The sequence below is a fragment of the Chroicocephalus ridibundus genome, chromosome 1, assembly GCF_963924245.1.
Source record: "Chroicocephalus ridibundus chromosome 1, bChrRid1.1, whole genome shotgun sequence".
Lineage (NCBI taxonomy): Eukaryota > Metazoa > Chordata > Aves > Charadriiformes > Laridae > Chroicocephalus > Chroicocephalus ridibundus.
The window spans coordinates 50,726,077-50,798,165 of NC_086284.1; the positions used below are offsets into that span (position 1 = coordinate 50,726,077).

The following is a 72,089-nucleotide window of genomic DNA, read 5'->3' on the forward strand; positions in this document are numbered from 1 at the left end:
GTGATCATCAGTCCTCCGTATTGACTCACAAAAAGCACAAAACCAAAGGCAAGCCAGCACTACAACAGCTTGTAGCAGGCCATGTATGACGGATCCACAAACTAGGGACTGCGACATTTGGCATAGGACTGCATCAGTACTTAAACAACAATGTCACCAGTAGAATCTGGAAAAGACGGCTTTTAAACATGGAAAAGGAAGAACTAAACTGCAAAAATAAAAATAAATAATGAACCCTCAAATATTTATGATAGAAAAGATAAGTGAACGATATTAGGCAGCACAGCTTTAAATGACTAGTGAGGATTACACATCCATCTTCTGGTTTTACCTGGGGTGTTCTTTTTTATTACTGAAGAAATCAATGCTTTTTCATACACCCTAATGGCCATTTTTACTTTGCTACATTACTGGATTTAGTAACAAATATACTCTGGGAAAATTTTGCCAACAGACACATTCATGCAACACTTTTGACTTCAAATTTTGGAATCTTATCCAAAGTTTACCAGGACCTGTAATTTTATGAAAGAAAACTGAAAATTTAAAATTTCACAGGCTTTCTTGTACTTCCTGTATAAATACACAGTATTTCTTGCTTGCATTTGGAAATATCAAAATTCAAGTTCTTCTTAAAATAAGAAGGAACATATTAAAATAGGAGAATAATAAACAAAATAAAAGGTGACTGCTCACTGCTAAATTAGCTTTTCAAAAAGAGTTTACATCGATTCCAGCTATTGCACTTGCATGACAGTTTATGGGTGTGGGAGGAAAAAAATCTCATTTTATTTGCATTGTTTTACCTGTTCTCTTTGTTGAGGATTTTTTAGTTCCATGATGATTGCTTGACATTCCATATTCATTGTTTACTGTGACATTAAAAAAAAAAAAAAAAAAATCAGCTATTTAGCAGCTTTAGGGTATGTCTACAGGGACAGGTACAGACAGATGCAAGCTTGTCTGTCTGTTCTTCAAAATGGCCAGACATGAGCCAGCTCTGATCCAAAGTCATATATAGACACATTCACATGGCACTTGTGTTTTGAGGTAACAAGCAGGGTTGAGCAACCAGAGCACGTACTTGACTTTGGACAGGAGCTGTCTCTCTCTGACCAGGTCAGGGCATAGCCAGAGGATCTTGGGTCTACTTGTGCTTGTCCAAGCAGTCAGGCTGCAAAAACCTTCCAGAACAAATAGAAGCACAACAGTGGCCACTGAAAACAGCCCTTTCAAAGTCCTTATAATTTAAAGGATAAAATCTTAAGACCTATTTTCTTTATGGTAATATGAATTTGGCTGTTTTTCAACAATCGCATTGCAGTGAAAAATGAGTTAAAGCTTTACCCTTTATTTACGTCTCAGAGATGATGCATCTATTGTGAGATGTTGTGATTAGTTAGTCCTTAAAAAAAAAATCTCCTGACAAGAAGGTTTTGTGGCTTTCTTCATTTCACCATTCCTTTGATTCCTTAAACATATTTTAGTGATGTGTCTCTTTCTTGTGTTAAATAAATAAATAAATAAATAAAAATTTGAACTAAAGTACTTAAATTTTATTGTAGTTGATGGAAATATTAACGTTTATTCAGAACTGCTCAGAATTTTCCTGAGCGTGCCTAAATAAATGTTTCCTACACTGTGGTCTATTCCGGCTTGAAATTCCCCACCGAAGTCAATAGGAACTGAACATGTGTATCAGAAGTCAAACTTTGCCTCTTTATGATTTTTAGAGCATTTTTAAAAGTCTCTGAAGGAATACTCATATAAAATACATTCTGAGGTAAGCCCCGTAAGGAGAACAAAAGCGGGTATTATTTAACAACCTCACCAAAACGCAGTGGATCTGGAATAAATCAGGAAGAGTTTGGAATGGATTTATTGGAAGGGTGATGCTTCTGTTTAGCTTTCCATTTTTTACGGGAAGAATTAGAAATGTCATTTGGCAGATGTCTATAATGTTTTTGGAACTGGAAGGAAATTTGGCTTTTCCATTTGGTGTGGGTGGATGTTCCTCTAGGCCACATTTAACATGTAAAATGAGAGAGGTGGGTTTGAAACCCTTCCTAAAGCGAGACCTGTAGCTGCATGTTTTGCAGACTTACCTTAGAAAATCCTCTGCCAGCAACCTGCATACCTGATCTATATATTACCCCTAGGGAGATGGCCCTACGCATCAGTTTCACCCTTTTTGCAGCATAAAGATTCAAGCCAAAAAAATCAAAGTATCAGGATTCAGAGCAACAAGAAATCAATAGACCAGATAAACTGGTTTATCCTCCTTGCTTTTTGCTGCTGTGCAAAGCAGTTATAAACATGGTTTACCCAGTGGATTCCATCAGTCATTTTGGGCCACTAAGTACATCTTGGGTTCCTGCTTGACATTATGTTTGATGGCTGTCCTATCTGTCCCTCCCTGAGCAGGATGCAATTCTAATCTTTTTGGATCTGGGGCTGGTGGGGGGACGTGCTGCTGTAGCACTGATAATGACAGCTGACGAACAAAAAGGGAAAACTCTCATATATTGCAAGAGACCACAGGAAGCTTCAAACAGTACCACACAGTGCTAGGTGCAGGGCAAAAGCACAAAAATGCAAAACTGAATAAGACAGGGACTTGAACATTTCACCAAACATTGATAAAAAATCTAAATTTATTATGCCCCGATACTGAGGTAGGTTTCCCTCCCTACGAGAAGAAACCCTAACGGCATAACTCTGCTACTACTCATACATTTGCCTTACAACAGAAAGATGACGCTGCCATGACTCTTGTATCTTGACTCTTATCCTGAATTAGTCTTGAAAATTCTTGCAGGAATTTAAACTGCAAAGATAAGGAAACTAATCTGGTAATATTTCTTTTCTGCAACTCAGTAAAAGCATTAGCAGCTGCAACATAATAAATGTCTACAGAAAACAGTGAAGCTTGGTGCAGAGACCCTAAGAACATATGTACCCAGTTAGATGAATTTGCTTTGTGTTGCACCTGAGCTAATAACCCCTGCTGCGAGGTTCGTAGTAGAGGTTAAGTGCTGCAACACAATCAAGGAATTATAGATCAAAGTATAGATCAGCCAGTGGACCTTCAATCCTCATAAAGATACCAAAATACATCTATAACGACCAGTTTGCAAGTGTTTAGGGTGAAATTAATCTTACCTTCTTTGGTCAGCTAAAAGCTAGATTTATAATCTAACAGTGGAACTCCTTGCTTAAGGATGTTGTGGACAATTATTTTAGAATGCCTTACGAGAGTGGGCTTTAGAAATTAATAGAAAGGCCATTGAAGACCATTAAAACACTAGATTGGATGCAGGAATTTTCTGTGTTGAAAGTTGCTCAATTATGGGAGAGTGTTCTAGGGGTAGTATCTGTACCAGCTAGCATGTTTTTATATATTTCCTACTTCTGTAAGGAGTAGCATAAAGGGCCACATGAAGCTTTTGCCTGACTGAAGGTGACTGGTCTTACATTTTTGTGGTGAGACAAGGTCATGGTGTTCCACTACAGTCAATGCAGACATAAGCACTTCCACAGGATGTTCTAGATGTAATCACCATAAAATGTATGTGCAGCTGATTGAAAGATTTTTTTTCTTTTTTTTTTTTCAAGAATCAGAAGCCTATCTATAGAGGGAGGCAATAACAATCTTCCTGTAAATAGTGGGTAAAATATTAGAACAGAGACTCAGCAATAAATCCTTCACTGGGATTGTTTAGGAACAGATTAGGCAAATATCTTCAAGGAATGGTTGCAGTACATTTAGTACGTCTTATTGTAGATGATTACACTAAATGATCTTAAGTAATTCTGTACAGTCCTGCCTTTTTCTACATGCCTGGAAAATTTTCACCGACACTGTTATTGTACGGTGTATTTTATAAGCCATGAAACAACTTTCTACTGAAGCTCCTTGTTATGCTCCATGAAAGCCGTTCTCAGGGAATTATTTTTGGCAGTAACAGGACTGTTCAGCCCCAGAGATACAACTGTGAGAAGTGGGATGTGCAGTTTTCATGTATATTTAGTATATTACACTAAATATAATGAATAAAAGGCCACAGAAAACTGTCATAATCATTAGAACCATAAATTGATTACACTTGTAACAGTTAAAAAAATGGCAATGCCATTAAAATGGATAAGATGGGAAATTCACATTCTATTTCTAAATTAGTATGCCATATAGTGGCTTTAAATTATTATGTAGTGGTTAAACAAGTGAGAACAGGATGCGTTCAGTAAGTAGGGATAGGATTCTGTTCAAGATTCAGACATCTAAATTTAGGAAGCGATAAATATGGATGTCTACGCTAAGTCAATGGAGACCTAGTCAATCCAGTCAAAGGAGTCTAGGGTACTGTTTAACTAGTCAAACTTAGAGATTTGCTTTAGGATGACTCTGTTGATACTCTGCCTACTCAGTTGCGTGTGTACAGGTACCTAGTGCAAAACCTGGACTCCATCCGCCACTCCTGATGGTTACACACCACACTCATGCAAATATCACAGATACATTTGGAGAACTCAAAACGGCACAAAGCATTCAAGCATGAACAATTGAATCGAACTCACGTTGACCTTAATGGAAACTTAGACAACTCTTTCACATATAGACATATGCATTTAATAAAAAAAAATTCCCTAAATTAATTATTTATAAATTAATAGTCATCTTTTCATTTTTGCTTTACTTTAAAAAAAAAATCAGACTTCTAAGATGTTGCTCAGATTTGGTCATAGAATTATATGATATATCAAATAGATAAAAGATCTAAAAAAAGAGGGCTTACATATGCAAATAATACACAGATTAAGAATGTGTAAAATAGTTTCAATATAACATCTTATATATGTGAATGTGAAGAAAAATTTTTATTGTAAAAAGAAGTACAGCATCAGATTCATTTTATTCAATCTTAAAATTAAAAGTATAGCTGTCTCCATCTGGGCTAGTCACATGAACTCCCTTCTTAATCAATTCAGTTCATCCTAATGTAGATGAATAAAAAGTAGATGAAAACCTATACCCTACAGGTGCATCTACACTAGTTATTCAGTGCACCGGAGGGGTGTTTTTTGATGCAAAATTGTCTTGAATCTGTATTTAGAGTCTTCTGATTTACACAGGTGGTGTGCTTGAAGCACTTTTGCTCCTGATGGAGCCAAGGGGGATGTTGTGCCATGGGGTGTCATTTACACCACCCCACTTGCAAAATGGATTCAGAGTCATTCAGAAGTTACTATTCTACACAGGATAGGGATGTGTTGTGAATCAGCAACTGGCACCAACTTCGTTGCCAGTAAAGAAGCAATGTGACTATGCAGTCCTAGAATCATAGCGGATCACAACAAATCCAGCCCTGTCCTCCACTCTTTGCTCTGCAACATCTGGTAATGTAGACAAACTCTAACATTATTCATTTAGAATCACAGAACCATAGAATCATTTAGGTTGGAAAAGACCTTTAAGATCCTCGAGTCCAACCATTAACCTAGCACTGCCAAGTCCACCACTAACCATGTCCCTAAGAGCCACTTCTACATGCCTTTTAAATACCTCCAGGGATGGTGACTCAACCGCTCCCCTGTGCAGCCTGTTCCAATGCTTGATAACTCTTTTGGTGAACAAATTTTTCCTAATATGCAGTCTAAACACACACACACACACATGCCCCGCCCCGGTGCAACTTGAGGCCATTTCCTCTCATCCTACCACTTGTCACTTGGGAGATGAGACCAACCCCCACCTCGCTACAGCCTCCTTTCAGATAGTTGTAGAGAGAGATGAGGTCTCTCCTCAGCCTCCTTTTCTCCAGGCTAAACAATCACAGTTATCTCAGCTGCTCATAAGACTTGTTCTCTAGACCCCTCACCAGCTTCATTGCTGTCTTTTGGATGCACTGCAGCACCTCAATGTCTTTCTTGTACGTACACTAAAGATCAAGGGAGCCCAAGGGTGGTTCATATAGAAATAGATGCATGAGCTGTGGACATCTGAAATGAGATGATTGTCATCCATCCAGGGTTCCATTGTGCCCTGACTTCTTTGAAAAATATCTTTAATGAAGGCAAGGGAGAGGAGAGGAGAGGAGAGGAGAGGAGAGGAGAGGAGAGGAGAGGAGAGGAGAGGAGAGGAGAGGAGAGGAGAGGAGAGGAGAGGAGAGGAGAGGAGAGGAGAGGAGAGGAGAGGAGAGGAGAGGAGAGGAGAGGAGAGGAGAGGAGAGGAGAGGAGAGGAGAGGAGAGGAGAGGAGAGGAGAGGAGAGGAGAGGAGAGGAGAGGAGAGGAGAGGAGGAACATCCACAATTTACATTTACAATTAATTTATCAAGTACTTAATATTTCAAAAATGTCTAACTTTTGAAAAATGCTGCATCTAAAATGTAGACTTATTTCTGATTAATTGAGGTGTGGGAAGCAAAAATTTGGGCTGTAATCATTCTTGTCAGTTTAGACAATGATCTAATAGCTCTGAGTATTTACTGAGTATTTACACATTAAAATACTATTGCTGAAGGGAAAAAGTAGGCTTAGAGCCAGTCTTACAGACAGGAAGGCACTAGATGATCAAATCAAAGTCCATCCTGGATCTCAGTGTTCCCTTTACAACACACGTGATTCTGACCTGAACAAAACGAGACCTTGAGAAACCATAATTTTCTCTCCTGCTGTGTCTGCACATTAACTTTCCCTCACATCACATTACTACTTTTCTGCCCAGAGAAGCTAATCTGTAGAAGTTTAGCCTTTAAACCACTAGGACTGTGCTAAAATATTGTCCAATATTTTAGTTCTATACTTCAACGATATCACTCCACTAAGCAGGTTTTCATATTAAAACTGCAGCTAACCGTTTACTCCATTCAGCAAAGCTATGAAGAAGTACTTTACTATTTCTTAAATAATGACGTAACAGAGTTTATAATTTTTCTGGATGTCCCAGGGTTGATCTCCTGGGTATGAAAGCTTACGGTCACCTAGCCAACTCACTAACCTTGCAGAACCATCCATAAGCTATACCTAAATAGCTGTGTTCATGTTGCCATGCCTTCTGAGGGACCAGCTGCAGTGTCTCATTGACTTAGGTGTTTGGAAAGATGAATTTTAGTGAAAAATCTTCCCTAAGACCACTGTAGAGAATTACTTTATCAACATATTTAGCAGAAGAATTTTCATCTTCGCCCTCTGTTAGCTAAGTCCGTTCACACTGGAAAAAAAATCATAGATCCAGCACAACTCCATGAGTTGTTTTTCATTACTTCTACACAAGTTTTCCAGCAGAATCCAGGTGGAGATGATGGACAGGATGGACAGCCATGTGAGCCTCGACAGGCTGTAGTAAACTGCAGCTGAATGACACACAGGCAGTCACTGTAATTCCCCTACACCTACTTCAGGAAAACCCAAGACAGTTCAGACTTGGTATGAATTTCTGTGTCTCCAAAAAATACAGGGACTTTCTACGGCGTCAGAAGAGCGGTGTATATAGCCCAGGATGCAGTTTCTGATGGTGACAACATAGATACTATTTAGGAAAAACATGCAGTCTATTCCCTTCCTAGCCCTCCCCATCCACCACTGTTGTACTGGAATAATAGACCGTACCACCCTCACCCCCCATTCATTTTAATTTCTGTTCAATGATCTATTGTCTATAAAGCAAACAATTCACAGATACACGTCTCACTTTTTATCACCAAATTTTCAAAAATGAAGGAGGTGAAGCCAGTCCATAAGCAGGTTGCAGTTGGGTTCTTGAAGGTGGTTATCATTATGGGTGCTGATGAGACTGTGTCTGGTTGTGAAGGCTGTCTGTCCCTGGAGATTGCCTTATGCATCTTCTCAACTAACTCCTGATTACAGATGCATGTCAGCTTCGCTGCCCCTTCTTGAAAATCTCCTAAGAGGTTACTAAATAAATGTATCAGCAGGCTCTTCCCTTACTGGATGTCCTCCCCTCTCTAGTCTTTAGATAGTAGGAAAATACAGAATATCAGTCTATTATAGTCCTTACAAATGTATAATCCCTAAAAAATTGTTCCCCCCTATAAATTGGGGGAAGTTGAATCCAGGGTTTAACCATAGTCAAGACTCCCTTCTGTGCAGGGCAATGAGGATCTGAAAGCAGAGATGGCTCTTTCACAATCACACCAAAAAGTAAGAATCAAAAAACGCAATTACCAAAAATATTTACAGTCATGTGGTAAGGTTACATTCCTTACCAAGAGCATGTTTACGCGTCATGTCCTCTAGGATGTGCAGTAAGGTGTGCTCCTGATACTTCCTCTCTCCAGCCAGGAGGGGGGTTCTCCTGAATGCTCTCTGTGCCCCCTCCTGCTTCTAGGCCAAAAATCAAACTGATGCTTCTTGGGGAATGAAGTGGTGAGTACCTGGAAAAGCTCCTTGGAGCTGGTCAGGAGGAGAAGAAATATCTGGATTTATAAAAGCAAAGTCTCTTGCTTTTTAAGGTACAGATGTGAAATGCAAGATGGTTAGTAACATCTTTGAAGGTGTTAACTGGAAGCTCAGGTTTTATCTTTTCTAAAGAAATTGGTTGGGGAATGGTACTTATTTGCTTGTGTTTTTTAAACAAACATTTTATACTTATCAGATGGTAAAATCACAGTGCTAAGAGCGTGACTGTAGCTTTTAATGTGTATTGGTAGAGATGGTAAACATTTCCTTGGTAGCATGAATGACCAAACCACATGTGCTGAAATTCCAGCAGCTTTGACCACATTAACATTTTACCTTATGCTAATGATCATGTGTGAGCAAGCAGCTGGTAAAAAACATACACTTTTTTTTTCCTTACTAGTGTGAATACAAAGACTACAACCTTCTTCACCTGAGATAACTTAATTGAGCTAACAGAACTAAACCATCTACTCCTTCTTTCTTTTGACCTGTTAAAAGGGGGACAAAATGTGAACGTCTGAGGCATCAGAAATATGAAGGAGGAACTAATTTTTCTCCATCAAAGAAATCCACAAATTATTTTTAAATCTTTTTAAAGCTGTGGAAATGTGGTGACAACCTAAAGCGGGGAAGGTCAGTAGCTTCTCCAACTGGAATGGTAAAAGCTTGGTGGTGAACAGCAACCAAATCCCATCAATTATCTGAAAGCCCTAATATTCTGTGGAAACCAGACTCTCAGTCAAGGCTTAGGAGCCAGTCCTTGTCCTTGAAATGAACTGAGCTTTGGGTATAAGCTAGAAACTCTCCTGGTTTTTAAACTGTGTTATATTCTTCTTTTCCATTTTATCTCCTTGCTTTTAATTGTGTTACAAATGAGGCTTGGTTGCAAAATTATAAACCAAATGTAAGTATAAAGCCACCTGGGTTATGAACATTGTTGAGTCATCTTATGTCAATTGCAATTCAAATGTTTTATGGAAAAAAAATGAGAAGTTTGTGTATAGGCCAATAACATTACAAAGGCCTCAGATTCTTATTCTCTTTCAATATAGTCTATGGTAAGTGATTTAGTCCACCCACCCTTACACTGAATAATAGATTTCATAACTCCAGATATAACCACTCATGTCACCTTATTTAACTGAGGAGACTAGTCAAGAGGTTCTGTAACATGTGAGATTCACACGGTAACTCAGTAATTAACTACAGGATTCACGTGCTCAAGGCCTGTAGATGGCTTTCTACCATGATTCATCCATTGACTCTTACTAAGCAGAACTGATACTTCCCGAAATTACAGACCTCTTCTACCTCTGCGTCTTGCAGAAAAGGCAGAACTACCCCCAAACAGCCCAGCCCAACAAACCAAACCCACATCACGTCAAAATTCAGGCTCCCGTATCGGCAGGGCAGTTGTAGCGGTTGTGCGGTTGTAAAGTCGCAGCTTTCCAGAGATGCTGTCTCTCTCACGTCTCACAGCTACGTGAGCCTGACCACAAAACTTCCTGAGTGCCCAAGGGCCCAGGTTTTTCCATCTCTTTTTTTTTCATCTTGGATTTGTCAACATCCCACCATCCCGGTCCAGGAGGTACAGGAGCTCCCTTTTGTTTGATGTGAGCTGAACGCCTGGGGGCACTGAAGGGGTTAAGTGGAGGAAATTCTTGTCAACTTCAATAGAGAATCAGGCATTTTAAAGGATTTTCTGTAAGAAGAACCCAGTATGTCTGACATCAGAGCCACAGCACATCACAGCGAAAGAGTAAGATTTTTACTTAAAGGGTTTTTTATACTTTCGGAATGGAAAATATTCATATTGTGGTTTCGCACTAAAAATAAATTCTTCCATTCACAGCCAGCAACAGGTAGCTGAGGTTAGATCAAACCACTAGCTTACTAATGACTATGAATTGCAGTATCTATAGAAATGACCAGAATTCAAGGCAGCCTCTAAAATAAGCCAGATGAATCATTCTCGAAAAATATTATTCACTCCGTAATAAATAGGCTCAGCATAAATGTCTGCCACACAAGGCATGCTTTAAGTATTTCTTGAAAACATAAAACACTGTTGTTGCATGTAAATTGAAATTATCAGTTTTATTCCTTTTGCAGGGGTTCTGCTTTTTTTCATAACAAGTCTGGGAACACTCAAGTGATCCTGGGATCCTAAAGTTAAGTGACTGAATTGAAAGCATTCCCTTTGCGCAAGCGTCTTGAACGTAATAAATAATAGCTCTTAAAGTATTATAAATAAGGAATCTGAACTGTCTTGAGTTATAGGGAAAGCTATTGTTCGACAAAGATGCAGTAAGAAACAAAAGCTGATAAAATCTTTAGATTCTTATTCTACTGTGTAACGCATTTTTTGGGGGTAGTAAGTTACTAGGTCAGACGCTCTGTTAGTGAAAATCAGCAGAATATCGCTACCATTAGTGGAGCCACGTTGATTTTACCCAACTTGAGAATCTGGGCCCCAGTTAAATTGTTAAAAAACAAAACCCCCAAATCACAAAAAAAACACAGTGACAGCAACCACTGTCCTGAAATGTTGTTGCATCATTTTCTACAGAGGTGTATGTTCATATTTCATATCCCATCTTATCTCATTAAGGCAAGGGGATGATCTATGCCTGCAGAACTGACAGACCCTAAGATGTAAGAAGGAGACTAGGATCTTTAGGAAAGAAAGACCAAACCAAACAAACTGTGGAAAAAAATCACAACCAACAACAAAAAATACCCACCCCACCAAGGAAGCAAACAGCAAAACAGCAAAAACCTTTCACTTCAACATTTTTTTTTTGGTCTCTGGTGTTTCTTTTTCCCAGCAAGCCTTATTGCACGTCTCTGAAATGGGCACCAAGGATGGCAATTTTTTCATTGCGATGCATGCTGTAGCCTGCCTTCACCAGAAAAAAACCTCAAAAACACCAACAAAAAAAAAAAAAAAAAAAAAACAAACCAATACAGACAGAAAAACAATACCTTGCATGCCGTCACCATGAGATATCTAAATCACATGTGTACAATTCAGGTTTAAGTCACTAAATTTAGAAATGAATGCTCTTTGTGTCTACTTAAGTGTCTGTACTTCTGTGGGACTGAATCTCTCAGCAAGGCCAAACCAACAGTAAACCCAATAGTCATTATTTCATAGCCATTGCTGCTCATGGCCATTGCTAGTACAGCCCTCATGTATCTAGAGAGGATATTTTTTGATTCTTCCCCCTGAAAGCCAGGATATAACTAACTTATAACCCAATCGTTTCACCTGTAGCACAGTTGCAGACATAGAGGGAAATTCGTAAATCAATTGTGCCTATTCAAAAAAAAAAGTTTAGTCTACTGAGTTCTTCTGCTTCTCCGCATACATTAGAAATTCTCAGTGTTTAAAAAGCTTCTACACTTCTAAAGAATATTTTAAAAAAAGATTTGGCATCATCATGTTGTGCACATCCTTGGTTTATATAACCACATCACATCTGTGCACTCATCCTCCCTTTTCCCACTCACGCTCTGATGGTGTCTTCTCCCAAAGCAGTTTATAAATCGTAAGGGGCTGCGAATCTGCCTTTGCGTGCATTTGCGCGAGAGCTTATATCAGTGCTGTTCGGGGATCGACAAAGCCTTTGAAAGTTGCCATGTTATGTATGATTAGCAATAAGGAAACTAGCATCTTCATCACTCATTTCTCACTGAAAGTACAGAGTGGAAAAAAGCTGTTCTGTTTACTGGACCAACATACCACGCTTGGGAGACTTCAATATACAGAGTACAGGGTAGATGCACCCCACTCTGCAGATGTACTCTCTCAGAGGTGGGGGAAAAGGGTGCCTTTCATGGTCTCATTTGGAAACTAGGGGACAATGTTACAGCAAAAGCTGATACCCTGACAGAAGAGTATTGGTAGCAGTGAAACACAGTAATAGGAAGCAGTTTCTTTCCTTCCATTTCTCATTTCCCCTAAAGAAGATGTAATTGTGATGTGCGCACATATATATATATATATGAGATGTAATGGGCCATACAGAAATGTAACTGTAAAAATATTTTGCCCATTTTAATGGACATCTTAGATCAAAGAAATGCTCGTGTACATAGAAACTTCTGCCTGAGAGTAGCTCACTGTAGTTTACTTCAAGCATGTTTTCATTCATTTAACTTTAGGTAGTGCTTATGGCTCATTTAGTAATACTGTCACAAAACACTGTGCAGATACTCTTAGTATGAATGAGCTTATGCCAATTAACCAGACTGTCAGCTAAGCCAAATTAATACTCTCCCCAGACTTCTTTGCAACAGCTGAGCTAAACTGAATTTAGTCAAACTGTTGCAGCTTCAGTACACAAGAAAGGCTTGACAACAGTAAGCTGAAAAAAAGGGAGAAGAGTCTACACACAAACTCGTATTGGCACAAGTCTGTCAATAAAAAGCCTAACGAATCTGCAGCACAGTTAATGGAATTAACCCCCAAAACAGAATCTCTCAGCAAAATCTTCAAGATTGGTGCCTAAAGGAAGCAACCGCATATATACCACAGCAGTGGTAGGAATAAATTATCTTAGTTGTAGAGTAAGTTAAGTAGGATCAGAACGAAGGTTAAAAATCCTAAAGTAAGGTAGCTATTCCTTAATTCAAAAGTGTGTCTCATGCAATTATAAACTTTTTTTATTCCCCTAGGCAGCTGGGATTTTCCCAGGATACCCATTCAAGTGTATGTTCAATCAGTACATATTCAGGAATTCACCTCTTGTCTATACAAAGTTTCAAGGAGGTCAAGGAGAATTTTGTCATTGCCTCCAGTGAGGCCAGGCATTTCACCCACCAACCTTGCAGCTGAAGTGAGGTCTTTGGATAACAAACGATGTGAAATGTAAACAGCACAAATCCTGGCCACATTTAATAAACCGAACAGGACGTTTCTCCATCCAATATTTCATTTAGTTTAATTTATCAACTTAAAAAAAAAATAAAAAAAAAAGGGGGGGGGGGAAATAGTTGACATTCTTCCATTTTTCTAAAGTAGAGATTTTAAGGGGTGAATTGTGACAGTCCTTTTGTCTCCAGCTACATCCCTCAGACTGCGTGTATATAGAAATACATTTTGAGTACATTTAAAATGCTTCAGCGAGATCCGTTTTCTCAGATGCTCGAATGCAATACTTTACACACCGTTTTTTTTCTCTATGAAAGCCTGCAAAATCACTCAGCAAACGCAAGGTTCCGTAAGCCACCCACTCTATAACCTGGGGGCTAAGAGAGCACGGGGATGAAAGGAAAAAAGAGAGAACACTTTCCTATCTTGTGGAAAGATGAGGTTATAGTGATTATCATAGGAGGAAACTATTTTTGTGACTGTTTTCTTCAAGATGTGTGTAACTTGCAAAAGTAAGATATGCCATCTTAATTCATTCTTAAAAATTAAGTAAGTGCAGTGACACATGAAAGCTTGCTCGTTAATGAAAGATAAGCATAGGAAAAAAACTGTTTTTATGACTTGTCAGTAGATACTTTAAGGGATAATTTTGTAAAAACAAAAAATGCCATTCCCCACATCAAACAAAAAATTACAGATTTGGGTTTGATACAAAATATTTATATATAATTTTAGGTAGCTACTCTACATTGGAGCAAGAGCCTCTATCACTTGAGCTCTACAAAATTCCAAGAAGTTACATTGTCAACTGCCTTACTCCTTTGACAAAAAACTGAAATATGTTGCTTCTGTGCAATTAAGTTACTACTTGGGGATTAGATTGTGTCATCCTAACTGGTGTGGATGTCTGTCTTTGTGAGTGAATTCCCCTTGAGATGAGGTTTGTGGGAGCGATCTCCTTCCTCCTGGACTGCAAATAAAGGTGCCCAAGAACATTCCTGGGCACCATGTTCCAGCTGGCCCTGAAAGGCCATGCTGGGCAACTCCTTTAACCTCTAAAAGAGGGGAGCAGCTCGCAAGCTGACTTTTGGGAATGGCCCTGGAACATTTTAGCTCCTGAAATGTGCTGGGGAATAACTTGGGAGAGTACTTTTTGGCACACGCTTAACTCACACCAGGGAAAGTCTTAACGCTTCACTAGCGTGGGCAATTGCAATCCATTGTCCAGGAACATTTCCACCTACTGTCTGATTTACTAGTACAGAGGCGGCCAGGGACACTGTCCCGCACTTTCAGACTTTGTACTGTCATTGTATGTACGCAGAACAGTTCAGGCATGGTCCTGATGTAAAGTTCACTTTTTATACCACTAAATCACACACCACACACCCCCCGCCAAAACACACACCCATACGTATTTCAGAATAACTTACAGTCTTTTTCTTCCACTTGAGACGAAGGGCTCTGAGGAATGCCTTCCTCCCCAAGAACTGTATTGAGAGCAGCAGGCAGCGTGCAGTTAGGTAGCCTTCACATGTAGCTGCAATATTATGGGATCTTCATGCATTGGTTTTAAAGTATGAACACAATGTTTCTCCAACAACAACAACAACAAAAAGTCACTGAATGGTAAAAACATATACATGATAAACAACTGCATAATCTCCATCTGCAGGGCAGCAGAGGTAGAAGACAGTACAGATACTGCTAAAAGGTGCATTGTATTCAATGAGTTCTTCAAGAAGGCATTGATGCACCTGCTTTTCTTTACTGCATGATGCAGCTGCAGTTAGGTAAGTTCCCCAAGTGCATTCTTGGTCCCTTAACTGCTCGACTTACATACATCATAGTGCCAAACACATCAGAAAAAAAAAAAAAAAAAGAAAACTAACACTCCATTAAATTATCACTCTGTCTACAGTAAATAAACCAAATCCATACACAAAATGAACCTAAAGCAAACAAAACAATTCTGAAATTTTCTCCTCTTTGCAATAGTTTATCCAAGAGAAATGAGGAGGAAGAATAACTTTGTTCATTTTGTGCATTTGACAGCATTTGTGGGGCACCAAGCTTTACATGTGTTTTATATGATAGCAAGAAATGACATCAATGCTTTAAGAAAATCAGTAACTGATAAAAACTGCACTACAGTGCAAGCCAACAAAGGTCTGAATTGATTTTTAGACCTAAAGTGGAACTGTCCCTCTCTGAGTAAAGCAACCGTTTTAAGTATAACCAGTTAGTGCATTTTACTTACAGTGAGACTAATTTTGAAACATGGATTGCTGTAGCCCTCATGTTTGACTTCATTTCTGAAGAAGACAATGTTAAGTTTGAATGGTCATTTAGAAATTTTCCATTTCGGTGTGCTTTTTGAGACACATTGAAAGAGCATCAAGACACTCTCTTGCCAGTAATCTTATTGACAACCACATGATTTATGATTGGTTTATATACACTGCTTCTTGATCAAAATAAAATTAGGGTGGAAAAAAAAAAATAAAAATACCCCACACTTTGTTCAAGGTGCTCTCTATGTCCATAAGTTGGTGATTCATCCCGATACACCCCTGTGTACTGTCTCAGACTCTCTGAGTTAAACTTGTGCCTGCAACATCTGATTTGCATCAAGTGCCTTCTCTTGTAACACATCTCAGGTGCATCCAGTGGTTTTCTAATTATACAGCAGGCTTTCAGGAAGGCAGAGCTACTCTGATTATACATTTTCTTACGTTTTGAAAACAGATTATCCCCCTTGGCAAGACTGTTTTAAAATGTAACTGAAACTCCTAAGTATTAAAATATCAATCAATAATCCTATATAATGGTAGGCTACATTGTCAAAGCTTCTGATTATTGGTAACTTCTACGGATATGGGAACTGAACCATTTTAGTCTAAAAGTATGAACATTTTAGCCATAAGCTTCTCTAATCAGCATGCAGGGTTTGAGTCAGAGAAAAAAATAATAATAAAAAAAATTCCTACAGCACCAGCAAAGAGAAACTTCAGATACATAGTCCAATGTTTGTTGCCTTTTCCCAAGGTTGAAAACGCTGAACTCCCACCCTGTTTCAAGCGAAATCGTTGCTAGTCATGCCCAAAGGTAACTACATCAGCTCTTCTGAAGAGTCCCTGTGACAGAGGAACAGCAGATTCTGCTTGTATAGCAGTAAGACCTCTGTCTCTGTCATCTGAAACACAGCGCCAATAGGTTGAAGCAAAGGGGAACTCTTTTAAAGACACATAAAGCCTTCTTGAGTAATAAAAAAAAAATCACACTAAAGAAATGAAAATAAGATGTTTTCTGGAACTGTGGATTTCAATGTCACATGAATGGAAAAACACTTTATATCTCTCTAAAATGCAGCATAAGTACATCAAGGTAATCATTTTTTCCACCTTGTCTTAAACTTTCAGAGACGGGGAATACTAATGAAAAAAGCATGTTTCACCCTCCTCTTTCAACTTTTGTCCTAGTAAGTGGCGGTAAACCTTTATGTATTATGGCTAGGAAAGGTCAAGGGGAGGGATAGGGACCAGAAAGACGAAATATGAAGAGAAATAAGTAAGACTAACACATAGGGGGACTCCTCAGATTGAAAAACAGGCAGAATTATTGAAAGAAAAAGTACTAGATATATGCACATAGTTTGCATGTCAAACTGTCCTGATTTCAATGCGACATCAATTTGTATTTCTAAATTTCCAGTTTAAAATCAGGAACAAAACTGAGTATTTTCATTGGTAAGGATTTGGTGCGCTTTGTCACAATGTAGTCTACCTGCAACCCCAACCTGTAACTGATTTATTTAAGATGAGCCAATACATTGCTGTCATTTTCAATAAGAAATCTATCCAATACTATTCATGCAGACATTACTCAACCAAGCGTGCTCTCATATTCAGCCAATTTCTTTCTGGGTCTCTGCTCCAGTGACTGATTGAGAAATTAGTCTCAGCAAATGAAATCATTATTACTCGCTGTACCTGCACCCATCTAGGAACATCTGAGACGAGACAGACTGTTCAAATCAATCTTCCCCAACAGCTAATTCCTAAAAATAATTGAACATTCTGCTGCAGTACAGAAATGCATTCTATTCTCTCCCTGCCATTTAAGAATAAGCCTTAAGGTTTCACTCATCACAAAAATGAATTATTTTATCCTTTGCCAAAAATGAAAAAAGATAGTACAGGTAAAACTGTACATTAAAAAAATAAAATAAATAAATTTAAAAAAAAAGACAAGTTATGCATGGTACATAAGTGATCAGTACTTCTCTACTGTCAAGTCACTTCCACCTCACTCATGCTGAGAGTTTTGTAAGAAAGTGTAAAAAAGCTATTGTGTTAAATCATCATGACCACTTAACTACTGCACTTCCTCATTGGGAGAATTTTGGCTTTTGAAGACTGATTTGGTAACTCGCTTGAATATGTAAATACTCACCTGAATATGATCTCAAATCCTTTAAGAAAAATTTTATTTCCATATAAAGTCCTTTTTATTCTCCACCTGAATCCAAGTTTCTTTTTCTTTTTTTTTTTTTTACTGCTATGATCACTATCTCAAAAAAGAAATTCTAATCAAGCCTCAAACCATTAAAGAGCAAAATAAAAAAAATTGCTTGAGGATATTAATAGAGACAGTTCTAAGTTACTGTACAAGCGAATTTGATATATTTATTTGTAGCTCACATCATAGGGAAAATAATTTGAAAAAAAGCTATTTGTTTCCATTGTTACTATAGTCAACTGTCAGCTCAGTCCTGCAGGTCTCTAACTTGAAGCAAACATTACAGTGACATCAGAATTTATAGGAGGTAAGCAGATCAAAACACCAAAGCAACAACACCACAAATGCAGCAATAATAAGGGGCTTCCCCTCTCTCATGGCTTAATAGCTGTTTAAAATTGAAGTCTTTTATGGTGTGTATCTGACATGACTTTTGCTGTTATCCTTAAAACCCATGTATGGAAAATTTTCCTTTCCTGGAGCTCCACTTTCCTATCTCAAAGGACAAAGTAGGCACGCTTTAATAACATTATCTCAATCCACTTGAAAAGCCCTCTTAATTCTTACTAAAACAATCTAATCTGTTTGAGGCAAGATTTTGGTTTTATTTAGAATTGTGAACCTTATCTAATTAAGGGTAATACTAGGATGTTAACTAACATACGCAAGCCAACTTTTAAGACCCCACTGCACACGCACGCTAATTCATACTGAAGCCTAGACCCCAGCACCGTAGTTAGCCCAACAGGCAGTGCCTAATGCCATCCTCCTGTATGTCCTCCTTCCATAGGAAGGATGTTGTCATATATTGTCACAGATTGTCATACGTTGTCATAGATGCAACCCAATTCGCTGGCAGTGGGCTTACCTGGGGTGGGGGATCCACTATTTGTCCTCATTAAGAACCAAGTGGAAGGTGACAACCACTGTTTAATGTTGAGACCTGTTTCATATTCCAGAAAGGAGATGGTTTTCCTTTTCCCTTAGGACCCAGCTAGACAGTCAAAGCATTTGCTGTCGCGCAAACCGAAACAAACCCACAGTTTCAGTATTGGACTTCATCTAGCAGGACTTCGACAGTTGTGCCCTCCTTGACTACTACGCTGCTCAGCCATACCGCAGTTTCCCAGTTTCACCTTCAGCTTTCCTTAGAGGCACCTCCCTTGACTGAAACATGAATCACTGAAAAGCAGGACTCACCTTCAGTATTGTCAAGTTCACGAACACAGTGAAAAGACTGTGTTTACTGTCTACTGAAATCAGTGGGTTTGGGGGTTTCCAAAATGCAGCCTAAAGGTCAAAGATTCTCCCAGTAAAGGGACTACTTGACTATTCCCATGTTTCTTTTCAATCAGCAAGACTAAGTCAGGACAGCTTAAGCATAAACACCTAATCTAATTCAAGAATTATATTCAGGGAATGGAAACACATGATGGTTACCAACCCCTTCAAGAACAAAATTTCTTCAAAAAATTGTAAAAATCTCTGTTTATCAGCAGCCAGGTACAATCTCACATATATGCCCCCGGTCACAAGATACTGATGCGCTTTAAATCTGCACAAATTACTCATGTAACATAAACCACCTTCTTCCTGGCAAATTCCACTTGGAAGGCTAAATATATACTGCTCGTCTTTGTATACCAAAGTATTCAGACAGCTGGTGCAGAGAGGAAAGAAAACCAGCTTATATTTTTCACCAGAGAGGGAAAGAAAAAAAAAGAACAAGGCCCATGGCCCATGTATCAGCTATTTTTTTTCTGCAAACTTGTCAGGACTTGCACTTTTTGCTTTCACTTGATGATTGATAACCAATACGCACAATCGCAGTGAAAGCTTTTTGAGTACTACAGACCTACGTAAAATAGCCCAGAACACCAGATCACAGATGAAAACTAAGGGTCAAAAAGATGTAACGTTTACTCAATGCTCTGGTTTTCAACTTTTAGTGAGTTCTTAATTTATTAGTTATAACTTGTTTTTGTTGGAGAGGGCTCAGAAAAGGCTGTGAGATTTTTCTAAGCATTAGCTTAAAAATACTTAGGACTATTTCTTAAATGCCCGTTTAAGAAATGTATAAATAAAATCCAACATTAAGACCTCTAAACTTGGAGAGACATGCTCAGAACAGGAAATGATAGTTTGTTAATAAAGAAAGGTAAATCATTCTCTAGGCTTCCGGTGGGAAACTTGGCAGCCAAAGGATTTTGACCTCAGTGGAAGGTAACTGCCACAAATGACAAATCAAGCAACTTTCTTCTTACAAGCGAGGCAAGTGTTTGACATAAGGCTGGACTGCATTCAGATCTATCATTCCCTGTGGCATATTCTTCTACTTTTAACAAATAATCCTGCAAGCTTTTTGCACTGACCGTATTAATTTTCTCTCTCTCTCTCTCTCTCTGAGGAAAGCCATGCAAGCCTAACATTTTTTGTGAATGATTACTTATTTCCTATTTGAAGCACAAAAGCTCATCACTTATAGAATAGGTCAAGCTTTCAGTGCCTATTAGTCCTAGTCTGGAATGAATTAATGCATTTTCCTATGCCCATTTTCCTTTTCTGCTGTAGGAACAGGATACGGGACATTTCTGCAAAGGAAGGAAGCAAAAATCCTGCATTATTTTCAGGCAAAGTAGTAAGCAACAACAACAAAAATACACTTGAAAAATTCTATTTTTGCTTTCGTATTAGGCTCGCTGTGATCACATCACTGTGAAGTTTGCAATTAGAAATACCAGTTTTCCCAACTCAGAACAATAAATGGGGGGGAAAAAATGACAAGTAGCCCAGTTTAATTTCAAACGTTAATATATTTTCTATTTTATAGTGAACATATGCATCGTTCACCCCTTATTTGCAGCAACTATGACGTCCTCATAAAAAGGGGTGACATTTGTAAGATGCCTCTTAAAATAAATATTTCTTTTTATAAAATAATAAAACTTCAAATAAATATTCTTTACACTAAACAATATGTTGAAAAAATTAGAAAATAAAGGCTGAATTTTACTGTAACTGTACAATATACATGAAGTCCAAAGGGAAATCAGAGTCTTGTAATAGAAGGTTTCCGTAAGACAAAATACAATCTAAAAACATACTGATTGATTCACATTCTTCCGAATGTACAACATATTAGTATAATATTTTGTGACTGTGCCATGTCTTATGACACCACTTATTTTTCACAGTTGAAAATATTATTGTATATACAAAAATATAGCACATTATCTCTGGCAGAAAACAATGGAAAAAAAAAGGAGTCATTTGCTAATTTACAAATTTTGCAAGTACTATTCACAAACAATAGAGTCGCCTAGGAGTGTCTGTGTTGCTTTAGCTTATGCAATATGTGGGTCACAAGGTACTGCATCCCATTTTTGCTTTTTTTTTTTTTTTTCCCGTATCCCACTAGCTGGATTCTAACAAGCGTATCAGTTAAGATGGCACACACGGAGAAAAGCATTTCACTGCACACAGCAACGCACATCCCCAACCCTTCTACTACAGTGCCAAGACCATAGCTGCTTAAGTTGGTTGCATATGCACGTTAAAATAATCCTCGTTAACTTTAGTATTTCTGACTAGCGATGCTATGTTGGCTTCTCAAAGTTCCTGGGGGGGACGCTGGGAACTTTGCAGCAGACGGTGTTGGAGTGTTTACAGCGGCACCCAGGCCGATTTACCCGGTCGTAACAGCCCTGGCACAACTTAAGGCAACCCTTGGCTGGTAGGTAACACCACAAGCAAGGCAGAAAGAGGGACACCACACCCATGGCGGACCACCTCGTGCAGCAATGCGACTGGCTGCAGGAGCAGGGGTTGTCGGCGCAGTTGTCCTCGTCATCGTTAGAGCAGTGATAGAAGAGGCCCTTCACGCAGCAAACGCAAGTCCCATAATCGACCACGTTCTGGGCGGAACAAAGACACTGCTTGTCACAGATCCAATACGATGGGAGGGTCCTCGGGTACGTGCACTCCTTACACTTACACTTCCCACAGTCCTCGCACCTGTAGCTGTGCGCTCCCAAGTCGTCTTTGCTCAGCGGCTTCAGCTCGCCTGACTTGAGCTCAGACTTGGGCTGCATTCGGACTATCCCGTCAGCGACCGGCCCCGAAGATGATCCGAGAAGTCTTTGTTCAGATGAATTACTGCTCGTACTTGTCCTTGTACTGCTCCGCGAACCTGTGCTGACCGTGCTGATGGACCGGGACAGAGGTGCCCGAGGAGAGGCGTGCGTTTGCGTGTGCTGAATCCGGCTAAAATGACGATGCTCGGGCAAGCCATGGGGCCTTTCATTTTTGGGTTGGGTTGCTAGCCGAGGAGCGGACTTGACCCCCGGCCGCGGAGCCACCGTCGGTCCCTCCGTGTACTCATTCGTGTTTCGGATGGCTCTGATCTGGTCCAGCGACAAGACGTGAACCTGCTGCGTCAGGACATCCCGCAGGTCGGGCTCCCCGTGCGGTCTCCCACTGTCACGCCGAGCCTGTAGCAAGGCCTGCGACCCGCTGCCGTGCTGAGCTCTCGTCTCCATCAGTGCCCGGAAGCGTGCTCACCCCGGCAGGCTTAGAACACATCTGAAATCCTGGAGCGACAAAGAGAGGATTCACTATTGCAACACATCTCATGCTCCCTCCAGCAGCCTTGCAAGCCCGCAGGGTCCCACAGGCGCCGCGCACAAGCAAGTAATGCATCAACCATTAAAAAAAAAAAAAAAAAAAAAAAAAAAAAGGGGAGCCACATCTGGGGTGGAGCGCGGGCGCCGGGTCAGCTGAATGCACTTCCCTTGGCCTGTCCTGACTGCTCCCGCGGAGAGCCTACAGGGATTCTGTTCTAGGTCCACGCATCTTAACTTGTGGCTCTAGAAAGTCTAGGTATCGCCCCTGCTAACTAAGGCTTCCCAGGCCATCTTCTGGTTAGACCATGGCCTTTAAAGTGATTACATTTCAGCCACTTGAAGTGACTCTTCTTTCCACATTAGGCTACTGAAAAGCTTATATTAAAAAAAAAAAAAAAAAAGCCCGCAAGTATTTAGCAAGTGTAATGTGACCTGCTGATGACAGACATATAATTCTCCAATTTTGTTTAAAACTGGATAATATTTTGGTAGGCTAGTCTCTTTACACATTAAACTTTACATGATGTAAATAGGAAATTTTAGTTTAATACCAATGGTCCCAAGAAAAACACTAAATAGCAATAAAATGTTTGAGGTTAGACATTAAATGAGTTAGTGCTACCAAAAACTTCAACAGCACAAGTAAAAATATCTCTCTCCAGTATTTTAGTGTGTGTCATACTTGTGTACACCACTGTGATTGTTATTTTAAGGCTCAATACTACAAAGGCAATGCTACCAGAGTTTTATTTTTTTAAAACGTGTAAAAAAATTCCATAGACTACATTTCAAATTGGAAGTATTACCAAGAGCGGCTTGCAGGACAGAGGCATGCATAATACAATCAAACAATGCCAGCATCCAAGAAGTCTACTTGATTGCGAATATTACTTTTAAAGGATCATTAACTACAAAGTAGAAACGCAGACTTAAGAATTTAAACGGAAACCCACTAAAAGACCCAGAAGATGAGAACTTGTAAATAACTAACTGCCACACTCAGATATGCAAAAGTTTCAAGTACTGCCCTCTAAATTAGTTAATATTTGTTTTGCCTTTATCATATCTTAAAGTGGTTCCAAAATCCAATTACCTGTACAAAAATCCAGAACAATATTTTACAATTAAAACCCAAGCAGGAACCAAGCTTCTTACAAGGACCACACAATGTCTCCAATTATACCTAGAAAGAACACCATAGTGTTACTCTGTACACATCAGTTACCAACAATAATACTATACCTCAGTATAATAAAATATGGCCAAACAGCTTAACAATTAATATCTCAAGACACTGTCTTTATTCTAACAGCAGTGGAAAACATTTAACCTTTTAACTCCTGGCCCCTCCCTCAAGCACTTTTTCCTTTTTTTTTTTTTTTAATAAGAAAAATTAAGTTTTAAGAGTGATCAGCTATTTTAAACATTGCCAAGTCCTGGTTCTGGACACAGAGTGTATGTCATGGTGGTCCACCCTCCAAAAAAAAAAAAAAAACCAACCAAAAAACAAAAAAACCCCAAGTATTGCAAACTTATCTTGAAGCATTGCTTAAGTTTTCTTCAAATCAAAACCATATAAAAAGTTTCAACCAACCGCCTAAGCAGACGTTTCCTCACCTGAAACTATCTGGAGATAAAAAAGAACAGAAAATAAAATACTTTCCCCATCCTTGAGAAGAACTAGCAGCCCTGTCTGCCCTCCACGCCCAGACTTTAAACCGAAGAAGATACGCCGAACCCAAACCCCTGCCTCTCCAGAAATGACAACCCCGGGCAAAAAGCAAAGCTGACCCTGACCTGCAGGCGCTTAAGACGACACCGGCCTCGGTGGCGGAGCCCCCCTCAGACGCCAAGGTGGGAGCTGGAGGAGAAGCCTCGGCTCTCGTCCCCCTTGCCTTCCGCAGGCTCCATCCCGGGGCGCGCAGCAGGTGGGAGGCGGCAGCCCCCGGCCCGCAGGAGCCGCCGGCAGCCCCGCAAGTGCAGACAACCTGGAGATAACCGGGAGACATCCTCGGGGGCCGGGAGGTGGGAGGGGGCTGCTTGCAGCCGCCTTATCGGGAAAGTCAAACCCATGTTTCCTTTTAACTCTTCCCCCCCGTGCCCTCCCCCCTCCCCCCCGAGAGATGCTAAAGAAGCCATCCCCTCCCGGGTACTGCGAGGCGCCCTGCAGACGCTTGGAGACAACACCTCCGGGACACTTGGGCAAAAGGCAGATTACCCCCCTCTCGCCTTGCCATAAGCACCCATTCAGCTCCACAAAGCCGGCCGCTGGAAAAAGCTCCTCTTATTTTACGCATATTCTGCAAATTGCCTGAACTTCAGTCCGCCGCCCCCCCGTCCCCCCGTCTCCCCCCCCCAGCCCGAAGGGACCCAGAAGGCATTTTGCAGCGGGACATGGGTCCCAGCCGGGCGATCCTCCTTTTTCTCCCCTTGATAGATCCGCTACCAGGACAAGATGCAAACCGCCAGCACATTTATTTGCAAACGTGCATTCGCCTAAAAACTCTTAGGGGGAAAGCACGTCTCTCCCTCCTCTGAGCTACCACTTCTCCCCTCTCCATCCACCAAGAGCAGAGAGGCAGCATTCGCCTTTTTGTGTGTGCATGTGTGTGATAACACGATCCCCCCACTTCCAAAAGCCAAAGTCCACTCTCGCAGAGCTCAAGTGCCATGATTGCTAACTTTTCCTAGCTCGGATTGGCAAAAGGGCGAGCAGGGGGCCGGGTTTCGCGTTCGGCACATTTGGGGAAGTTTAAAACGCAAGGGGCTTCTTGCGTGCTGTGGAAAAAACCCGTGTCTCCGCTGGCTGGGAGAAGGCGAGCCCAAGGGGAAGAAGTCCTTTGCCCGTGAATTTCTGTTTTGTGTCCGGAGCCTGTGCAAGGCACCCCCACCCCCATCCCCACCGCACACACACACCAACCACCTCCTCTTCTTTCAAAGTGCTTTGAAACCCCCATTAAGGGCCGAGTGTGTGATCAGACTATGGATTAGGGCAAAAGGGACTTTACCATCGGGGTGGGGCAAACTGACACACAAATCGCTTGCTGAAAACACCAGCTTTTTTTCTTTTTTTTTTTTTTTTTTTTTTTGAGGGGGACAGGAGGGTTGTTACAAAGTAAACCCACCAAAGGAAAAAAAGAAGCAAAAACAGAAATTAAGGCTTTCCTTCCCCTCCACACGTGCCCTTCTGCATAGAAGAACTTTCCTTGTCTTATGGACCGAATTAATTTCATCACACGAGAAATATACATGCGAATACACACACACACGTTCATATTTATACCAGACGTGCACTCACTTCCGAATTGCACGGATCTCCCGACGCCACTACAGACGGGCGTAAATCACGCACTGAAAGGCGGGTTTGCTCGCTCTCCCCCCAAAACGGGGGGCAGAAACAGCTCCGGCGCTCGCCAACCTCGCAGCGCCCTCCCTTCACACACACACACACACACACACACACACACACACACACTCCCCCGCCACCCGCCCCCGGGGGCTTGTCGGAAGCCCACGCGTGCCCGGCAAGCCAGCAGCGCGCAGGACCGCCCGCGCCCGGCTCCCCACAGCAGGGAGAACACGCCGAACTCCCGTGTTGTGTCCCGTTCCACACACCCCCCCTCCCCGCCCCGCCCGCAGCCCCCGCAGGCATGCCTCCGCGCCCGCTCAACCTTCCGCGCCACCCACCCCCCCACCCCCCCCCCCCCCCGCACCCCCGAGGCAGCCCGGCGGGGCGCAAACGCGGCGCAGCCCGCAAACCCCAGCGGAGCTTCCCCCCCCCCCCCCGCCTCCCCGGAGAGAAACCGCTCCGAAATCCCACCTCCGGCTCCTCTCTGGGAAAGGAAGGAGAGGGGAAGGGGGGAAGAAGGAGAACCTGTACGAATGGAAAAGGGATCGGCCTCAAACATTTCCACGAGTTTTCTTGGAGCAACCGGGGGGGGGGGGGGGGGGGAGGTGGGGGGTTTACTGAAAAGCTTGTTTTGCAAAGAAGGAAAAGGCTCTCACCGTGATCGCGGCGCTGCACCAAATCCCTCTCTCTCTTGTATTTTCTTCTTCCTGCGGTTTGCAAATAAATCCAGCCCTAAAGCAAAAAAAAATTCTTTTCCAAACTCTGCTTTAGTCCAACTTGCAAATTAGAGTACGAATGTTCACCATGTAAAAAGTCCAGAGCAAAGTTAGGTCCCTCTCCCCAGATCGATTATAAAATACGTGTGTGCGCGTATATACTATAATAATAATAATAAAAACACCTCTCCGGATTGGGGTGATTTTTCTTTGCTCCTAAAAAGAAATCAGTCTCTCACACACACACTTTCCTTTTTTTCCTCAATGAACAGGAGGCCGAATCGTCAATGCAAAGTCACTTTTTTTTGTTGTTGTTGTTGCTGTTGTTGCAAATGATCAAGAGGCAGGGGAAAGCCAAAGAAAACAAAATTTAAAAAAAAAAAAAAAGTGGATCTAAAATAAAATCCCAAAGCTTTCTTCCACTGAGCTCCTCCGAGAAAGCAGCTTGTGCAATGTAGCCGTTCTGCTGAGAAGCTGCTTTGGCTGCAAGCTCCTCTCCCCTCTCTCCCTCTAGCTTTTCTCGCTCCCTCTGCGAGCGTGTGTGTGTTGCAGGCAGCTCTGTGGTTTGCAATCGGGGAGGGTGTGGGGTTGGGGGGGGGGTGGGGGGGGGGGAGTGGGGGGGTGTTTTGGGAGCGCAGCGGATTTGTGGTGGTGGTTGTTGTTGTGTGTTTGGAGGAGGTGGAGGAGGAGGAGGAGGAAGATTTGAGATCTGAGCTGCAAGGGCTCGGCGTTTTTCTGCTCGCTCGCTCTCTCTCCCTCGCTCTCTCTCTCTCTCTCTCTCTCTTTTTCTTTCCGGAGGAGGTAGGGTGATCTCTCTGCAAAAGCAGCAGTAAATGGCGTCATGTGGATCTGAGGAGGAACAGAGCAGTTGTTGTCCCAGAGGATATATCGCATCCGGTCCCAGCTCATTGGCTCTGCGGGGCTACATTCACTGGCGCTCCCAGCGCCCTGCCAGCACTCCGAGCTGCGGGAGGCATTCAAAAGGGCAGCGCTGCCGCCACCGAGCCAGCCCCGGACCCGGGGCCCCGGAGCCCCGGCCCGTCCGCGGTGCTGCCCTCCCCTCCCTCCTTCCCTGCCCTGCGCAGCGATGCGCGGTGCTGGGGGGGCGCGCAGCCCCGCTGCCGGGGCCCCGCCGGCGCAGCCCGTTTTCACGGGCGGGCTCCTCCGTGCGCGGTCGCACGACTCTCGGGGGGGGCGTGTGTGTGTGCTTTTGTGCTCGGGTATTTATTCAGAGGCCGGGTAAGAGATCGGTTTGCGAGGGGAGCCCTCGCTTCTCCCGGGGAGGGGAGGCAGGCTCTTTCCCCGCCGCTGCGGGCTTTCGGGAGACCCATTTCCAGGTGCTTCCCCTCCCCCTTCCCCCCGTGTTTTTTTAACCGAGTGGAATAAAACTTTACACTTACACACACACGCTCCCCCCCCCCGCCCACTTTCAGGGAGAAGGAAGGGTGATTACTTGGAGCATTGTCCCGCGGATTAACGCGATTAGGCGGTGCGGAGGGGGGGGGGAAGGAGTGGGGGGCGCGGAGTGGGGCCCGCGGAGCGGCGGGTCGGGCGGGTCCGGGTCGGGTCGGGTCGGTCGCGGCGTGGGGAGCGGGCGGCGGGACAGGCCGGTGACAGCGCTCCGCGGGGCTTTCCGCGCCTCGGGGTGGGGGGTGTGTGTGGGGGTGCTGCGGGGATCCCGGGTAGCAGCGGGGTCAGCGGCGGAGGGGTGGTTTTGTTGTTTTTTTTTTTTTAGGAAAGGAAAAAAAAAAAAAAAGAAAAGAAAAAACTTTGTTTTAATTAATTCCCATTCGTGTGGGGGACACGGTCTGCGAGCAGCTCACAAACGTGACTGTTTGTCTTCTGGGCGTTCCCTGACACGGCCACAGCTCGGTCCCTTTTGTACGGAGCTGAAGTCACCGGCGGGGCCACCGTCGCTGGGCCCCAGCATCTTTGCACCTACATGTGTCTTTAAGCGCGCAAAGCAGCGTATCCACGTAGGCATGCACCGAGCACGAATATACCCGTATCACGTGTGGCACTGCTTGAAATACACCCGGTGTATAAGGCAGTAATGCATTGCATTATTTACATGAACAACCCTCCGCGAACAGAAAAAAAACCCCACCAGCCTTTTTTACTACTTGAGGCAATTTTGCGGGCACTTCCTCTCCTCCACCTGCTCGTCGCCGCTTTTGGAAGGGGGTGGTCATTCTCGATTAAAAACGTGGAAATAAAAAAGGGCAGTGTCTTACACGGACGGCCTTCAGGTTTTCATATTTTTTTTAATACGCAAATGCCCATTCTTGCACTATAATACCGTGAACCTGCGAATTCTTTTCCGTAGCTGCTTGACATTAAGGTTAGCCTGAGTTATACGGCTCTAACTTCTTTGCTTTCACGGGGGCTTCACCAGCCCCTACCCTGCAAGAATCGCTGCCGCCTCGGCGGGAGCGGTGCTCGGGGCCCCGGCGTCCGTCCTCCCCTCTCCCCTCCCGTCCCCCCACCCCCAGGAGCCGCAGACGGAGCAAAATGCCCGTCGGGGCGGGCGGGGGCAGCCCCGCTGCTGGAGCCGCAGCCCCGCGGGGCTGGGTTTCATTCAGGGCTCCTGCCCGGTGCAGGGAGGCGGTGGCGAGGCTGCTCTCCCCGCCAGAGGGAGCGCGGCGCCGGGGCGGGGGGCGCCGTGGGGCAGGGCGCCCCTGCGGCACCCGCCGGGGGGCTCCGCCGAGGCAGCAGCCCCGGCGGCGGGCAGCCCCCTTCTCGGGTAAGGGAAGGGCGGGATGAAGCTCACAGGCCTTGCCTTGGGCTTCCCCACACGGGAGCGGGCAACCAGCGGCGTGGGCGCTCCCGCGGATGCGCTGGGGATCGACCTGGGCATCCTCGAAGGTGTGTGTGTCCTATGTGCAGGCTGCGGACTCCGTGTCCGCAAGGAAATGCAGGAAATTCAGCCGTGAGCCTAAGGTAAAAAATAGCTGGGAAAGAGAAAACGCGATCTTAATTTCACTTTACTGTGGAAAGAGGAAAAAAAAAAAAATCACGTCGTCCCACATAGTAAAGTCACAAATAGGTGAAGAACTCCTTGTGCAAGCCTATACACATGGGAAAGGTCTGTTAGATTATTTCTCAGCGTTTATAATGAGTATATAAATAGTGTTTTAACTGCAAAATTCATAATACCATTTTTAAATCTGTTGGTCAGTAGTGCAATCGGCAATTTATATGCCAGTACAGGTGTAAACGCTTCATATAGTGAATAGTCCCAAAGATGGATATGAAAACAGCGAAGCTATTTTTATTCACAGAGCCAGTCATGCGTGCAAAACGCATGTGAAGTGAAGTGTCAATGTCTTATAGCAAAAAAAATAAATACAAAAAAACTCAAAACCCAAACATACAGCATCATAGTACTGCTGAGTCTGAAAGAGAAGCACCAAAACTGCAAAGATTTTTGTGCACAAACTTAACTTGCACACAGGTAATCAATAAGTAGTGCACAAATATGCAAAATTAGGTGCACTTTTTCTTTTTTTTTTTTTTTTCGGGTTGGAACCTCAAAACTGAATTCTCAGGCCTTTAATTTGAGGATTCCTCAGAACCAGCTTTCTCAGGATCACATATATCAGTCACATTTTACATTTTGTATCGTGGATAGTGGCTTAATGCATGTGACTATGTTTCCCCTAGTGGTTTGCCCTAACCACTGCACGGGTTTTTTTGCTTTCAACCCAAGCAGACCTTGTTTTTGGAGATGAAGGTCTTTAGTTCATTCATTTTCAGCAGAGGAATGTAGCTGTTGTATGCATATGTGTGTACACACACATATACATATATATATTTTTATATACATATAGACGCGTGTGTTCATGATATGTTAGAATAGTAGCAATTCCACTGACTTCTGATGAAGAGTTGGGCAGAGTGAGGTCTGTGATGTGACAGACACCCCTCTGAAATAGTTGAAACTTTTCTGCGTCATCCTGGAATTGTCCCACAAGATTTCACTTGATTTGATTTTCAGACCCAGGACCTAAAAACAAGTAGTATTTTCCCCTTTTTGTAAAAGAAGAGGAAGTTCATTCATAAGGAAGTGCTTCTCACAAAGGAATGAAAGTACAGTAAATTTGCTGGCTTTCGGAACATTCTGTGCATTATCTCATGAGTTAATGCAGTGATAGGAGGATATTGATTCTGCACATCCTGAAAGGACTAAGTTTGGCTGCACACCGCCTGCTTCTAATGCACAGTATTTCCTTAGAAACTTAAACCTTTAATTGATTGTCTTTCATGTTTGTAACTCGGAAAGAGGTAATGTACATAAAAGAATTACAGGGTTTTTTTTAAAGTGATTAGCTGCAAAGCTTTTTGCCTACTGATATTTCATTGAGATTCTCAGGGCAGACAAGGACACTTAAATGCATCATATTGAAGAGAGAAACAGAGAAGTCAAACCCACTGTACTGTAAACAGTTGGACATTTTTTATGAAGAAAATTATGTCACTGACTCAGTACTATTAGTTTTGCTTTTGTGCTTTTCATTGTAGGTTACCTGAAGGAAGTCCCAGAATTCCTGGAGAGGGGAAAATGAGCAAAGGCTACTGGGAACCCGCTCTGGTGGGACAAGGAGCAGCACTGTTAAATGTGAGAGGTAGAATAAATACCTGCCGCTCTGGTTGGGAATACACATGCTCTGCAGCTGCTGGGATTTGGTCTCCTGCTTTTAGTGATGCCCAGTTCTTCTGGGATTAAACCACTGTTATTCAGATTTTGCTAATGATCACCACCTTCCTTAAAGGTGATACAGGCCAGATCCCGAGTAACTTGATCCCATCTGATGATTGCCCCACTATATGGAGGGACAGTTGCCAGGAGAATATTTTCTTGTTGAATACCAAATATACTTATGTAAACTTAAAAAATAAACAAATCCCTTTCCTGATCCTTCTGAAATTATACTGAAGAATACATACATTTAGTACTTATAATGTGGAGCTTTTGCATATAAATTGTTCTAATAAAGCTAGTATGCTCTTTGATGTGCCATTCAATGTTATTTGGTTATATTTGTGTCCTTGATAAAATCAGCATTGGTTTTTTGGAATTCAACTTTATAAACCTTTCCAGCTTATACAATGCAGTTTATAATTAGTTCTCTCTTCTCAAATACCTTGAGACCAAACGTTCAAAAGTGGGACAATTTGGCATGGACAGGACTAAGTGCAGTTTATTTGCTAATCTGCTATTATAGCAGGCTTTTCATGGTGTATTTGTTTGTCCTAGGATTTTCCTCCTAACATTTTCGTCTGCTTTGGTAGAAGCAATCATGAGAATGACAGCACAGACAAGCAACGTCTGTCAGCATTTGAAACACTCCACTCTCTAACCTTATTTCAGTTAGAGGCTAGATAACACTGGGCTTGACTATACTAGAATTTTATGCAAAATTAACTGATTGCCTATTAAAATGTTAGTAAATAAGTGGTAGTTTGGAAATTCCCCAAATATTTTGTAGCAGGATGCAGGCACTTGTGTGTTGACCTGGGATTAAAGTGGCTCAGAAGAAATGGAAGAGGTCAATGTTAGCAGTTACGGGAAATTTGGGAACAAGAAGGTTTTATGAAGAGGCTTATCACACACATCTCTACTGTGGTTTGCAGCAGTAGTTTTCAAACTTCTTCAGCCCGTAGACTCTTTCTACGCTTTAGAAGAGAAAAAAGAATAATCATAAGGGAAATGCATAATTTTTTAGAAAATTATAAATTATAAGACCTCCCATTTAGAAGTAGTCCATAGGAATCCACAGATCACAGTTAGAAAACCACTGATGTAGAGATACCCAAACTAGCTCTAAGCTGCAATGTAGTGGAAAGGTAAATAAATATCTTGGGTACTGTATGCAATGTAAGCAGATGCCTGCTCTTCTTGAAGGTGCGAGGTAGCTTGCATGGACCTCGGTGCTGTGACGGCTGCTCTGGTCCCAGAACGTAAGGTACCTTTCTTCAATGGGAGCTGGGCTTCAAACAAATACCTCCAAGAGATTAGTAATTGGTAGTGTATAGCTTGCAAGGCAGCCAAGGGATATGCGGAGGTAAGACTTAAAGATTTTGCCGCAAACCAAAGCAAGCAGATTGAGCAGCTGTTAAAAATTGTATCATCTTTTTCCCATGTGCTGAGATTTTCCTCTGTGAAATGCTTGTATTCATCTGAGTGGCACACAAGAGCATCCTGAAAGCAGAGGTGACAAGTGCGGAATAGAATCGTTTCCTAGAGATGAATGAATTTTGCACGAAAAGGAAAACAAAAAAATGGTGTTTCCCCATCCTTCGTCTGAAAATCAGAACACAACAAAAATTGCAGTTTGTACTGTTGCATCAATCAAAAAAAATTATGAAAGACCCTGATCCTGCTCTCACACCTGCATAGCACTCTCTTTGTTCTCCTGATTATAATAGCAACATCAACAACACTAATTAAGATGCTGGATATTCTACCACAGTTTTCTCCAAAACTCTCAAAATAGTTTTCAAGAGGTGTCGCTTTGTCCATTTCATAGGTGAGAAAACCCAGGGGTGAAAGGAAGAAGCAACTTATCTGAAAAGCAAGAACTAGGAGTCCCAGGGCCCAGTCCAATCTCTCCGCCGTGTGCGTGCTGCTTCACAGGGAGACCCGTAGCCTTGTATTTCCTTGTGGGCTCCAGGGTCTTTCTGCAAAACTAAAATGTCAGGATCTGTGTCTAATAGGATCGGAACACCTTAAAAGAGAGTAGGAACTGTTAGATAATTATACTTATCTTACTCAGAGAGGAAAGAGGACAAAATGTTTGATTATCTAAACAAGGTTATCTCTGCAGGAGCATCCACTCCCACCACTTGATTAAAGAGTTCCTCTAAACTTCCGTCTCTGCATCTGGTGTAGTTACTCCTATCTTATTTGTGGTTTTGTAATCATCTTTTCCTGTATTTTTAAGCAGGCCTATTACTTTCAAAAGCCCCGCAGAGACAAAGGCAGAAATTAAGTAAGAAGCCGAATCTCTGAGCTGTTCCTCCTAAGCAGGCCCCCGACGCCCTTCTGGAGCCCAAGTGAAAGTCTGCGGTGCTCCAGGTCCTGGATTCCCAGGAGGGAATCCAGCTGCCCCGAGCAGCTCCCAGGATGGTGTCCTAATTAACGAAAGCTAAAGGAAGTGCTGGAAACTGCATTACAAACACACGCAATAAATCCACCGCATCTGACAGAACGAGCTTGCAAAATAAGCCCACTGGAAAGCTTCCTTCATTCTTGAGGTTAAATGTTTAAGCCCTTTAACGTATTTCTTAGTTTTCTTATTGTTGCTTTCTTGCAACACGATTCAAATTGACATAAATTTTATCAGCTTCTGATGGTTTACGTTGTGTCAAAGCAATTATGTTTTCCAAACTATATGCCATTCAACTTTAATTTTCTTTCTGAGCTCTGTAGGTTTGTTTTCTCCCCAGGGACACAAATTACGGTCCTATAAAATCAGATGTAGCTAAGGAAATGTCTGTTAATGCCTCATTCAAAATCCCACTGCAGACAACAGAAATGAAGGTGACAACCTTTGGTTGGCTGAATAGATTTTGCATCAGGTAAAGTTTGACTTTTGAGAAGGCACTGTCCTCGCAGAGTTAGAGAATATGTGTATTTAGACAGCCAACGTGTAAAATTACGTGTATGGATGGTAGGTGCTGGGCCACAGCCCGGGATAGCTTTAGTGGCTTTCATGTTTTGTCAAAGCCAGAGCTTATGCAGCAAAGGCAAAAGCTTCATTCAGCCCAACTTCAAACCCAAGTGTGGGTTTTTTTCTGTAGTAAAAAGAAATAGGAGAGCTAAAGCGTTTTCTCCGGGGTGAGGGGGCGGCAGGAGGGAGGAAAGCTTCCTTTCGCAGGAGCCCTTCTCGTTTTTAGCATTGCAGAAGCCGATTCTGAAGGCAAGCTAATGAAATAGAAGCGGGAATTTCCTCGGCTCTCCTTCCTGCTTCTATCTTTGCCTGTCTCACCTTTTGAGAACCTGATTTGTATTTGTATACATGCGTGTGATCCCCATTTCATTGTTTGCCTTTTCACACAGGCACTTTCACCTACATCTTCCCCCCCCCCCCCCCCAACCATCCACCCCCCGCACCCCCCCGCCCCCCTTCCCTCCCTTCCTCTCATTTGGCAGCCAGTTGGGCTTCTTCCTGCCTTGAATACCACATTCCCTGGTTATTCAAGCTCAGTCATTAGCACCCTGTCCCCCTACTGAAATTATGAATGAAAAGCCTTGTTGTTCTTTACAAATAACTCGGGCTTCCTCAGTCAGTCAAATTCAAATGGAAGTGACTGCCAGACAAAGCGCCTGTATGATGGACAGTCCTCTCAGCAAGTGATCAAGGCACACAGGAAGTTTTTAAAGGCACAATATAGGTAGGGAGCAGCCTGGGCGTTCCCCCCACCGCCACCCCTTCTCTCCATCCCCGGGTGAGCGGCGATGGAGGGGAGCGGGACACACACACGACAGCCCCCTGCCCGCCCCGCCGGAGCCCGGAGGGGCTCTCCCGGGCGCGGAGCCCACTCCGTCCCCCCACCTCCCGTCGGAGCTCGCCATGGAGACACCTACACCTTCGCCCGGCCGAGACGGAGCCGGAGCCGGGGCCGGGGCCGGGGCCGGGGCCGGCACCGCCGCGTCCCGTCGCTTGAATGCCGCCGGGGGTCGCGGGCCCCGAGCGGCACAACCCCCCGCCGGCGGGGCGCATTGTCCCCGGCCCCCTTTTCACGGCGGGGGAAAAGGTAATTGACAGCCCCATTGTGCGCCCCGGCCCCCCGCGGCTTTAAAACACTCCGGGGCCCCAGTCACACGTTGTCAATAAGAGCTGTCGGAGGTGACGAGTGAAGAAGGGCTGTTCAGGAAACAGTTTGAGCCCTTCAAGTGGACAGGCCTCAGTGACTTCTCCGGCACTCCGGCTGCCGCAGGCAGCCCCTTCAAAAATAACCTTAAAGCAATAAATCAAACATGTTTCCTGGACTATACAAGGAACAGCTGGTTATTTTTCCTCACTTCCCCCCCCCCCCCCCCCGCATGCCCCCCTCTCCTTTTTTTTTTTTTTTTAAGCCTAAAAATTATTTAAGCACAGGAAATCAAGCATGTCAAAGTTTGGCAAAGCAGTTTGGGTGATTTAGCAGTTACAACACTTCTTTCTTATAACCCAATCTTTGGGCTTTTGACTTTTTATCTCCTCGTTTCCACTGGTTTCCGCATCTGCGCTGGTGGCTGGGATAACTTGTCTCTTGTTTTCCACACAGCAATCTGTGTCGCTTGCAAGGAGAAGCCGTTCGCCCCGATTCTCCTCTCTCACAGGAGCTCCGTATCCCAGAGTTCAAAAAAGATGTCTTGGGCTTAGTCGATCTGTTTATTTAGGAACAAAAACCCCCTGCACCTGAGAATTACTGAAATGTCTTGCCATCGGCAAGTCTGGACGTCTGTGCCATACGTAGTGTTTTATACACGCAGCACTCATTGCCCTTATCTGTCCGACGCAGGCAGTGTTGATGTATCATCGCACATGACACATCATATATGATGTGTGTGCATAATGATATGTAGGACGCATTATATTTTAAATACAATTACAGGCTTTTTTCCAAAGGCCTCTGCAACCTTAGGCTCTGTTGCTGCAGCTGGATCCACACGGGCCAACATTTGTGTGTGCACCGAGCCCCTTTAGGAGCCCACCTGCCTGGATCTGATTTCAGCCTTGGAGCTGTCATTTCCTGCCATCACATGAGGTAGTTAGTGTATGCTAACTAGCTAAAATCCGGATCTGTTAGACTTAGCGCTGTCATTTAGCAATGCCCAATTCTGCTAATGTATTCAGCGCTTGGCACTGATGGTGCGCTTAGGAAATAAAAGGCAGGGGTCAAATATTCTTTGCAATATTCTGGAATGTCCGTGCACTGTGACTGAAACATCGTATTCCAGCCAGAAATGTAACTCTTCAAAAAAACTGACAGTAAAACCAGAGACTGAATTAAGGGGAAAAATAAAATTTTCTGGAGGTTTGGGCTTTGTGAAAATCGAGCTAAAAAAGAAAGAGCTAGCTAATCTCTGTTAGCATCTAAATTCACTAAATTCACCTTAGTCACATAACACAGGGCTTGAGTTCTTATTTCTTTATCATGCAACCTATTGACAAGATATAAAGAACGTCACTGATTTTTTTATGAGGGGCCAGGGCAAAATAAATTGTCATGAGAAAGGAGGTGCGTGGCAGCAGGTTTAAGTCTGTGATCTATAGATGCAGCACAGTTTACTCTGCTGCACTAACCCATCCATTCTGGCAGCTCTGCACTCATGGGTCAGGCCATGAGAAGGAAGATTTGCATATTATTTTTTTATTATTATTTTTGGAATATTGTTATTGTCTATCTTTTATTTGCGGTACAATACATCTATACATCTGTTAATAAAACTTAATCTCTTTGTGCATCTAGTTCCAGTTCACCTATCTACAGAACATTTCTGCCATGTTTTAAAGACTAGGGTAACACAGGCTTAGTAAGTGCCCGAGACTAGTTTACAGGCAATTTTAGCCAAACCTTACAGCATGCTGTAAGACATGGCCTTCCTGAATACCTTTTGAAATCTTATGGGAGTAAAAGCTGCTCAAAACCTCAGACCAGATGCTTTGGTAGGATCCAGTCTTTAGATTGCAAGTTACTTTGGGCAAGGATCTCCTTCCTGTTTGGCAACTTCCTAGAACATTTTTGCAGCAGCATAAATAAACAGCTTATTATGTTGAGGAGGAGGTACTCAGCTGGGGTGGTTTACTGTTGCTGACTTCCATCCTCTGAGAATCCAGCTCCACATGGAAGCCAGGGGTTATCCGTATCCTGCAAAGATTTCACACACTGGGAATCCATGATGAGAAGAGTTCACTGTATGGACCTGTTTCACTTACTCTTCTTTGCTGTGATCAAGAATTACACATCCTCATTTGTCACATTATACTAACTCATGCTATTCTAAGGTCTGCTTACACAGTGTGCATGGCAATATTTTGCTGTTGAGTAGCATTTTAGAACCTACCAACTTGGGTGCTGTTAGGTGTGTCTTTTGTGCTGGGAATGGTATAAAAATGCATGGTTAGCAAGTTTGCGATTGCCTTTGCCCAGCAGTGCAAAGCGTCTGCTCGGACACCATTAGATCAGTGGTGAAAAAACCACAAATCCCAGAATAACAATAATAACGACAAAACCCTCTCCTGTTCATTGACCTATATGTAGGAAAGCACTTGAAAAGCTATTACAGAATGTGTATGCTTATCCCCCAGCAGAGCTGAATCCTTCACTTCTCAGTTCTTCTCAGCTTTTTGGAGAGGCAGAAGAAAAGAACCAATATTTTTGGAACACCATTGTCAGATAAATCCGGTGTCAGTGCTTTCCCAACAGGCTTTTCCTTCTGAGCTAAGCTCATTTTTAATGGGGGACAAGAAGCAAGTATGACAAATATTTGTCTTCCGATGTACAAACAGGTTGGTGAGCTAAGGCTGTGAATCCTGCCATCTGCAAAGAGTGACAGCAAGATGGCAGGAAGGTTGACACCATGTGCTAAAAGAGGAGTGACAGCTAGGCTGACGGAGAAGCTTAACTGGACAGACAAGTGTGAAGAAAGGGCAGCTGGACGAGTGTCTGTAGATGAGAAGATGGGGGAAAAAAAAGGCCAAGAACTAGTAACTGTCTAAACAGGAGGATTTTATTTATTTATTCATATTTTTATTTCTTGCCTTAAAGCCCTGGAGGACCATGCCCTGTCCCTGGATTGCAGTGGAGAAAGCATTCTTGCTTTTACTTTGCCTTTGCCTCAGTCTTGCAGTCACACTCCCTTAACATTTGTTGTGAAATCTAAACTCTATTAAAGACAACGGGAATTTTGCCATTGTGTTTAGTGTGGCCAGGATTTTACTCAATACATAACTCCAGCAGTGTCAGCAATGTTGCACTTGCATAGACCCGAGGCTAAATTTGGCTACAGGAAGGGAACATTTCCCACATTTCCCCCCCACTCCCCCTTTCCCAAAAGAAAGATGTAAAAGGCTGTTGAAGGACAGTTAATGGTCATTAGTCAGCTCTGTGTAAGCGGTGAGAACTTGGAGGAAAAACACCCATTCTGCAAGTTATGGGCCAAACACAGCCTGCAAGCTCAGGTTATCCAGCCTGTAGCCTGCTCTTTGCAGTCCCCTTCTGCAGGGGTGGCTTGGGAATGAACTGCATAGCATATTCATGGCTTCTGGGAAACATTGTCCTACTTTGCATGCCAGTCCAGTGGACCTCCATGTACACTCTACCTCGGGCTATGTGAGCGTGGTAGGGGCTGGGATATAAGGCTCTCACTGGCTCTGAGAAGGAGCTATGTTGCCCAGACAGCTAGAAAAAAAAAATGGGGACTACTGATTTGAATCATGGAAGAATTTTCTTTAGAGATTCTTGTCAGTGCTTCCACCATTCAACCAGGAAGAACTTGGGCTGCCAAATGAATTGAGGGTGAAACCTGTTTCTGAACATATCTCCGGGTTCAGTAGCACATAAATGTAACAGACGAAGTTCTGAGTCTTTTGAAGTCCATAGGAAAACTACCCTTGACTTTGATGAGATCTGAATTTCATCTTTTTCCCATCGCCTCCTTCTTCCCCCTTCACTTTATTCACATCATAAAATAAAAACTGAGGCCCATGTGTATTTTTGTGTAGCTGTTTAGATTCCTTTGAGCTGGGCACTAGCAGACAGGCTCCATTTGTATGTACAAAAGCCAGCTATACATATGCAATTGCAGTAACCGTGCATGAGAAGATCCTCTACAACCTTAGGCCTCAGCTTATGAAAATCTGATCCCAGAAGCTTTATGGTTCCAGACTCTTTTAGGGAGAGTCAGGGAGCCGAGGGATGCGTCTGTCTGCTAGATTTTGCAATGAGCTTTTTACTTGGGAATAAAACCGGTAAGATGCTGAATGTTGCTCTTTCCTTTAACAAGAGTCTCTTTGAAGGCATGGTAAAGTAGGATCCAATTCTGTGAGAATCCGATAATGAGAATCATGAGGAAAAGAAAAGGTCTTAATTGACTCGGTCTTTAAGTTTTCTGGAGTCCTTTGTATGGATTTTCTAGTGCGTGGAAGAGCTTAACACACGTTTTGCCTCTGGCTGGAGTCTGGCGGCAACCAGTCCCCGCTGTTGTAAGCCGCGCAAGTGGCACAAATAGCATGCATTTCATCCTCAAAAGTTTTGCAGCTACTGGGCTTCAGACACATGGAAGTGTTACCTGAGTAATGACAGGAAGATCAGGCTCATTAGCTAATTAATTCTCACAACACCCAGGTCACACCCCTCTCACAGTCAGTTGGGCACAGGTGGGTTGGGTACACGTATGTGTACAAACATGCCCTTTGGAAAACAGCGTCTCCTGCTCGTGCAGCGGCTGCCGTGCACAAGCACGTGTGGTGCGACTAAGTGAGGATGAGTTGAAGGTACGTTTTCGGGGTGCAGCCTAGTCACCATGCCCTGGGATATCTTACGTCTCATCTCGGTGAAATTCCCTTACCTGTGCCTGCCTTGGTGTTCCAGGTGCTAAAAGTTATTTACTGCACAGCAGTCTATGGCTGTGCAACCGATTGTTATCTTACGGCTGTATCAATGACACATAGAAAGGTGCTTTTAGCAATGAGGGTGCAATCATAAAGTCTTATAAAACCTGTTATCGGGGGAAAAATTGGAATAGAAAACGACAAACCTCCACTTTCAGGTTTGAAGCCCACAAAAACCAATGCTCTATGCTCCCTCTGCTGGCTCCAAGGCAGCAGCGAAGCACCAGGACTTCCTCTCGGAGATGGACTAGCACACCAAGGCAGGCACACTACGTCGGCATTAAATGAAAAACTCATACGTTTAATGGCACTGCTTTTTTTGAGGTGCAGTGTCAGCTAAATAATCAGACACTTAAAATATTTTTTTTTCCCCCTCATTCTATTTTCCAGAAACAAGGGGTTAAGAAAGAAGCAGAAAGCGTAGCTGCATGATTCTGCCTTTATGCTTACATCTAGCTCAAACGTACTGCTTCTCACAACATAGTCTATGGCCAAAAGGGGAAAAAACATTTAGGGTGTCATTCATAGCGAACAGAACAATAACTTGTTATTATTCTTATTTCCTTTTTTTCTTTTTTTTTTTTCTTCATGAGAACCAGGCTGAGTGTTTCTATTCTCTGACTTCTGCTCTTCATTGTAGGTGTTTTGGAGGCTCTTAGCTAGCCTGTTTAGTTATTTGATCTAATGAGTATTAAGTAAGGACTTTTTCTTTGCTTCTCCTTTAACAAAATTCTAATAAATGGTAGTATTATCCTTTAGTAAATGACCATTTGCACTGGTTTAATGAGCTGCAATTTATCCCATGGAATTTATTCCTTTTCACTGTCCTGACTTTTAAAGTCTCTCATTTCTGAAATTATATTTATCTACTTTTAACTGTCAAACCGAAGAAAAGAATGATTTTCCATTTAATTTTGTTATGCAATACTTTTTGATGATGCTGAAGAAAAAATAATGGCAACATGCTGTTATTTTATTTAGTACTTCTTTTACCTGGATATATTTTTGTTTGCAGTGGAAGAGTTGGCGAACGTGAACAAGAAAGACTTTTAGAGTGATTTTTTTTCTTCCTTCCACTATGCTTTTTTCTAGCTTTAGCTAAGAAACAGTGCAAAACCTTTGGTTGAGTGACTTAACCATTGTCGATTAGGTATCTCTTCAGGAAGAAGTGCAAAGCTCCCTCTGAGAAATGGAGCAGAAGTGGCAGAGATGGTCATAGAATCATAGAATCATAGAATGGCTTGGGTTGGAAGGGACCTTAAAGATCATCTAGTTCCAACCCCCCTGCCTTGGGCAGGGACACCTCCCACTAGACCAGGCTGCTCAAAGGCCCATCCAGCCTGGCCTTGAACACTTCCAGGGATGGGGCAGACACAACTTCCTGTGCTGGGTGCCAATCTTAGCTCCATACTGACTTTTCTGCACTGTTCTCGCTGGAGGGGAGCGATGAAGAGAGGGCAGACAGCCACTGCCACGTGGCAACCTTTACGTTTGCTACCCATCAACTGCAGTTTATTGGTCCTGTCTTCTGCCCCTACTTTATCCTACTTTGCTTTCTGCAAAGAATAAGATACCTGGAAGGAGACCCAGATTGTCAGAAGTGAGATCTTTAACAGCTTTTCTTCAGGAAGAAAAATTGCAGTAGGGACTACTTTGGTATAGAGGCTTCCGTGTAATGCAGGTAGGGAAAGCACATCTTATGTAGGCAGGGCTAGCTGAAGCCAACCTCAAGGTTGACCAAGGTCGAAATATCAACACACGCGTACCGTACAAATCACATAACTCTTGGACAAACCAGGTGACACTCTCACCATCAGACAACGTCCTTGGCTGCAGTCCCAGTATACTATGATTAATTTTGAAGGTTTGACTTCTTCCTGGGCCATGCATTCTCTTCTCTCCAAAATCAATGACAGTGGTTGATGCCATGACCAAACAAACTTCTTAAAACAGAATCTTTATTTAGTACAGAGACACTTCAAAGAAAACAGATTTGAAACCAATTAAAGAAATGTATGCATATCTAGCTTTTCCCTGAGGCTTATCTCTCTCTAGATCTGGGAGGGCCTAACAAACTTCAGCACTCTCCGTGCACTTTTTTCTCCCTCTCTCTCTTTCTCTTAGCATATTTCCTTAGACAGCTTCTGACAAGTAACTACAGCAGGATGGGAAATGTTTTTCCTTTTCCACGGTGGAATAAGACTTTTAAACTTAAATACACAAAACACACAAAAATACCCCCCTCCCCAAAGATTATTGCTGAATAAGTAGAACAAAATGAACAGACATCTAATACAAAGGTGATTTTACACTTAAAAAAAAAATGTAGTCATTTATACCAAGTAAAATATTTTCAATAGGCAACCATATACTTCTGGGATTCTTTAAAATGTTGCTCCAGTAGCTGGTGTTGAGTGAGCCCTAGCATTGCCCTGGCAGCTTCCCCATTGCCATCTGCTCAGGAGATGAGTTAGGACCTAGAAAGACTGAAGGGAAGAAGTGTGTGTTAAGAACCGTGCAGTTAAGAAGAGGAAGCTGAGGGAAGAGAACGTGGGTGGAAGACCTGTTTTGAAGTTAAGCAGTTAGACAAAGAATAGTAAAATGAAGAAAAGTGCAGTCTCAACTCAGCTTGAGGCTGGCAGATTGTATAACCTAAAGCAAAACCTCATAGTATGAGCTTCTGTTTGATTTGGAGGAGGCAGGCTGATGAGGAATCCTGAAGTGGGTGGAATAAAAGTTCTCTGAAATTAACCCAGATAAAGGACCAAAATGCATGATTTCCTTTAACAAACACATTTTTAAAGGGATCTGATTAGAGGGCCATGTTCTGAATGCAAAAAGCAAAAGGCAAAACTACGTGAGAGTGCTCTGTTGATAAACCCTGTTACGCAGTCTCAGAGCAGACTGTAGTTTGGCTTTTGGAATAATGAGTTGGGATGTGATAGATAACTGTTCACGATAATGGCTCGAGTTAAGTGAGGTGAGTGGGTATTTGTACTTTACTTTCCCATGTACTGTTCAAACTGGGAGGCTGTTGGCCTCTCTGGGGATGATGCAGATGATGTTTATTTCTCTTATTTAAATGGAAGTAGTTTTTGTTTAGACCTGAGAGAATTCCTTAACAATAATTTGATCAGAAATGTTACAATCCCACAAAAGATTTTCTGATAGGAAAAAGCTCCCCTCCCCATTCCTGTCTAGCTTTAACAATCTGACTTTCGTTATCAACCAACACGTGCTTTCCAATTCATATTCTTTTTTTCCCCTAGGCTCCTTGGTTTTAAATAAACCTTACAGCAACTCATTAGAGACAGAATAATTAACACACATTGCTTGCTCCCTGGTTTTCCAGTATGCGTAGAGGTGCTTTCTCTGGTATGGTTTGTTAATTGGTTTTACTACAACCTTTCCTAAAGTAATTCAGAAGATTCTCATAATTGATGGTGGTGGTACGGTAACTTCGTTTCATTGACCAAATCACAAACGTAATTCCCAAAATTGTTATTCTTCATATTTTTATTTAGCAGGCTGAGCTGCTGAACAACTGCCACAGGTACCATTGCGTTGGATGAAATGTCAGGCTGTCTCAAAGGTTTGTGCCAGCTTTTGGAAGGAAATATGATCATGCACAAGTTACAAAGTCAGATAGTATTACATCTCACAAAAGTAAACCAACAAAAAAAAGGTCACTCTCTTTATGCCTCAGAAGGCAAATCTTGCTCTACTGCTAGCTGAATTTTGGTGTGATGCTACGGTTTGCAGTAGCTGCTCAAGCATAACCTCACAAAAAATGCTTTGCATTCATCTAGTCCAGAGGGTCATGAAAAATGGATTTTACTGACAATACATTCTTTTGTTATGATACTTAATTTAGCACTATTCTCATATGCTCATTAGTACCACCCACTCCGTGTTTAATTTAGAACAAAGCCATCCAACTGGTAGCCTAGGGGATATTGCGGCCCACAGGACAGTTCTGTTCCTCAGGACAACTACAACATCGGATAAGAATTACCTGCCCTGAGAAAACATCTGTAGTATAACTCAGCCTGCGATAGTCAATAAGTTGTGCAGCCTCAGGTTAGATCAGCATGGGGAGTCTGGACAGTTCACATAATATGCATCGCATGTGCGTAGCGGGGAAAATAACTGGGTTATCATGGGGAGAATGGATGAAGGGTGAGTCAAATCTTGCTGAAAATTGCCCCCTACCTACAGCTGTGAGAGCCCTTCTACAAAGACTTACCCAAGTGCTAGATTCACGCAGCGTTATGCCCCAACATAAAACTTAAATGCTTGCACTGGTAGGAAAGAAATAAGGGCTGTGCTAAAGCAGATGGACTGTGACAGCTGACCAAGTCCATTTGCATTTTCAAGAATAAGGAGCAAACGGTAATGTAAGCGATGATGAAGGAATCAGAGAAAGTCTACAGGGTTAAATTAACATTCAAAATTCTGCACGCTGCAAAGAATTTGTCTGTCTTCTTTTTCTTTCTTTTTCTTTTCCTTCCCCTTTTTCTCCACTTTCAATAGCATAAATCATCTTCCAGACACTTAACTTTATCTGTAGCTACACAGGAAAGGTGGAATTTATCTTCAGAAACTTATGGTTATGGTTAATGGAGTATGGTTAATGGAGAGAAATGGGCACTTTTAGAGTACAATTCAATGGCTTTATTTCAGATGTCTGCTACAGCCTAAGATGAGAGACACCATGCAAGTGCCTGCTGCTCTCCGGTAGCTACAGAGGAAACCAGGATCACTAATTTGGAGTTAGATGTCTTTCAGGGCTATGTTAGTTTCACCATGAATATGTTTATTAAGTCAAGCAAAACCCATTGTAATTCAGCTCGTACCTCTAGGTTCCTTCATGGTCTTGGATTGGGAGAGCACTGGTGATAAACTGGTCTTTCATATAAATACATTGGACTGCTGCAAGAGCAATTCCTGTATGTATAAGAGAGAAAAGACGAGGTATTTGTCTAAGTTAGTTCTATACCAGAGATACATATTGGAGCAATTAATATAATCTAGGATAATATTAGAGGGAATATAACACAACTGTGGTCATAAACCTCTTCTTTACACCTGCGAACAGAGAAACTGATTATTCCCTTGGATACTTCTGCTAGATTTAACCTCTGTTCTGTAGGGAGGTCTTTCCTCTCTGCATGAGAAACAATATTGACTTGTGTTGCAGCATGCTGGCTGCTGGATCAGCTGTCACTAGATAACAATGTATAATTGCATACTGCCTACATGAGAACATCCTGTCGCTTCGTCTCCAAGAACAACTTCACTGCAGAGTACATCGTTCTGCAGGGTCGCTGCCAGTGAAGCCATATGCTGTGGACCTCCAAGAATGGGAACAGTTACACTAGTCCAAAAGTCTATGTTTAAAAAAAGACATTAAAACGAAAAAACTCAGTCCTCCAAAACAACAACAACAACAACCAAACAAAAAAACCCCAACAAACCACACCCAACAAAACAGCCCCAGTGGTGAAATTTGCAAGGAACAGAAATTAAGCCTGCAAAAGTTAAGCTCCTCTCCTCTCCTCTCCTCTCCTCTCCTCTCCTCTCCTCTCCTCTCCTCTCCTCTCCTCTCCTCTCCTCTCCTCTCCTCTCCTCTCCTCTCCTCTCCTCTCCTCTCCTCTCCTCTCCTCTCCTCTCCTCTCCTCTCCTCTCCTCTCCTCTCCTCTCCTCTCCTCTCCTCTCCTCTCCTCTCCTCTCCTCTCCTCTCCTCTCCTCTCCTTTCCTTTCCTCTTCTCTTCTCTTCCAGCCCAGACTGCAAACCACATCCTGGGCGGCATCAAAAAAGCATGGCCAGCAGGTCGAAGGAGGTGATGCTGCCCCTCTATTCCACTCTGGTAAGACCCCACCTGGAGTCCTGCGTCCAGCTCTGGATTCCTCAGCACGAGAAGGACATGGACCTGTTGGAATGGGGCCAGAGGAGGGCCACAAAGAAGATCAAAGGGCTGGAGCACCTCTCATGTGAGGACAGGCTGAGAGAGTTGGAGTTGTTCAGTTTGGAGGAGAGAAGGCTCCGGGGAGACCTTATAGCAACCTTCCAGTGTCTGACAGGGGCCTACAAGAAAGCTGGAGAGGAACTTTTCGCAAGGGCATGTAGTGATAGGACAAGGGGTAATGGCTTTAAACTGGAAGAGGGTAGATTTAGATTAGATATCAGGAAGAAATTTTTCACTGTGAGGGTGGTGAGGCACTGGAACATGTTGCTGGGAGAAGTTGTGGCTGCCCCATCCCTGGAAGTGTTCAAGGCCAGGCTGGATGGGCCTTTGAGCAGCCTGGTCTAGTGGGAGGTGTCCCTGCCCATGGCAGGAGGGTTGGAACTAGATGATCTTTAAGGTCCCTCCAAGCTAAACTGTTCTATGATTCTATGATTCCTGACAACCTTAAGGCTCCCTTTATGCCACAACTTTTAATCATACGATTACATACTATTTTTTTCTTTTGGGCTTCTGCTTCATTTAGTGCACAGCACAGATCGCATTCATTGGTTTTCTGCTAACTTGATATTTCATAGGCGATATTTTTATACTGCTGATTATGAATTGTTTACAAATATATTATAATTCAGACATCTTTGTCTTGATATTCTTCCCGTCTCTTGTTGACGTCAGTAGCAGTTCTAGATGTCATAGCTGTAGAGGTTAAGGTCTTGCATGACTGTAAAGAAGTTCAGTAAATATGTATGAGTGGGAAGACTTGTCATTCTTTTTTTCTGTCCAGTATTTCAAGTGGTCTTTCATCTCACTGATACAGCTGTAGCACTGAGAAAATGATTGCCTTAAATGGTCTTTCATGGTTGCTGTCTCTGCAAAAATAAAGAGGCAAAGGAATAAATAATAAATAATTTTCTATGTATTAAGAAAGATGCGAATGTTCTACTCATATTTGGAATCACAGATATAAAAGTATGTATAATCTTATAAGGGTAGTTTTTTTTTTTTTCACTGTTTCCCATGGGTTCGCATTACTGATGAAATATACACTTGTCACAGCTGTATTTTAATCAACAATGGTAAATAGACATGTACTCTCATCACTTTTCTGTATCCATAGTGGAATGGTTAATTTTAGATTACTGGTAACTAGTGAACAGTGTTCATCATACATGTGTTACCTTAGTTGCAAGGTGAATACTATGTGGTTTGTAGTGCAATTTAGCTAACAAAATAGTCTTTTACTTATAAAATAGAATTTTATAAACATCAGATTTTTTCTCAATCAGTCTTTGTACTGAATAATGCATAGTGCTTTAATAAGCTCATTTCAAATTGAGCAAAATGCATTAATTTAAAATTGGTAATTTTAGACTGGGTTTCCAAACAATTCAGTGATACCAGTTTTCCTGTCAGATCTGCTGACAGATGGATTATTCTGTCCTTTTCATTAGAAAAGGAAGATTATCAGGAAGATAAAGCAATTTTGTTTGGCATCAAGAAAGAGTATGACACACACGCACACAATACAGCCTCAGTCGACCCGAGACAGGTCTACTGCACATTTCTGCATGCAGCTTCTGGCCCATAGGCATTACTTGTGCTGCGTTTTGGAGATGACAGGGCCCACCAGGGTGACGGTTTGTCGGTAGCAGTTATGCCTTCCAATGAACATGCACTGCGTTTTCATTCATGTTGATGGCTTCCTCGTGTTCCCAGCACGGTGCCATTAAAGGTGTTAAAGCTCTCTAAATCATTTCCTTTCTTCCTACTATAAAATACTTCTCCAAATGCACTCTTTCAATAGCTTGCATCTCCATAACATATACAGTCTAAAACTTCTGAAAGCAATTAGGATTACATTTTTCCATTTCATCCCCTTTGATTGAAGAGATTAGGCATTGACAATACCTCCTAGGTCTTTTATTCCTTTTCATTGCCAACGTCAACTTTTTCTACCTATGTTTTTATGTTTTCTGTTGGCTTAACCAGTCAACATTAGGCATTTCTAGTAAGACATTTCAGAGGTTATTAAAACTCACTACTGAATGTTATCCTAATGGTGAGCCTAACATTCATCTTTGTTAATATTGTCCTCTTTCTTCAGTTTGCTCTCTTAAACAGTCCTACATATTTCCGTGCAGTTTTCTGGTAAAATCTTAGTTACACTGAAGTTTGTGGGAATTTTGGCATCAGCTTCAAAGAGGGTAGGATTTCCCACTTGTGTTTATCAAGGTTGTATTTTTCTGGGTGAGCAAGTATTATATTCAATGCGTACCATGGAGTTTTGGAAGAGTAGGATTAGAGCAGAAGTCAGCGGAAGTTAGAATAACAAATGAAAAGGGTATGGTCTCCAGACCTAATACAAATATTCTTATCATAAAAATGATATGTTATTTCTACCATTCACAAAAAGCAGAGTTAAATACTGGTGATCTGAAGTTTTGAATTTTCTTTCATTTTCGAATCAACTTTGTAAAACATCTGCACACATTAATTCAGCCTCATGGATTTCCTAATATTAGGAAAGCGTGGGTGGGATTCGTCTCATCTGTCTTGAAGCATATACAAGTTAGAGGTCTAAATCTAAATTAGGCTGTTTTTTATACTCCTAGGAGAAAAGTAGGTATCTCTGGAGATGATGTATCTGACCTTATTCCAGAAGCCAACATTGTTACGCAGAGGTTAATTTCCTGTTTTTTCTTTGTTGATCATGAAAAACCTAGAGGGACTGGCTCAAAGATATCGGAGCCTTCATTGCCTAAGATAAATCACATGAGCCACACCCTAAATTTCCTACAGCCTATGCCAAGGATAGGTCTCTTGATTACTCTTGATTCCTGAGTACCTCAAAAATACATTATGTGTCTCAAAGTGGTCCTTTTCTGGACCTGTTCCAAACAGTTGAGGGCAATTTTGGAGGCACTAGCTCTAATTGTCTGTAATTCCCTTTTTTTTTTTTTTTTTTAATGTTAAATGAGATACACAGTTCAGGTTGGTATCTTTTTTTTTTTTATTGTTCCACCTTAAATTTCAACTTCTTTCCTTTTCTTTCAGTGGTATGTTCTCTTTTTATCTCTCTACTTCTTTTCCCCCCTTCCGTAGCTATAAAAGTCCTGTTATTCTTTTTTCCCCTTTTTGGCTTATTCAGACTTAAGACTTTTTGGATTCTTTTCCTGCCACTCCTTCCTGTATGTGTACTTGGAACTCTGAACAGACCCTGTGAAGACACTCTGACCATTGCTTTGCCTTTTTATCTCCTGTTTGGTTTTGTTGGTTTTTTTTCCACAGATGAGTTTTAATCCTGCTGCGTTTTCCCCCAAAGTACCTAATTTTCTTTCATAAAGGTAAACTTTAAACATTTATTCTCATCCCATATTCAGTTGCTTATGTTCTCTAGAATCTTCCTGAGAGTGGAATGGATCCCCTTCCACTATTTTGCTTTGTGAATTATTTTCTTGCTGTACTGGATTCAAGTGTTCTGCTTCCATATTTTCAGTGCCCTTTTCCCAATAGGTGAAACTTTCACCCGACTCATCATCTTTATTCTTTGGAATTCATTGTATGATATTGGTATCTTTGCATCTGTATGCACTATCCACAGACTTGATCAACTAAAATCCATTCAGAGGTTTGTGCCATTCCTGTCTCTGTTCCAGAGTGGTGGCCTAAAGGAAAAAGGAAATACATGCTATTAATACCATAGTTTTTCTTTTTCTTTTTCTTAACTTTTTTCTTTTTCTTTTTTTCTTTTTCTTTTTCTTTTTCTTTTTCTTTTTCTTTTTCTTTTTCTTTTTCTTTTTCTTTTTCTTTTTCTTTTTCTTTTTCTTTTTCTTTTCCTTTTCCTTTTTCTTTTTCTTTTCCTTTTCCTTTTTCTTTTTCTTTTCTTTTCCTTTTTCTTTATTTGTTTGTTTTTAAATTCTTGTACACTTACCTAAGCTTTTTACCATTTTACTATTGTCGCTGTCAAAATTGTAACATATGTGCTTTCAAAGTGTTATATAACATTTTTTACACCTATCGATTTTCTCCGCTCTGCCTTTCCCATGCATACTGCATCCCGTCTTTTCAACACACAGGAATTATCCCACTAAATTTCAGTTAGTCTTTCCAGATCGTAATCTCCTTTATTTAGTACAGCACCTTCCAGTTGTTGCTTGTTTCCCCACACATTTGCGTCAGGCATTATATTCTTGTTATCCTTCATCTTTCGCTTCAGAACAATTTTAGTTTCTCGCTTAATTTGTATGTTGGAAGTACAAGCCGGATTATTCAAATTAAGCTAAAGCTTTCCCTTTCCCTCCTTCTCCTGAAGGTTTACAGCCTGCCTAACAGGCCCTGCCAGTTCTGAGCCCAAGAGGCTGGCAACCTTTCTGCATGAGTGGAGACGGTGTAATCCAAACAGTTGGCTCCGGCTGCAGGAGGCATTCCAGTGATCTGTGCATTCAAAACCCTCCAACCTCCCCTATCAGATCTTCCCTTGGTTGGCTTCCAGTATCAGCATTTTACTTTCTTCACCCATGCTTGGCACGGGGAAAATTTCTGCAAGTTGCTTATCTGCACAGTTCCAATTATCTTTCTTTTTTTTTTTTTTCTTACTGTCTGAAGAAACAGTTGCTTATATATCATGTAAATGTACTTCACTGGTGTCATTTGTTCCTATAGGGAATATGATGATTAGAAATTCCAGAGCATTACTCAATAAATCTAGCAACACCTTTGTTATGACAGTCCTTTTCGTCCTGGCTCTCTATCATGTTTTCCTTATGTAATATTTTGAACTACTTTCCTTGTATGCAAAGTAATTGGCTGGGACTGCTCATCCTTTCTGCCTTCCTGACAGGTCTCTTTCAGTGCTTGCGCTGTGGTCATAGGGGGTTGGAACTCTTTCCTTCATATCGAAAGAATAACACACCTGTTGCAGGTGTTAGCACTGTTTCCATGCATATTTCCCATCTGCTTTTCCTGTGGGCTTTTTTAGGATTCTGCCTTGACACAAAGCTTTACTTTTCTCCTCTTCTATATGTGGGGCCTCGGTTGCCTCATCCTTTTCTGGTAATTTCTCCTCTTGGTCTTTGTCCAGTCCTTGTTTCAGTCTGCCTCTCCAGTTTGCACTTCATTTGGCTGTTCCCTTATCATTTGTAGAATACATCTATTCCCCACTGGCTTTGTCAATGCAAAGGTCACAGGCATATTTTTGAGCAGCTGCTTCTTCCTGTTCTTCAGGCTGTTTTGCAGTGTCACAGCCCTTTGCATCCCTTTTTAAGAGCTGCTACGTTGCTTGGGTCTGTCCTGTAGCGAGCGATTCCTATCACTGACAGTTTTCTGCCCTGGTGTTCCGTGTGCTGCCACGTGCCTGACGTGATTCTAGCTAGCACATATCACAAAAAAAGATGAGAGTGGGAAAGCTGGAGGAAAAGCAGTCCTGTATTTTGCTGAGGAAACAGCATACTGTGGGACCCGTCTTCCCGCTTCAGCTTGCAGAAAGGTTGGTCACAGCTTTCCCTTAGCTTGCGCAGATTTTGCTGCCCAATGCTGGGAGCCGTGGGTAATCAAAATAAAGGAAAAGATAAACCTGCTTAGCTAAGAGTATGTCATCCATATAACAGTCATCATAACGCTTTACTTTCAAGTAATTTTATGAAAAACAGGGAATAGTCTTGTGGAAGAGATTTTAGGAACCATCTGGTTTTAAGACCTGACGTGATGTCATAGAGTCACAGAATCATAGAATGGTTTGGGTTGGAAAGGACCTTTAAAGGTCACCTAGTCCAACCCCCTTACAATGAGCATTGTTTCCCTCTACACCGGTGAGGAACCAACAGGTTTTCTTGGGTCAGTAAAAGGAGAAGTAGGATACTTATGCAGGAAAAAACAGTGGTCATTATTATTCCAGGGCCATCTGGTGCCTTCACCTTATCTGTGCCCTGAGAGCTCCCTCAAGGGCTTTGTCCTCCTGGAGGTAGGCAGGGGAGGGGGACAAGATGTTGCCTGCCTCCATCTGGGAAAGGTCCAGTCCTCTCTGCATTGACTGCCTTCCTGCTTATACCCACATGTAAGTTCCCTGGCTTTTATTCTCCATATGGCCAAGTTACAGTCAGATATAACAGAAGATGGTGGAAGTAAGGAACTTCTCTCTGGTTCAAGGTTGATTAGCCTCAGTGAAAGTTTTATAGGAAGCAGGTTTGGGGCCCCTGATGTATCTCTTTCCATAGGTGGGATATGGGGCCATCCATAGAAAGGGCACATAGGTCTCATGGGCTCCGAACTCTGCCTTTTACACTCCAGTTTGTTTGATGTGAATTTGCTGAGGTGATTCCCTTCAGACAGGAGTTCCTCATGAAGAGTTGTGATGTGGATTAAGATCCCTTTGTTCAAGGGAGATCTGAGCCCATTTTCTCGCAGAGCAGGCTCCCTAAGGAGGCGAAGGTGTTCTGCCTGGTTCTCTGTATAGGGTGTTAATCAGAATACAGTTTTCTAAAAGCACTATTTAATTTCGTTATCCTTGGATGGTTAACTTCTGTTGATACTGTGCTCTGTGGATGACTTTCATTTTTATTCTTTCATATTTTTCCCTCTCTTATTGAATGGCCGTGTAAATTTTACAGGTCACTAAGATGAGGTGATTGAGTAACATTAAAAATAGCGGGGGTAAATTTGCAGTCTGCTAGTAATTTTCCATTCTCAAGAAGAAAGCTCAGTTTTGTCCAAAACAACTCAGTCCTTACTCTTATCACGAATGTATGTAGCATGATTGATATTACATTTCATTATATAAACATTGCTTTAATGCCTCTCATTATTTCTGCTCAAGAAACCCTGAATGAACGTAGTGTCTGGCACAAGATGCTATTCCTACGGCATTGTCTCAAAACCAGTGGCTTTGTGTTGCACAAGATGGAGCTCTCAGTGACATGGCAAAGCCTCCACTTTAAATCTTCACTCTAGGAAAGCTGTTCCATCTAACAAAAGCCCTACATCCTACACAGGGTTCTAAATCTGTACCCCAGGGCATCATGCCAGCGATGCAAGATTAAGACCTAGGTTTGAAACGGTCTTGAAATCAACAGGAATAAGCAAGTTTTGGTTTAGGGCCTATATGTGGAGAGTATTAGGGAAAAGTCTTTGGTTCTGTCTGTTGCCAATCCAATATCATTGTAAAAATACTTTGTTTTGTTTTGCTGGGGTAGGCAATAAGAGAAGCAGGGGGAGAGGAAGGAAATGAGTGTCTGTCTAATTATGCTTCTATAAATGTCCTCAAATACTTTGCTAATGTGGTGGGGGAACTTTTTCAAAACCAAAATAGGCAAATGTAGAGGTGGCTGGACCAGTTAAAGTGGTCAATTTACACTCATCAGTCTTGGCTAGAAAGCTCCAGGAAATCTTGTCTTTAAGTGTGGAGCCATACCACATCATTTGCTGTGTCACAGTGGCCAAAATAAATGACAGCTAAAGCTGTCTACAACATAGCCTTGACTTCTAGGCTCTGAAAACTCAAAGAAATCCTTCATTTGACTGTACTGCATCTATCCTGGTGATGATATGGTATTATAATCCGTTCCCACCATTGGCAATATTTAGGTCGAAGGCACAAATTGCCATTGTGTGCTAAATAAAAGGAGACAAGGGAGAAAAGTAGAGTTTTGGATCCTTCATTGTAGGCACTGCTTAATTGCTGGCTCAGTCCTGGGTTCTGGGAGGATGTCTCCAAACAACTGTTTCTGAGTCAATATGTGGCACAGTTCTGGGGATAATTTGTTCCAGGGACCACCTCCAAAAACAGTGTCACATTTTGTTTTGGTCTCTGGCCCTCTTTTATATACTAGCATAGACATAGCCATCGGGTTTGTGTTGGCCTGCAGTCTTATGAAGGTTTTCTAGTAAAGTCTACAAAATATTTCATGGTGATTCTGTTTCTCAGTGACTTCACCTCACCAAATGTCAGCTTCAAAAGCCAGTCTGTCCAAATCCCCATCTGCACTCCAGCCAGAACATCCAAAGTTCCAAATGTCTGTGATCTACTGTTTTATTCAAATGAACGCCATTGTGGCTTGGGTTTTTCTAGTTATTATCTAGGTATTGATATTTTTTTTGTTTGTCTGAAAATTAGATCTGAACCAATCACAAACACAACAGAGTTAAAGTTCCTTTTCACGCACCCTTGTCATGTCTGTATGCTGGTGAGACTGATTTTTTTCTAGCTTGGCTTAGCCAGTAAAAGTTTGTGCAGAAGGAAAAGATTAAAATGCATTTTATCTTACATGCTAATAATTTCCACTAGAAACATAAAATAACTGAAGTCTTCAATGTAGACTTAGCAATTTGGCAGTATGCAATTGTGTTTTTAATGAGGTAAATTTGATTTAGAGGGAGAACATACATCTCAAACACTAAAATGATTCGATTTTTTTTTTTAAGAAAGTTAAAAAAAATGTGTTTTGATGCATATAATTGTGCTTTGTAAAGGCCTGGAAGGTAGCCTAGTAAGCTCTTGCAATCAATGAGCTTGTAATTAAAGGAATGAAAGCTATGCTTTGGCATAAGTAAACTATATATTGATGTGGGAAACGTAAATATTGATGTCTTGATGATTGGGGGCCAGGTAATGGAGAGAATGGTTTCCATAGTTCATTAGGGAAGGGAAAAATGCTCGTGGTAGCAATACCTGCCCTCAACAATTTCCTATTAGTGTACTTATTCATGGCACTGGCACATACAGTGGAAAATATTCACAGGTATTACCACCCTTTCGATGTTTTAGGAAAAGACCTCTCTTTAGAACTTTAGGATTTCTGTTTTTAGGCATATTTTCCTTCAGAGAGGAAGGAATATTCATCTACTACAGAAAAGATAAGCCTTCTCTGTCCATTCAAACTGTTCTTTTAACTGCATCTGTTTATTTTTGGTACCTTGTGCCTGTAGGATCTCACCTGTCTCTTGCAGTCATGCCTAGTCTAAGGCTCAGCTGCTTTTCTGAACAGTTCATCTTTCCTTTTATTTTCTACTGAGCTTTTCAGATGCTGTGTTATCTAACATGCATAGTTCATTTTCATTTTTGTATATAGACGCTAATCAGAAATTAATTTGTATCTGTGTCACCAGAAGAAATGTTTCATACCGAGAGTTATCAGTGTATGCAGAACAAAAAAGATCATGAAGAATTTTTGAAGTCAATGGCAAATCTCTAACTTTCTGTATAAGTGGAAGGACCGATCTATTCTTGTGTGGGAAAGAATTACGCCTTAGTCAAACTTTCTTTTTGTGTATATTATCCACTTTTTTGGTTTTGAATTTCTTATTTTTGGAAAATAATTAGGGCATATTGACAAATAAACCCTTTGCTTGAAAAAAGTGTTACACAGCGAGTCATACTCCTCAGGATTTCACACTTCAGAAATTTTTTCATATCTTTATTTTACTGAATTGGTTTTCTATGTCAAACAATTACTTACCTAGGGATAAATATGTGGAGGGATGTGGCATGCTCAAGAATATTTCTTTAAAATATATAAGAAGATCTCAAAGACATAGCACTGGGATTAATAGCTGCTAGAAATTCTTGTGTTCCATACATTTGTGTGCACGTGTGTGTGTCCATTCACAGAAGGTACCTCCAATCCCACAATAGTGTTTTTACAAGCCCTTAACATTACAATGTAATGCAAAGCCTCCGATTCAGTTGATATCGCTAGATATTAATTGGTCTGAAAATCTGAACTTTTTTCTGCGTAACGTTCAATTTTTTTAAAAAAGGCGGCCATTGTGCAGTGTTGACAGCACAACACGAAAACTCCTGCTGAGCTTGTCTATACAAATGTTTTGCTATGGCTGAGCATAACATTCTTTGTTATCCAACCAAATGAATATTAAAAGAGAATATGAATACATGTAGCAGAGAAATGAAGTGTTTTTGAAAGGCCTTTCCTCTGAATGAAAGAAGAACAAAGCAAGATTGGCTAAGAATCAGCAAGTTGGTTATATTTTTGTCTACCTTGGGTGGCTCTGAGGTTTGACTGGGTGCCAGCTAACAAATTAGGTCATTGGTATGTTACTTTTGTGTATGGAGTAATTCTTGATATCCGTATGTTCTGTCCACACATGCGGGACTAATCTTAATTTCCAACATCCTTCTTTCTCATTTGGGGAGAGAGTTTTTACCGTCAAAACAAAATCTACTGATGCAGATTTTACCCCCCACCCCTTCTCCAAATAAGAACAAGTCAAAAGGAAAGGGAGCTTGTCAGAAGTTATTTAATTTCAAACCACCTCCCATCAAAAGGAATAATAAATAAACCTCACAATAGACTCTCAATCCTCTTAGGCACGTTATGTTTCAGTTAGAGAAAAATGACATATTGTGATTTTCTGTGACAGGTAGGTGAAAACTTTAAAAAAAGTTAACCACAACACATTACAATATACATATGGTTCTTTCATGAGCCTGGGTTCTCCTGGAGTCGTCAGAACTGAATGCAAAGCACCTACAGGGTGCTACTGTTCAGATCAGGTAGTGATTTACACATATTTTTATGCAAGACAACTTAGCAGATGCTCAGGCGTGTTCCTTCTCCCCCCGGCTTTTCAATGTTTAGCATGATTTGCGTTTGCCAAATGCTGTGCACTGACGACGTCCACATTTGGTCTCCCTTCTGGATCGCCTCCCTCCTCGGGTGTCGCCAGCTTCTCATGTGTTCAGCAGATTTCCAGCCCCGGCCACGAGTGCTGCACACCCCTGTGCCTCAGCGCAGCCACCTGGCAGGGAGACAGGCTGTCTCCCGCTCTCATCTCCCGCTCCTCCTCTCCCACCCGGATTGACCAGCAAAAGAGGCGGGGGAGGAGAGGGAAGGGGAAGTGGTGGCTGGCAGTGGTTGCTTTAGGAAGGTCAATTAAAGGCTGAGAGTGGGGAAAAGAATGGATTAAAGAGCTGGCTGGGCTAAGTGTGTGTGGGGATCAGGGAACTGAGGGACACTTGGAGAAGTGCAGGAGAGGAGTGGGGAGAAGATCCGGCCACAGGAGGATCGGAGGGTGCAGTAGGGGGGAGGAACCACAGGAACGGGGCCTTTGGAAGCATACCAAAAGCAAGATAATTGATGGTAATCACTGATAAGTTATGGGGAAGGAGATACTGGGGTAGGGGAGCAGAATAAGACAAGATACTAGGATTTTCTTAGATCCTGTCCTGTGCGATATGGTCCCTGTCATCCTACTCAAGTATTTTAGTGTAGCAATTCTTGCTTAAATGTCATGTAAGCTGTTGATATCTATGTTTTCTATAAATTCTAAGTTAGGGAAGTGAGAGATGAGGAGAGAAGAAACCTTGCAGTGGAAAAACTGAAATAAGAGGTACAGTATAACACACATTATAATGTGTAGAGTGAGGCACATACAGTGTATTTCTATGTGCCCATTTATTTTAATTGTCCTTTCACAACTTTCTGCCATTTAGGTATTGTCGCTTTTTGTATCATACCTCATCTTTTGCATCACTCTCACAAGAACAAATGTTATGTCTATGCTGCTAAACAAAAGATGGCCGAAGAGAAAGTTAAACCACTGAAGCCTTTGGTGCAACTCAATATATGTCTGTATGTATTTATGTATAAATATTTATATTTCAGGGAATTAGAGGTCACAGTTATAGGATGGTTTAGAAGACTGAATGATAAATCAGGCTAGTTTTAGTCTTCAAAACATGACTTTATTGGGTTGATATTCACAAACAAGACACACCACTAAGGCCAGAGATCAGTCCTTGTCACCAGTCATTTTAACACTATAGAGAGATCATGGGTGAACTTGGAGAAGTCACTGAAGAACAGTGAGTTGTTCTGTTCTGGCTGTCCTGTGTTGGATTAAGAAATTCCCACCCCTAAGAGCTCTTTTTCAGCCTCCCTGTTGTATTTTATTTGTTTAGAGCATTTGAGATTTATTGATCTGGAGCAAAAAAAACAGCATGCTGATCTAACATACTAACCAGAGGATGGGTGTTCTCACATACTGTTCCTCTCTAAGGGTTGTTTATTTGGAGGGTAAAAAAATGTATACTCACAGCAACAGCAATTTCCACTCCTACATGTTGGGACTGGATTACAGTTTATTCTCAGAAATAGTAATGGTTTTGTCATCTGTTTTAGTTTCACTGAATCTTCCCCTTTTGGAAAATCAGGAAAGGGATACTCATTAGGCTTGCTATTTTTGGTTTATTTATTGTTGTTGTTTTGTTCTATAGCAGCACTCTTTAATACAGTTGTAGATGTTTTCTGAAGGGTTTGCAAGTTACTCAAAATTTATTGTCCCGTATGTCTCGGTGGAAGGGCATTTTTACCTTCATCAACAAAGTCACAATGCAAGGCTATGGTGTTAGCGCACAAGGGACAAAACCTTTTCTTCTGAGCAGTTCGGCCAAAAGATCTGTGTCTGGAGTCCGTACAGAACTACAGACATGCTGTGCAAGGTTTTTGTAAGTGAATAGCAAAAAAAATATTTTTTGCTGTGGCATTTGTGCAAATGGAACTGAGCAAACCATGAAGGACGCTTCATCTTCCACGTACGCTATCGCAGAAGGGTGTGTCACTCTTCTTCTCACTACAGCTCTGCATTGTCTCTGCCCTCCAGGGACACAGCTGATATTAATCTCTGTAACTTGTGCTGCAGTCAGACAGAAGCTTTATTAATAATGACAATGGCACATCCTTTGCAGTGTCTTCCTGCTTCACTTGGAGCCTTCTCAGATGTTATCTTCATTGTTTCATAGTGTCTATAAATACTAAAGTATTTACAATGAATTGTTTCCAAAACAATTAATTACTGAACTACGGGCTAAATTTATATTGTCTTTGTTATGCCCAGGCTCAAAACCAAGGTCCGAATCAGTTAGATAAATGCAGTTCTTCACATTTGGGGCATGAAAAATATCTGCTCTCCTATCAGCATGGAGTTATTTCCATTTGCAAAATGTGATGTGGCATCTTGGATGAATGTGCCCCTGGATATTTTTTTTTGGGGGTAGGAATACAAGCACTGACAAGAAAAAATTGCAGACTTGAATTTCTCATTTGTTAGTTGAATTTAAATGAGAGTAATAATATTTAACATGCATACTACATTTTCTCTTGTTTGTAAGTCTCAAAGGAGTCTAGAAGTGGATAATACTAAACATGTGGAAAATGGAGACACCAGAGATTGGTTGACGTGCCACATTGCTCCTCAGAAGGAGAGGGTGGAAATTAGGGCTCTAGTCTCTGAGACAGGAAAGCTTCAGCTCTTTGGATGGTTTTAAGTGATGTTAATTTTTTTTTTTTTGTTCTAAGGCTCAACAAAAATTTTAGGCATCTTAATAACAGAGATGAATGAATACAATTAGGTAAAAGATATGTTAACCTTATAAGTCTTTTTCTTTAATTTTCAAACTGAAGCAGAGGCAAAAGCTCTCTGAAGACTTGTAAAAGATCAAGTTAAATTTATTGATTTTTAATTGTGTATCCCAGAGTTCATAAGTTTGTCTGGAACTTACCTAACTACCAAATTTGTCAGTGGTATATTCCTTTCTGTAGCTCAGACAGCAATTAGAAACCTTGTTCTGAGAAAACTGAATATGATTCTGATCTGTACATACTCTGTAATTGCTCATTTTTGACCAGGAAAGGTGAGAAATATGGTATACTACAGAGTAATAACTGAGGCTCTTGAGGTGAATTTGAACAGCAGATGGATTTACTGAAAAGGACATTTGTGTGTAAAATCATGAATGAGAGTGATATTCCTAGTACTGTATCAAAGTGAGTTTTCATGTGACACTGGGTCAGTGTAAAAGTTATTTTTTTCATGAAGTGACTTGATAGAGGTCAAAGTGGTGTTTCTTCTACTGTCATGGATGTGCTGCTGATCTATTTTAATTGCTCTGAGAAGCATTTTAGTCACCATTAAAATGAGAATGCAAGCATATGGTGGAAAAACTTGAAGCTGAGGGCTACTGTCAAATCAGACTGGTACAGAAAACATACTGATGAGGCAATGATGTTTTCCATTACTGTGTGCAGACCTGCAGGCCTTTAATTGCTAGTCCTAATGCGAAATATTTTTTCTTTTCTTTTTTTTTTCTCCATGGCATGTTCATATAAACAGGAGGTTGAGGAGGAAGGAGGCTCAGGAGACGGAGCTGTCTCTGAGGAACTATCAGCAGGAGAAAGGAGGGGATGGAATTCCCCACAACTTCATCTCCTGCTCCCTCCAGAGACACGCATTTTTCCATCTCTTTTCTTTTGTCAAGCAGGTTGTCAGTGGTAAGGACATATTAATTCCATTGCCACTGTGGATGCAAAGCAGCGCTTTTCTCGCTGTCTCCTACCGGAAGGTGAAATTAGCCTTCAATCAAACCCTGCAGTACAATATTGGGTACAGGATTTAGAGCAAAAAGGTTTTGGCAGGATCCAGGGGAGAGTTGAAAGCACAAGTGATTTTGAGTCTGAGAGATGTCATACCCAAAGGTACCAAGTGCCCTCTCATGAAGACAGCACGTGGTGGCACCCAGAGCCCAGCTAAGTGCCACATTGAACCCTAAAAACATCCTTCTTTTCACACCCAAACCTCTGGGATCATGAACCAGGACATATTAAAGAAGCTACTAACCCCGCATTGCTGAGGGTTGAAGTCAGACAACTGCAGTCGGAGTAGACACATGAGGAAATGGTGTCATGCGGCACAGGAGATATACCCTAACCATGAATGTCTGCGTCAGACCCTTGTCTTGAAAACATTAGCATCATCAGCATTACTTTTAATTCCCTGAAAAGTATTATTGACTCCACAGCCTTGGCCAGAGTTTATTTAAGATCCTCTCCACATGAGAAACAGAAATCCAATTTCCTGTTCCGAGAATGAGGAGCAGTGGTTTAAATGCATTAAGCTCTTGCCTCATTTGTATCTTGCCAAAAACTCAAGATTAATTATTATTTCTTCCTCGTTAAGTGCAGAATATGTGCTTGGTGCTCTGTAAGACATAAGGAAGGACAGAACCTACAGCTAATTGCTTTCAGTTTCAATACCTGATCCTTCACAGCCATGGTTTTCTATCCCATTGAAACTTTATTTGAATGAATAAGAGCTATTTCAGAGACAAACAATTTACATTGAAAGATTCTGGCAGGTATAAAGATTTAAAATACAATTGTCTCAACAAGAGATAGAGAGGAGACCTGACATGGATATACCTGCAAAGGCCAGTAAACAGGAACTTAGGAAAGTAAAATTCTGTAGCTTTATATTCATTGTGTTCATAGAATCAGCTCCTGGTTATAATCATTATACTTTGATTGTTATTTCTGGTTTGTGGGAAGCAAGAGAAATAGTAAATAAATTTTTTTAACAATAGAGTTTGGAAAGCAAATAAGACATCTGTGGTCTCATTGAGGTCTGAGTAAAGTCAGTAGTGCATTTTCCATTAACTTAAATTTAACAGGATCTTAATTTAACTTAATTTGATTTAATTCTCAGTTTTCTGTAATGCATTTTATAATGTAGTTTAAAGAGGTTCCAAATTTGAGATGATAAAACATTTCCAAATAAGACGCAGCCAATACTCAAATAATACTTATCCCTGGGGGTATATTGTACCAGTTAATACAGATGTCAGAGCAACAGATCTCAAAGCTTCCTGATGTTTAGAAAGGCTTACTGGTGTGGCTGATATGGCTACACTCGCAAAGGGCTGCTGGAGCTGCAGCGAAACAGCTCTTTCGTTGGCAAATCTTAAACTCATTTTCCAGGCAGAGGAAGTCATACTAGCAAAAGGCTGCCTTGGCATGATAATTCAATAACCATTAAGCATTTCTGCTATTTGTTTTGTGTGACTCATTCTGTGAAGTCCCCATTTCACCTCCCACGCTGCAGCATCTGTAAGGCAGGTATCGCTGCTTTGGGCAGTGGAGAGCAGGTCCCCTGATCAGCTGTGCCAGGCACAGGGGGCCCCCAAAACAGGAAAGCGTGACCTAGGAGTGGAGTGTTTATGCTTTCTAGAAAGGCCAGAGACTCACAGATGTCCCTCTAGGGTTGTGTTGTCTCTAACTGCAGCCCCTTACCGTGTTCCTGCTCTCATTTTATTTCTTAATCATTCAGTGAGGAAAAAGTTGAGCTGCCTTTATTTCTGTGGGTCCAATCAGGTTCCACAGAGGTTTAACTAGGGAACTTATAGCTACTGAAGCTACTGCTTCAGTGAAGCAAAAACTGCAAGAAAATTTGAAAGCAATAGCCTGAGGACATGAAAGACAAGAGCTTGAATGCAAATAGTAACATGGAGCACCTATGCTATGAGGACAGGCTGAGAGAGTTGGAGTTGTTCAGTTTGGAGGAGAGAAGGCTCCGGGGAGACCTTATAGCAGCCTTCCAGTGTCTGAAGGGGGCCCACAGGAAGGATGGGAAGGGACTCGTTATCAGGGAGTGAAATGATAGGATGAGGGGTAATGGTTTCAAACTGAAAGAGGGTAGATTTAGATTGTATATTAGGAAGAAATTCTTTACTGTGAGGGTGGTGAGGCACTGGAACAGGTTGCCCAGAGAAGTTGTGGCTGCCCCATCCCTGGAAGTGTTCAAAGCCAGGCTGGATGGGGCTCTGAGCAGCCTGGTCTAGTGGGAGGTGTCCCTGCCCACAGCAGGGGGCTTGGAACTGGATGATCTTTAAGGTCCCTTCCAACCCGAACCATTCTATGGTTCTGTGATTCTATGGATGGAGAGTTCGACAGAACTTTGCAGTAGGCTGCAAGATGACAAGTGTAGCCGCTGCGCTGCAATGTTTTCTGTCACTGAAATGAAATATTCAGTAGGGTACTCTGAATATGCTCATATCGCTACTTATGCCTGATGCATTTACTTCTGGGTTGTGATGTCATACAAATAGCAGGGAAGTGAGATCCATATCCCTGTCATTCTACATACTTGTACTTGCATTCTGCGATATGGTAAGAGGGAGAAATGCAAACCCACTGGAACCTGGCTTATTAGGCTTGTTTCATTTTTTTGCCACTTCTGTATAGAAGGTATGAATTAGAAGAAAAAAAGTGATTGAAAAACCTGTTCTTATGCTGTAATAAGGTGGTGGTGGTGGTGGTGAAACTACTCTGCTTGCTCCTTGTAAGGGAATGCTTTGTTTTTCAACATCATCAATTGAGGGCAGGTCTCTAAAGCACTTTTTTGATCCACTTATTTTTGAGGAGACTGCAACATATGTTTTTCCTCTTCCACTTTTTAATATTTTGGTCTCTGGTGAATCCACATACAAAAGCTTCCTTCCTTTAGTTGGAGTCCACAAATGAAAGGCTTTTCTTTCTCTGATTGCAGATTAGCCTGCCAAGAAACAAACTTTAACTGGAGAACATCACTTTAATTTATTTATGGGATACAGATGACAAGGAAGTCTGTCCTCTTCTCAGGCTTTTTGGAAAGCTTTGGGCTGACCCAGCCCAGCAGAGTTCATATGGCAAAGGCAAACTGTGCCAGGAACCAAAGCCAATAGTCATTGCAAACCTCTGAACCAAAACATTCCTTTAGTGCTTGAATTTCCCTATAATTTGTGTAGATTCCCTTTTTGTCAATGAAGCTTGCAGTGGATAACTAGCTTAGTGCAATCAGACTAAACAACCGTGCTATTCATTCAGCAATTAGATGATAGCAGTAATGCATGCTTTATGGTTTCCTTTCTTCATTCTTTCCTTTCTTTTAAAGTCCTTGGAGACAAACTCTGGGATATTTGGCAAAGAGAAGGGTCTTGCTGAAAAATATCCTGTCTTTTTTTACTTTAGGGTTGCTAATAAGTTCTATTCTCAGAGGCAAAACATCAGATCCACATAGGAAGAAAAGATCAACTAGAGAAAAAGGAACTCTATGATCATTTATATATGTATATAAAAAACAAACATACCTCGCTATTTCGGCTAAAATTATTTGCATTTAAAATATTCTCTTTTTTTTATTCTAAATTAATCTGTATGCTGCTGCTGATTTCAAAAAAGGCCTTCCTCCATCAAATATATATACGTGTGAACATTTTCTTTGATCTATTTAAATGATGGAGGAAGGCCTTTTTTGAAATCAGCAGCAGCATACAGATTAATTTAGAATAAAAAAAAGAGAATATTTTAAATGCAAATAATTTTAGCCGAAATAGCGAGGTATGTTTTCTCTATAAATGACTTGAGAGGGCGTAGGGCTAAAAGTAAGAATTTTGCTGTTGTTTCAGAAGATAAATCTTTGTGAAAGGGAAGGCTTCAGTGCTTCAGCTTTTAGCTAGAAGTTTCAGCTTTGGCCAAAATCAGCTGTGATTTTTACTCTTTCCTTACTGCTGCACATAACTTCTCTGTATTTGGAAAAAAGGGATCCGTACGTATGCGTAACTCAGTGACATTGTTAATGATCCTGTTAACTAATGGACAAACTTTAGCTCTGTGTGTATTAAAAAAAAAAAAAAGAAAAAAAGTTTAACCAAGTCAATACGTAACGATACAGCTTAGCAAATGTTCTGTTCATATAGTTGGAAAGTAAACTGTTGCTTATCTACTACCTTTGCATTTTCTTATTCTGGCAATTCTTCCTCCTTTCTTTTACACCAGTTCTGTCGCTCAGCCACTGTGTGACCTCAGACAGATCAATTAAATTCCCCATACTATAGTTCCTTTATTTAGGGTCTAATCCAAAACCCATTAAACTCAATGTGGGCTCTGAGAGATAAGTACTGGCAGATTTAGCTGTGGTAGCTTAAAGCATTACAGCACCCAGATGCCTTTGCTATCTCTTTTCAAAGGATTTATTCCCCAGTAGTAGGCAAGGAAGGGTAGGATATGAGCCATGTGTCAGTCACCATGGATTGCAGTACAGAACATTAGATTAAGTTGCTATGAAGGTAGGTGTCCATTAATAAACTGGACTATAAAATGTGGCAGTTGAGGCACAGATACATATCCAGTTTGGTAATACTGGTGATGACCTAGAAGAGATGGCCAAGCTGAAAACATAGGGCAGTAACTCCTCTAACTACGAGCATGAAAGATCATCTGCCAGAGCTCTGAAAATCTTACCCACATACCTCAAAAGTGTTAGAAAATGCTGATTTCTGTAAACTGCTAGAAGATACTGATAAAAGGCAATGAATAGCAATAAAGTATCATTGTACATCTCAAGGGAAGAATGGTTACGTTTAATTTTTAAACGCTAAGAGGAAAGAAAAAAAAGGAAAAATGAATTTACAGCTGACTGCAAGTACATTTCATTTCTGTTCAGACCCCTTAATTTAGTTTCCAAATATGCTGTTTTGAAATACCTTTCAGCATAAGGATTGTCATTTTTTCTCATGAAGGCAATCGGCCATGACAGGATGAATGTCTGTGAGGACTTGAAACAGAAATAGGGAAAGATAAAGTGATGAGAAGCCAGTAGGGCAGCGTGGCATTCCAGCATGGTTTGTACTAACCACTGAGTACAAATATCTTCTTAATGTTGGGACACTCCTCGGAAGCTGGTCTAGTGCCTCTCTAATTGTCCACTTGAGTTCAGTGAGCTCTTGTTCAAGGCCCAAGGTCACTCCACCTTTCTTAGATATTTAGTTGAACTGTTCGTGATTAGAGCCTTGTTGCCCTGGGTTATTTCTCTTGTCAGTGGCCAAGGATAGGTCTTCAGAATTAACTGTGTCTCTCTCTCTCTGGTGAGTGCCTGAAGAAGGAGAAAGAAGTATGGGTAATTGGCCTGTGATCTGCCTTTGCTCTACTGACCTCTTAGAGCAGTCTTATTGTTAAGACAGACAAATTTGAGCACTGTCTTGCCAAGGCGGAAGAGTTCAGATTTTTTGTTTCCAAGTCCAAAGCTGCAAATCATTATGCAAATGCTTTCTATTCATTTTTCATTAGTTGGACTATTTGAACCAAATGTAGTATGATATTGGTAAGTGTATCAGAGTGCAAAATGAATGGTACCAAATCACAGTCTTTTCCATAGAAGGCTAACAGTTTAGGCTCAAAAGAATATAAGCCAATATGTTTAGTCCTCACCAAAAAAAGAAGAATCAGATTACCAGCAAAAATTTAACCCACACACCACTGAAAATCAGTAAGCATTAGTGACATCTGCAAGTTAATGATCAATGCCTGCATTGCACTAGTGAATGAAAAGTAAAAAATTCAGAAAACTGTTAGTAGTGATTCAGTCATACACCCTACTTAACCTCAGAGAAATCAGCAGTTCCAGAACAGAAACAAGTATACAAATTCTCCCATACAATGTCTATATTTGTTCAGTTAGTATAGCTTTTGAAACATAGGAAAATGCAAATGGAACAGCTGTTTCAGTGGGTCAAAGCTCAGGAAAAAAAGAAAAAAAGAAGGTTTGCATTCAAGGATAAATGTTTACAACTTCATCTTGTGGGAGAAACAAAAAATAAATGTAAAATGATCTCTGCACATAAAGAACAGTGATGTGAAAAATATACTCTTTATTTTACAACTCTTACTGTAAAAAGTATGGCATTGGTTGAGTTCCGGCTATAGTAAAGCCTACTTGGAAATAAACGTGTGGTTTTGCAGGATATGGGCTATCATGCTGCCTTTTAGCTTGGTGTTTTTCACTTCTGGGACATGAACAGTTACCAGCAATGTGTCACAAGTAAATTTACTTTATTTGTACTGCTTACTATCATTTGTAGTGTGTCATTATTTGAAGTTTGGTGTAAGTCTCAATTGAAACATTAAACTTTTTATGAACTGGAAATCTTGGAAATCCTTCAGAGGAAAGCTCTTATTTATGATATTGTAGTCAGTATTTCCATTATGTTCCCCTGTTTTCAGGGATTTATAACTTAGTTGTAAAAAAATCATTCTGGACTGAAATTTGGCTTATGGGATTGAACCCGAAGAGTGAGGTTTTTACCCAGTTTGAAAATAAGTCTGATCACGTGTAAACTGCAGGATATAGAAATGATTAAGCTTATTCATTAGAGATTGTTTTGCTTTATTATTTTGTTGCATTGTTTTATACAATTTTCTGTTATTAATTCTGTATTAATAATGTTATATTTCAAATATCTTTTTCATCCCACACTCCCATCTCTTGGATGAAGAACAGAGTAATTAGTGCTGTCTTTATCACTGAAATGTAGTAAGGCTGAGTGTTTCTGTAGCCCCAAAGGAACATGATGGTTACTTCTCCTGGGTAGTGTAGCTCACTGGTTTGGTACATAGAAGAAATGCAAGCAGACAGAATGCAACTAGACATTGGAAAAGTCAACAAGCCAACCAAAAAAAAAAGATCTCCAAACTTCCAAAAGAAAAAAAAAAATTACAAAGCTCTAGAGGATACTAAGTAACTTAGAGGCAGCATAGCTAAGGCATTCTAGTTTCTGCAGAGAAATATGGGATAAAGTGAACTGCAGATTTTTCAGTTTTTTCAAGATCTCTGGTTCTGTTCCTAGCTCAGAAAATGCCAGCTTTAACTGTCCAAATCCTGTAGCTTTCCCATTGGAACGTCACCACAGTAGTGGTCAAGAAGAAAGATTATCGTTGCAAATTCACTGATTTCTGGGTTATCTTTGGAGACTTCATACTGAAGTAATTACCAAGATCTACTTCTTGTAGCTTGTCTGTTCAAAGGAGAGTACAGAGTCAAAAAAAATATTGCGGTTCGCAAGCACTTCCACCTACCAGCATTTTCCAGTGCAAATTTCTTCTCGGATTTCTACTGGTTGTATCAAGTCTTCAATAAAATTTTGTCTGTCAGAGGAAAATGAGAGAATCTCATTGGAACTATCTGATTCCCATTTTTTCTCAGAGGATTTACATGGTAGCAATAAGATTATCTCACAGACCTCAATTACAGAAAAGCAATCCTGGGAAGCTTTAGACAGCTACGATGCCATTAGGGAGCTGGAAGGACTGCCCTTTTTCATCATCTCTCCTATTTTAGCTGAGAAGAAAGCACATGTGGTGCAGAATGTACTAGCAGGTTTGAATCAGGTAATTATGACAAATGTAATTTGCTGCTTGTTTGGAGTTGCCATACATAAGATGATAAAGAATAGTATGATAACATTAAGGCATTAAAAGCTCTTTAATGATGAATAAGTTCAGTCTTCATTGTTAATTCAACAAAGCCTAATAATGTGTCCAAAAGGGAAAAAAAAAGACACACAAAACCCCCAAACCAAAACCATCAGCAATCTTTTCTAGGACTGTGAATTGACATGCTGTGTAAATACAGAACAACTGGAAAGATGTGATTACCATTTGAAAAAAAAAAACAAAAAACTGAGAGGAGAAAAGGAGGGTTCCTGAGGTGGTGTGATAACAATATACTGAGATCCTGGAGGATGCTACAGGACACCTTACTGTGAGGGTGACCAAGCACTGGCACAGGTTCCAAGACATGTTGTGGAGTCTCCATCCTTGGAAATATTCAAAAACTAACTGGACATAGTTCTGGGCAACTGTCTGTAGGTGGCCCTGCTTGAGCCGGAGGGTTGGACCAGATGGCCTCCAGAGGTCCCTTCCAGCCCCAACGATTCTGTGATTTTGTGATTCTGTGATTCAGTGTTAGACTGGTGTGCTCCATTTTATGTTGTGCTGCAGTGTCTGAGTGTGATATTTATACATCAGATGTAATGGAATGTTTTTAGTGTTTGGTTGTTTTTTTTCCTGTTGCATATGTTGATACAGTCAGTACAAACACATGGCACATCTCCACCCCAGTCACACAGCAGAGGGTCATAGGTTATTCTGTGGTTTGGCTGAGCTACTTAGAACTGTCATGTACAGTTTCTGAAACAGTTTGCTTTTAGTCTTGTGTAGCTGACCTCATTGACCATTGAAGTCAGGAAGGAATCTTTCCATTAACATCAGCAAGCTGTGGACAAGCTTGTCAATGTCTTGCACTGTTCAGCAATGAGTATATTAAATATATTGTTTGACAATATTAAGTTTAGTATTAATAGTTTGGAGTGAAATGTCTGAATCCATACCTAGATATTGAGAAACTATGAGAAAAGGTTGAAATAGAATTGCAGAAATTCAACAGCTAACACAGTTAAATGATACAGGCAGAGCTGACAGACTGACAAACTTGGAGGAAGAAGATTCTAAGAATGCCTGCTATCATCTGCAAGATGTCTTCCCAAGAGGGAAAAGAGGATGTGCTAATTACACATTGCTAATTACACAGCAATGGGATCCAGTACTGAAAAATGCATACAACACAGAATGTATCAGAGGTACAAGGACTCAGACAAGGCTTTGATGAGGCCTCCTTCACATTATTTATGGTTTTGACCATCCATATATTCAAAAATGTGTTAAGCTGAAACAAGAAGGAAACAGGAAAGACATGATGGCTGGGGAAATGCAGGATCTGTCTTCTAAGAAGAAACTGAATGGGCACGATATTTAACTTACTGAAATGAAGACTGAGATGAGGATTTGATTGCTGTCTCTAAACATGTTAAGGACTTAATGCCAGAAAAGGAATAAGCTATGATAAGGGACAAAGTTGGCATGTGAAAAAAAACAGGAGTATGTGCAAATGAGAAGATAGTTTTTAACTGCTGGAATACTGAGGCTCCAAAACAGATTAAACAAGCAAACAAACCAACCCCTCTTTAAATGCAGCTTCGTAAGTTTATGAGGGAGAGATCCTATGATATGGCTGTCTGCAGCAGCAGGAAAACAAACCTGATGAACTACAAGGTCCTTTTTGTCTTCAGTAAATGGCCTGATTTTCAAAACTTCTTATTTCTTGCAGCTCCAATTGTGTTGTCTGTCTTGATGTCCCCCACTTCCCCATGACATTCTCAGTAGCCAAGACCTAATGGCTGGAAGTATTTAGTAATAAGCTATAGATTTGGTTTGTGATTGTTATGAAGAGCCTATTTTAAGTCTATGGCAAAGTGAACTTGCAAACGGTTATATTATCGCCATGTGATACGTGGTTAGTTTAGTGTTATGGTTGCTAGCCTGCTTATCTTTCCAGTGTGAGCCATGGAAAGCAAGGGAGCAACCAGTTGACTCATGTATATCATCTAAACAGCACTCATGTATTCCTTTTCTCAACCTCTATGACTTTCCTTTCACCCTCCCACCTTCCTAGAGCAAGTATCTACCCTCCCCATGAGGTGATCAGTGGGCAGCCTTAACTCCCACCAAGTTTTAAATATATGCATATGTATTTTAGAGGTTATTCTAGGTTTGGTGTGGCTTTCATGAATCACCATGTATATAACTTTGTATTTACATATATGAATGAAGTCTAGTGTTGGTTTGTAAGTGGTAGCTGAAAGATGTTTTTCTGCAGTGTTTGATTGAGATTGAATGATCTGGGCTAGTAGCTGTCTTTTAGATTTATCTTTAGTTTTTGTAGAAAATCACTGAAATCTGCAGAAGATTGTGCATTTGGCTATTATCCTTATTGTATAAACTGAGACCTCACAAAAACTGCTCAGGGTGAGAATGAAGACATGTAGGTTAACTGTGGTTTAAACGAATAGTGGAAACTGAGAAAAGGAGAAGTTCAGTGGAGAGTGACTGAATCCTCTGTTTTATTTTTTTACATTTTCTGTTGGTGGGATTTGCAATCTGGCAAACTACCACCAAATTAATGAAGTTCATGGGCTGGAATTTCACCCAGAGTGATAGTTATTTGTATTGACATGTATCATTTCCTCTATGCCCCCTGGCACTTTTTTCTGTACCTGTGCTTTCAGGAACACACTGTATATTTTTTAGCCAGGTCTGTGAGATCTGATCTACCAAAAAAACCATCAGTATTCATCCTCTAATATTAGCTTTGATCTGCCAAACATACTTCATATCGGTGGGCAAAAAGAGGAGTGTGGGCTGAAAGTTTTCCACACTGATTTAGTATGCCATAAAAGCTCGCACAGGCCACTCCTCAGTTCCTGCATAGGCCTGCCTACACTGAAATGAAGTTCTGACAGCTTCTGCTTGGATTTAGTACAAGATCAGCTAAGCAGGTGTTGATATCCTTAGCTATATTTTAAGGTTGCAATTTATAAAACCAGAGACAGCAATAAGTCACTTGTGGTTTGGTGTCAAGGGCAGCTGAAGGGATACTTCATCCCTGCACAATACCAGTTGATAAGTGCCTTGATTCCCTCTATTTCTAGCAAAAATTATCTACCTGGGTTTTGTCAGTTAAAACGTACACTTCCGTTTTATTTGTATATTTCATTTCCTTTTCCTTATTAATCCAACTTGTTAGCCAAAACAGAAGCATGAAATTAACTCTGTAATACTATAATTATATATTTTTAGTAGCTTTTGACAATCTTGATAACTTCTATTTTAGTCATCTTTCTTTTTCTCTACAGTGAATTCATTTCCAGAAAAGTTTGATTTCTGTCTCTCTATCACGCTGTCTTTATATACCACTCAGAGCCTGCTGACTTGTCCCCTAGGCCAAGTGACATCAAACAGCTCACATTCACACTACCAAAACCCCATTTAAAGTAGATTTTTCCCAGGTTTAGTGGTCCAAAACCGAGGCTGTGAGTGAGCTAACTCTTAATCTGTATGAACGATCAGCAGTTCAGTACTTGAGTCATTCCTTGGCCCTTTTTCATTTAACAGCACAGTTATAGCCTTAGGCAATGTCTATACTAGTAAATAATGTGAGCCAAGGCCCATTCTCTGGACCTGGGCGTGTGGCACAGCACAATTTGCACCCATGTAGCTAATAGTCTTACCTCTGTGAACGCTGCCTTCACCTATAGCAACAACTGTGAGCAATCTGTGGCTTGTACTATCCCTAAACTATGCCTGGGAACGGTCTGGGAGACTGGTATTTAGACCAAAACTGTGTCAGGGAATGTAATTAATAATGATTAAGTAGCTTGGTTATGAGATGGTGCTTGAGCCCATGTCCTGGCCCTTTGAATTTTACTGTCACATGCAGTAGCCATCGGTCTGGCTGCCGGTCCTGGAGAAAACACTCCTGAGCACCTACAGCCCTTTCTAACCCATCCTCCTGAGTTTGGTC

At 41.4% G+C, this 72,089-nt stretch overlaps 1 protein-coding gene across 4 annotated transcripts; it reads right to left on the reverse strand.

Moving 5' to 3' along the window:
- Positions 1-21,199: 21,199 nt before the first annotated feature.
- On the reverse strand, positions 21,200-27,093 carry SPRY2 (sprouty RTK signaling antagonist 2). Of its 4 annotated transcripts, none has more exons than XM_063336121.1 (3): positions 26,447-27,093; positions 23,535-23,624; positions 21,200-22,408 (listed from the first exon to the last, which is right to left on the reverse strand). In XM_063336121.1, the coding sequence occupies exon 3, from the start codon at positions 22,355-22,357 to the stop codon at positions 21,416-21,418; it is 942 nt and encodes a 313-aa protein (XP_063192191.1). In that variant the 5' UTR covers positions 22,358-22,408; positions 23,535-23,624; positions 26,447-27,093; the 3' UTR covers positions 21,200-21,415. The 4 variants fall into 4 exon arrangements, with proteins under 4 accessions (XP_063192191.1, XP_063192199.1, XP_063192183.1 ...); XM_063336129.1 differs by lacking the exon at positions 26,447-27,093 and adding an exon at positions 24,239-24,732; XM_063336113.1 differs by lacking the exon at positions 23,535-23,624 and having other exon boundaries at positions 26,447-27,092.
- Between the last annotated feature and the right edge of the window lie 44,996 nt (positions 27,094-72,089).

Coding starts and splice junctions, on each gene's coding strand:
- SPRY2 (XM_063336121.1), bottom strand. CDS start 22,357: ATGGAGACGAGAGCTCAGCACGGCAGCGGGTCGCAGGCCTTGCTACAG.